Source organism: Quercus lobata, chromosome 10 (genome assembly GCF_001633185.2).
Source record: "Quercus lobata isolate SW786 chromosome 10, ValleyOak3.0 Primary Assembly, whole genome shotgun sequence".
NCBI classification, from domain to species: Eukaryota; Viridiplantae; Streptophyta; class Magnoliopsida; order Fagales; family Fagaceae; genus Quercus; species Quercus lobata.
In genome coordinates, this window is record NC_044913.1 from 17224895 (window position 1) to 17293760 (window position 68866).

The 68866-nt window shown below is 33.8% G+C and overlaps 3 protein-coding genes, 5 non-coding genes and 1 pseudogene across 8 annotated transcripts; 2 read left to right on the plus strand and 7 right to left on the minus strand.

Moving 5' to 3' along the window:
- The first annotated feature begins 4946 nt into the window (after nucleotides 1-4946).
- On the plus strand, nucleotides 4947-6771 carry LOC115963736 (thioredoxin-like 1-2, chloroplastic). Its single transcript, XM_031082874.1, has 4 exons — nucleotides 4947-5536; nucleotides 5632-5814; nucleotides 5946-6110; nucleotides 6214-6771. Exons 1-4 carry the CDS (start codon nucleotides 5306-5308, stop codon nucleotides 6457-6459), a joined length of 825 nt encoding a protein of 274 aa, XP_030938734.1. The 5' UTR covers nucleotides 4947-5305; the 3' UTR covers nucleotides 6460-6771.
- Nucleotides 6772-21693: 14922 nt separating this feature from the next.
- LOC115966137 lies at nucleotides 21694-21783 on the minus strand. The gene has a single exon (XR_004086326.1). It is a non-coding gene; the product is annotated as a small nucleolar RNA SNORD96 family (small nucleolar RNA).
- Nucleotides 21784-22320: 537 nt separating this feature from the next.
- LOC115966131 lies at nucleotides 22321-22401 on the minus strand. The gene has a single exon (XR_004086320.1). It is a non-coding gene; the product is annotated as a small nucleolar RNA snoR122 (small nucleolar RNA).
- Nucleotides 22402-22450: 49 nt separating this feature from the next.
- On the minus strand, nucleotides 22451-22536 carry LOC115966175. Its single transcript, XR_004086361.1, has one exon. It is a non-coding gene; the product is annotated as a small nucleolar RNA R44/J54/Z268 family (small nucleolar RNA).
- Nucleotides 22537-22782: 246 nt separating this feature from the next.
- LOC115966174 lies at nucleotides 22783-22869 on the minus strand. The gene has a single exon (XR_004086360.1). It is a non-coding gene; the product is annotated as a small nucleolar RNA R44/J54/Z268 family (small nucleolar RNA).
- A 282-nt stretch (nucleotides 22870-23151) lies between these two features.
- LOC115966173 lies at nucleotides 23152-23225 on the minus strand. Its single transcript, XR_004086359.1, has one exon. It is a non-coding gene; the product is annotated as a small nucleolar RNA Z267 (small nucleolar RNA).
- An 18775-nt stretch (nucleotides 23226-42000) lies between these two features.
- On the minus strand, nucleotides 42001-42744 carry LOC115964433 (uncharacterized protein At4g02000-like). Its single transcript, XM_031083743.1, has one exon. It carries the CDS (start codon nucleotides 42742-42744, stop codon nucleotides 42001-42003), a length of 744 nt encoding a protein of 247 aa, XP_030939603.1.
- A 7936-nt stretch (nucleotides 42745-50680) lies between these two features.
- On the plus strand, nucleotides 50681-52900 carry LOC115962877 (expansin-A1-like). The gene is made up of 4 exons (XM_031081755.1): nucleotides 50681-50767; nucleotides 50878-51012; nucleotides 51509-51821; nucleotides 52542-52900. The coding sequence occupies exons 2-4, from the start codon at nucleotides 50886-50888 to the stop codon at nucleotides 52846-52848; spliced, it is 747 nt and encodes a 248-aa protein (XP_030937615.1). The 5' UTR covers nucleotides 50681-50767; nucleotides 50878-50885; the 3' UTR covers nucleotides 52849-52900.
- Nucleotides 52901-55716: 2816 nt separating this feature from the next.
- Nucleotides 55717-58678, minus strand: LOC115963215 (annotated as a pseudogene).
- Nucleotides 58679-68866: the final 10188 nt, after the last annotated feature.

Genomic DNA, 68866 nt, shown 5'->3' on the forward strand with positions numbered 1-68866 from the left:
CTCTCTCTTGTATGTGTGTGTGTTTGTTTCTCCCAAAAAAAAAAAAATCCAACATATCTTCTTAAAAAAAAAAAAAAAAAAACCAATATATATATATATATATATATAACTAAATATGTGTGACTCTAGTTGACTTCATAATATATTATCACATATATTTTGGAGGCTTCACAATTTTATAAATCAATATATTTATATAAGATAAAATGCAAAATTGACAGTTTTAAGTTTTTTTTCAAATTTCATTTCAGTGCTTTAACTTTGTTTTCGTTCATTTCAGTCTTCTAAGTTACAGATTTATTTAATTAAGGTCTTTCTATCCGCAGAAGTTACATCTTTTGATTGAATTTAAATTTTATTCTATATTTGTATGCAAAAAAAAATGTATTTATATTTAAACACTCATAATCTTAACATATTATATCTTTAGTAGAATAGATACTTCCATGTAAAACATGACCATAATAAAAACCTATTAATAATTACTATAATTATATATTTAATAGTTTCATATAAAACAAAATCATAATAAATACTCATTAATAACTATCATCAAATTTCATATTTTAGAGTACTTATACAGAAATAAGATTATAATAAATATCTATTAATAATTATTATAATATCAAATTTCATATTTATTTATAAAAGAAAATAAAGAGAAAATCATTTGTTTTAAAATATTCATATTTTATTCAACTTTCCCTTGCTAGTTGTGGTTTTTTTTCCCCTTTTCCACCACAATTGTGTAGCACACAAAAATCATATTTTAATAGTTATGGGTTTTTCCTTGCCCACCACAATTATGTGGCGCACAAATATCACTGCATTGTTTGGACCACCGTTTTATAGCTATAGCACGTAGAAATCAGTGCATTGTCTCTTGCATTCAAAATTGAGTTACACCGACGCGTGTGCCCGCCGCTCGATTACCGACCTGCAGTAGGGGCCTTCGAGCCCCTAGAGGCACGTGTCTTTAGCCAAGCCCCTGTGGCAAACGAGCTGCGTGGGCCGCCATGAAGTATAATTCCTACCGAGCGGCAGGTAGAAATCCTTTGCAGATGACTTAAATACGTGACGGGGTATTGTAAATGGCAGAGTGGCCTTGTTGCCATGATCCACTAAGAGTCAGCCCTATGTCGCTTCGATTCGTCCCTCTCCCCCCCTTCCTCCAAATCCCCCCGTCAAAAAAAAAAAAAAAAAATTGAGTTACATTATGATGTCAAATAGTATGGGTAATTCTTACATGCTCTGAGCAATACTTCCTCCTCTCACACGAGGGGTGGGTCCCATGGTAGGACCCATCCGTGGGGTCCATCCCTCATGTGAGAGGAGGAAGCATTGCTCCTAGAGTACCTAAGTTTTTTCCAAATATAGCTAAGTAAGAATCACTACTTTTTTAGGATTAATTATACCTATAGAATCTTAGGGTATGTTTGGTTGGGTGAATTTTAGGGAGGATGAACCAAAAAAAAAAAAAAGTGGAAAATATGAGAGAAAATGAGTGGGAAGGGTGTTTGGTTAAGAGGAGGAGGGGGAGAGAAAAGTGGTGGGGCCCACAAGTTTTCTCTCCTCCCCCTTCAAAATACAATCTCTCCAAATTGGAGAGAAAATTGGAGTGATAAGTGGGAAAAATATTTGGACAAAACTGCCTCCACCTCTTTTAACGTTTTTGGCTCTTTTTTTTTTTTTTTTTTTTTTTTTTTTTTTTCCTTTCTATAGTAAAGCTGGCTTTTTTTTTTTTCTTTTTTCTTTTTTCTTTGGTTTTGTTAGGACGTGGTGGGTTCTTCTTTTTTTCCTTTTTTTTTTTAATTTTTTTTAATGTTTATTATATTTTTAAGAAAATACTTTTGGATGATTTCTTATATTACTTTTTGAAATGTCCACTTTCATTTATACACAACTAAAAATTTTTCTATCCTCCCACTTTTCCATCCTCTCTTTATTTTCTATCTTTTTACTTTTTCATCCTCCCAATCAAATAGACCCTTGATGTTGAGCCCTAGCTAAATATTTATATTTAAATAGTGGGGAAAATTGTAAATAGCCGGTCAAAATAAGAACAAGAATATGTTTCATCAAGGCATGTTGTAGCCAACGGGTACAATTCTAGTCAATATTTTGTTATTAGATGCGAATTTTGATAAATTTATTATTGGATCCTCTATACTTGCAAAATTTATAGAACATCAAATATTAATAACTATGTCATCCATCAAATATTTAAATTTAATTTTTTTTGTAATTTAAAATTATACACAAAATATAAGTTTATAGATAAAATAGTAAATAAGATTCGATTGACACAAAATTTTATATGCATATTGTTGATGGCCATTTCGGAAGCCCAAGTGGAAGGGAGAGGCCCAGCAACACGGACAGAAAAGGGTTGACAAGCGGATAGAAAACCTATTAAACCCAAACGGTAAGAATAATGGATCACAGGCCCATGAGATGAACAAATGGGTCTTGAGGAGGTAAATAGGCTTAAAGGAGTCCGGAAATAGAGAAAAAGCAAACTATGAGCAGTATATGATGTGGAAAAGTGAGAATGGGTCACGGCAAGCCCAAAGTAATGAAAGTAAAGAAAGTAAGAGGTTGATGACAAGCCCATGAACCCCAAGGATGAGAGATAATGTAATTGGGTCAGGGAAGCCCAAAGAATTCAGTAAAAACCCATGAGAATGCAAAGTTAAGAAAAGGGCTGAGGAAACCCAAGGAAAGCAAATGGGCCTAGGACGCCCAATGGAAAACAAATGGGACACAATAATCCGCCAGTGATATAAAAAAAAGAAACAATAGCTGTGTTGGGCCATTAGGAGAAGAATAAATGGCAGACCCAAAGAGGCCCAGCTAGATTGAGGCAAACAACTTCGCAATAGGAATGATAGAGTGGTATGACAGGAGATGGTAGCAGGAAAAATGGTGGGCTGAAAAAAAGCAAAGCCCACTGTCAAGCAAGGCCCAGCCCCGAGTAGGACAAGCCATAAAGGAGAGGGAAAATAGAAAGTAGTTGAAAACAGATGGCAGATTGTGCAGGCCAACCATGGCAGACGCATGAGCAGCAGATAGATTTTGAACATACATGGAAGAGAGGCATACGCACGGCCCAGACCTCACTAATCTGTACCCAGCCAATACAGGACACGGTGAGGTCATGGGTCAGAGGTAAAAGGGCATGGTTTGGCGGTGGGGAAAGGGGAAAAACCTATTTTGAGGTTCCTGCTAGGGCTCTTTTGGGGGAAATGTCTTGCTGGGATGACATACCACCCAAAGGAGCAAAACTGAACTGGAACCACTAGGTGCATGCCATGAGGGATAGAGAGAGAGAAGACACCCACACCATAGCAGGAAAGGGTGTCACGACAGACAAACAAACAAAATAGCTTTCTTTTGTTTGGTGATGGGGAGTGGCACACAGATGGACCAGTGGTGGTCGGCAGGTACATCTAAACTAGACAAATGTGGTTAAGGGTTAAAATAGTGAAATCTGATCACAATAGACACTATAAGGAGGTCATTGCCGTGTACAGGAAAGCAGGGCGGCAAGCACCACAATATTAGAAATTTGAAAAACTAAGAAATAGAAAACAAGTATTAAGAAAAAGAAGTAGAAAGAAAAAGGAGAAGAAAGGGGAATATTAGAAGAGAAGGAAAGAAAAAGATAGAGAGTTAGAACGGCAGGCGTGCATCAATAAGGTTGATTCCCTCTCTCCCTCTCAAAATCTTGCTCTCTGTCGGAAACAAAGGGGGTTCTTATGTACCAACCATTCAGGTCCGCTTCCCTCAAAGTGATTAATTTTCATAGCAGGATCTCCTTGAGAGATTATTCTCTTTGAGAAGAAGCGTTCTTCCCTCTCTGGTTTTGGTCTTGCGGATCAGATTTAATCTGATTTATTTTCCTCTCTCAATCAACTCATATACTACCCACTTGTTTACCTTACTTTTCTTATAAAATAATTGTTATTAAACTGTGATTATTTTTTCTTAAGTAGGGATTATCTGTTTACCTTAATAAAGATCTCAAAGTACTTTATTTTATCTTGTTATTATCATATCTGCCTGCCGCAACCCATCTGAAACTGTTTTGCCTGTCATAAGTGTGCTTCTGGCAGACGATGCATATTTTGTGCACAAACCGGACCAAACTGAATTGCAGTTGGACCAGTCTCAACTTCCATACTCAAAATACGTAGGCCCAGTACCGCAGGAGACAGTCCAGCCCACTTTAACCAAAAAAAGGCCCACTACACATATTAAATATATATAAAAAAATTGTCATCTGACTATTAAAATTTTATAATAGGTAGTTACTTTAATTTTTTTTGGAGTGGAGTCGTAGCCAATGATCATGTCATACATATGAATCATGATTAAGTAGGCCCTTGAATACATGTCGTGCTGCTCGTGCAGCCACATATCACATTATACAGTGATTATTGCGCACTAGTATACAGCAAAATCTTTCCTTAATTCTTTCGGTGGAGTTTACAACCAAGTTTATCTTTTCAAAAATATTTGTTCCCAAAAACTCAAAAAAAAAAAGTTTGTCTTTTCTTTTTTTTGGTGAAAAAGAAAATAGAAGGGAAATGAAATCTGGAAACACCTAATCAAAACAAGAAAAAGAAAATTTATTTTAGCGAAGAAAGTGGGGCCTTATCCACACTTCGGAGATGCGAAACACAGTCAGCCACGCGGTTTAGCCGTTTAATGGGACAACATGGGTAGTTCTAAACATATCTCGATAATATTAATATAAGAAAACATGGCCGACGACGCAATCCGATTCTTAGATAAAACAAACTCAAAACAGTCAACATACACGTCAGACACTGCTCAAATTCAGTGAAAAAAATACTTATCCAAAAAAAAAAAACACAAAATTTATTAAATTATTATCGTAACAAATTGGATAAAGTGAATTCCAAAAATCAAAAAGATCCCTATTTCTCTCTTTTTCTTTATAAACCCACTTCCCTCTTCTTCAACTTTTGAGCTTTGAATTTCAAAGGACAAACAAACTTCTCTCTCTCTCTCTCTCTCTCTTCAAAACTGCGAATATTGGTCAAAAGGAGAACATTTTCTTCTCAAATCTTGCACTATTGCTTGAAAATTCGAAGTAGGTCTTTGTTGCTTTTCTGTTTTAAGAGTTTCCTGTGGCTTTTTCTTGCCTTGAACTTTCTGTATCCCACCAACCACTTTTGATTCAAAAAGGTTGCTGTTTGATCCTAAAGGTGAACTGTGAAGTGGGTTTTCTTTGTTTCATTCTATAAGCCCCCAAAAAGGCCTTGGATTTAACACTGCTATGATGGCTTGTTCGATGAAGAGTTGTTTATACTGTTTGAATGGGACTATTGTTGGCTCAAAATCCATAGGGTTTTGTCCCTCTCTTGTCTCCGTACAACGTAGGGACTCAAAATCAAGAGCTTTACCTATGCTAGGTGTTGAGTTTATGGGAAAACCCCTCCCTGTTTCAGATCTAAAGGGTTTAGGAGGTTGGAGTCTTAAATCACCAAGAAATTTCTCCCCTCCTCATGTATGTCAATGCTTTGCCTTTTCCTGCTTTATATTTTGGTGAAAGCTTTGGTCATTATTCCATTCTGGGAACTAATTTTCAATATATGATTTCAGGCACAAGCATCAATCTGTGTAAGCCGAAGTTTGAGATGGTGGGAGAAGACTCTTAAACCCAACATGGTGGAGATTCATTCGGCTAATGAACTTGTGGATTCCTTGCTTAATGCTGGTGATAGATTGGTCATAGTTGACTTCTATTCACCTTTTTGTGGAGGTTGCAAAACTCTGCATCCTAAGGTATATTTGATTTCTGAATTGTATTCAAGTTAAGAAATTTATCACATACTTTTTTATTTAACAAGCCCATCACAAATTTATATTACTCTATTTTGATTATTAAACTTTGAATTTGGATTCTTCTTTGTCAGATTTGTCAGCTTGCTGAATTGAACCCAAATGCAATTATTCTTAAAGTTAACCATGATGAGCTCAAAGCTATGTGTTACAGTCTCCGAATTCATGTCCTACCATTCTTTAGGTTCTATAGGGGTGCAGAGGGTCGTCTATGTAGTTTCAGCTGCACCAACGCCACTGTAAGTTTTTCATTGAACAAACTTTTTAGTATTTCTTAAATTCTCATAACTTTAAAGTGGTTATTTGTATCCAAATTCTAAGTCTAAATTTATTGTATTACAGATCAAGAAATTCAAAGATGCTTTGGCAAAGTATGGGACTGAAAGATGTAGTCTTGGCCCGGCAAAAGGTCTAGATGAATCTGAGCTAATGAATTTAGCATCAATTGGTCAAATTTCAAAAGGGTTTTCATTGCCATCCACCAAGGAAGAAAGTATGAAGGATTTGGTTATGAAAAGCATAGATTTGTCTGGTGTTCTAAGCAAAGCAGGCAATAAGATGGAACTCAAGAAGGAGATGCTTTGTTGAAGAAATCAAATATAAAGGTTATTATAGAGATTAGCTATGGAGTAAAGCAACTCCATATTTTTGAGAGTGTTGCTTATTGCTTTTTAGTTGTACATATATTGTTGGGTTTTCCTTAAGCGGGCTTCTGGTTTTTTTAGTTGAGCCCTGCCGGTTTGGTTAATCTGTAAGTCGGATTTGATATTGTGATCTGCTGTAGAAGTTTATACAGATCCACCATGATTCATATTTTGTCTGATTTTTGGAAATATAATTTTGTATGTCTTTTAATTAAGGCAACTTATTCTTAAATCTATCCAAGAAGCCATTGAATTATTTATGAACTTTTCAAATTATTTTGAATCATTCAAAGAGGTTGGGGTTCTATACTACTATTCCCTTTCCTGCCTTCTGTATTTGCAAGAAAAATATATAAACATATTAGGGTTTATAATCTATAATTATTCACTCTAAATTATTGGATCATTTGTAATGTCTATTTTAAATTCCCAAACCTTAACTTGAGATTAGTTTATGATGTCCATTGTACCATCCAAAATTAATGGATTTCAACGTTGAATATTTGGAGTGTTGATATGGATATTAATAGTTTTGGTTTTTTTTTTTTTTAAATTGTTTTTTGGAGAAATAATAGTTTTGGTTTCAAATTAGGATATTTATGGCAAAAATGTATAGGCTAGTACTCTCTCTCCGTTCCATTTTAAACTTTTTAAAGAAATATTATTTATTACCTTGTCTATCTTTTAAAAATGTATAAATTTTTAAAACTACCTTTAAATAAATTGATCAAAAAATTAAATTATTAATAAAATAGAGGTATAATAGAAACATTAATAAATTAATGACTTTTATTTTTAGAAATAGGACAATATTTTGGGACATCTCAAAATGGGATAAGAGGATAAACAAAGTGGGACGGAGGGAGTATTAATGTTACAAAGGATTCTATAAAATGGGTGGATACTAGATAGCTAAGAGCTTCAATTACCTCAAATTAAAATGATATTTGTAGACAATAAATTTAAAAAATTAATTTCTTACCCTTGAATTTTATTCTTTGGTGTGCCTAGGGAGTCAAGGCAGCGACTTTTCCTCGTTGCAAAATTTATCACTAATTTCACAATCAACATATGATTGACCCAATTTTTAGATTATTTAGTCCATGAAATCGTCAAAGTTAATATCAAGAACCTTATAAGTTATAACTAAGTAGCATAACATGTTCTCAATTTTAATGAGAACCAATTCAAATCTCTTGTCTCAATTAAATAATAGGGGGTGTGACTGTGGAAAGATTAAATTGATTGAACAATTTTTTTTAATAAAAAAATGCTAAAATTTAAAATTGATCTTTTAATTTTCGTTTTTTGTCATTTTAGTCTTTTAAGTTTTAGTTTTGTTATTTCAGTTCTCTAAATTTCAAATTTTGTCAATTCAATCATCCGTTAGAACTCTGTTAACTGCTGTCATCTACTAACTATAACTAAAACGACACCGTTTTGGACTATTTTTTTTTTATTAAATTTCTTAATTACAAAAAAAAAAAAAAAAAAAAAAAACTTAAGGGATTGCCAACTGAAAAACAATACAAAAAAACCCCACCCCCACCCACCAATACAATACCTAGCATCAAATCATGAAACCGATTTCTCTAAGAAAAAAATTCAGGGACTGAGGGAGAAACCAAGAAAGAAAGATGGGGAAAGAGAAAGATTGAGAGATCGAGATAGGGAGAGGAAGAAGAGGTCAGAAGCCATGGAAGGACCAGTGTGATGTGATTGAAGAAGGACTTCTTGAAGATGAAGAGCATGTAAAGGGTCTTCTTTGTCGTTGCTTGTACTTGCTTTTGTGCTTGGGTTTCTCATTCTCTTCACTTTCTTTTCTTTGATTTTGTTGGGTGGTAGTAAGCCCATGAAGTCAGAGATCACAATCAAGGTATTACTAAAGATTACATTTATGGTTCTTCCAGGCAAATTGTGAAATGGGTTTTGATTAAATTTGATTAATTTTGTGTGTTTGTTTTGCTTTCTCAATTCTTAGAGAACGACATCTTTCCCCTAATTAATTAATTTTTTTTTTGGGTAATTAACATTTTCATTTTTTTTTTTTGGTAATTAAAAAAAAATCCAAAACGGTGTTGTTTTGGTTAGTAGATGGTAGCAGTTAACAGAGTCCTAACAGAGAACTGAATTGACAAAATTTGAAACTTAGAAGACTGAAATGATAAAACTGAAACTTAAAAGGACTAAAATGATAAAAAGTGAAAGTTAGAAGATCAATTTTGCATTTTAGCAAAAAAAAAAAAAAAAAAAAACTAATTTTTAATTAGTCATCTTATTATGATGTAGAGTTTGATTCGATCCTTCAATTAGTGATTGCATTAATTAATTTGTTCAACTTTCTAAATGAAGACAATTTTATTCTAGATTATTGTATTCATTAAAATTTTAACAGTGATATGAATAAAAATGGTTAATAAATGAGCATGAAATATGCCACATTTGTCAAATAATGTAAGAGAACTGATATGTCTACAATATTTTTACAACAAATCTTAAGTGACAGGTTGTTACTGGTTGTTATTATTGGTGCAAAAAAGTAATCTTAGTGTTAGGTTCAAATTTGAACCTATAACAACTAATCACTTATGATTTGTTGTGAAAATGTTGTAAAAATGTTGTGGATGTAGCACCTCTCATAATATAATACCATAAGGAGTTTACACCACTGCGCACCCTTGGTGTGGTAATCACTCCACAAGTATAAATACTTGTAGGGTGTGGGGGGTAAGAGCCGGGGTTCAAGTCTTCAGAAGGGAGCTTCACACACATTTATACTTAGATTAGGCTAAAATAGAAATTCTATCTTGTATAAAAAAAAATAAATAATAATAATACCATAAGGAGTTTTAATGGAGATGGAGATGCAAAGATGAAACTGATTTATTATGAAATTTAATGAATGAAATTGACACAATAAACAGTTAAGGGTGTAAATTAATAATATTTGCAGGAACTCATTAGTAATTTAACTATTTATTTTTTTTATAGATGTAAAAGAAACCAATATCCTATTTTGTATATGTATAATTGTATGGTCCTTTCTTCATAAAATTTTTGTAACAGAGTCTAATTTCAAGACTCAAACTTGAGATTTTATGGCTTTCCTTAACGTACAAAGTGTTTGAGGGATTAAAAAAGGAAATAATTCGAGTTGCGAGATTAGTATAATGTATTACATATTAAAAAAAAAAAAAAAAAAAAAAAAAAAAAAAAAAAAAAAACCCCTAAGAGATTTAATGGTTCTTGAGCAGAGTGTTGTCAGAATCGAGCTATCTAATTGGATCAAGGATAGTACTTTTACTTCCAAGTTGTATGGCCAGATGCGGAGGCATCTAATGAAACTTCCTGTTTTTAGCTTTGAAAAGAGGATTTGGATAATGCCTTTAGATCTCAAATGACATGGGATCTAGCTGGACTTAGGATTTTTTTTTTCTTGTATAGAAATCATTGTTTTTAGTTAAGTAGATTGTGGAGCTAACAGCACTGCACTCTTTCCAAATTTAAATATTTATCTTTTTTATCATTCATCATTTGCATTTTCTTTAATTTCCATCAATAAAGTTGAAACTTCATAATATTTTTCACTAGATGACAATTTGTTACCGATTTCCTCAGCAGTGGCATTATTTTTTTTACTTAGAGTTCTCTACCTAAAATTTATTGTGAAAATATTATAAAAATATTGTGTCTCTAGTATTATTTTTTTTTGAGAAACAAACACACATGTACACAAGAAAGATGAAAAGAGTTTTTAATACAAATTCACACCATAAACTTAAATAAAAAGTCATGATAACTTTTAAAGAAGTATACGATAAATTATACTACACACAACATTTGTCTAAAGCATTACTCTTAGTTTAATAATCCAAAGAGCTTGGTATGCATACTTTAATATAGATAAATAGACAATTAGATCAAACTACACAAAATATAACCTTTGTTAATATTATAAATTATTTTTATTTATTGAACAAGTTAATTTTATATAATTTAATATTTTAAAATTTTTAAAATTTTCCATATTGAATTATATATTTTGTCATAAACTTTATATTTTGCAAGCATGAAAAATGCAAGCAGAATACAAAATTCATCAGCAAAATTCTTTAAAAATATATTTAATAAAATGTTATTAAATTAAGTAAATTGTCATAAGTTATATCATGTGTGACTTAAACATCTTGGTATTGAGTTGTTTGTTATTTTATAACACATTGCACGTAATTGAAAGAGCAGTTATTTTTGTGAATGACCTTAAAGGAAAATATCACCTTTTGTCCAATTTAGCTGCCAAGAAGATGATAAAATAGTCAAATATTTTTTTCCCCTGTACTCTGTTATAGCAATGTGATGAACCCTAAGAATCAATTTGCATATATATATATATATATATATATGGGTTTGTGAAAGACATGAATAATGGACTTTGGTGAAATATCCAAATTTCAACATCTGGTATAGAATTAGATTACTATATTATATATATCACCTTCCTTAAGGACAAGTTTATGTCTTATTTCTTAGCAAACACGAGGTAAATAGATCATTTAATTTAACTTAGAACAAGATATACATCAGATACAACAGGACATAGTTTCATCTACTTGCATTTTGTTATGTTATTATAAGAACATGATGTATAGTGTAAAGACAAAAAGAATCTTGTAGTTGATAATGGCACAATTTATTATATTTTATTTTAAGAATTAATGTTTAAATTTTTCCTAGCCCATTGTTGTAACTATTTAAAAATAATAATAAATAAATAAATAACTGAATATAATGAAATTATATCTAAGACATGACTATTTTCACATATTTATTTCATGACAGCCAAATCCTGTAATTTTGAAATCCTTCTCTACAAAATTTATTTATTTTGTGATTATATTATCTTCTTAAAATGTCTTTACCAAAAAAACAAGCCTAGTTTTCTGGTATATGTAAAAATGGGTGTTCGCGGTGCGGTGCAGTTTTGAGCCATTTTTAGCACCGCAATTTGTGGTGTGATTTAGCTAAAATCATAACTGCACCGCACCTTATTTTTGCGGTCATATGTGCGGTGTAGTTTAGAGTTTAACCAAAATCATAACCGCACTGCACCTCATTTTTGCGATCACATGTGCGGTGCTATGTAAAAGATGAGGTTTGAAGTTGGTATATTTTTCAAATTTTGGGCATTTCCTACCCATCCAAAAACTAATTTTTCCCTTTTTTTTTTGGCCAAGTGTTTTAAATTATTTAGTTAGTTATTCTTTATTTTTGGTTGGCTCTTCTAGTCAACACTTGTTAGGGTTATTAAACTTTTTTTTTTCTTTTTTGAAAACTAGGGTTATTAAACTATTAATAATATATTTAATATTAAAAATAAATAAATATATTAACATATAGAGAGGGTGCGGTGCGATGTATTGTTACTTGCGGTGCGGTTATGTTATTTTGTGGGCGGTTTTGGTGCGGATTTTGCAATTTGTGCGGTTTATGCAATTTGGTGAACACTCGTATGTAAAATACTGGGGATGGATGTACTCTACTTACAGTAACGGAGGATATAGAAGCATCACTCCAAGCCTAGTTCACAACAAGAATCAAAGTTATTGTTAAGATACAATTGAAAATGATGAAAATTTTTAGGATATATGTTCCTCTCGAAAGTGCATGTCCTGTTAATTAAACATGATATTTTCTAATATTATTTTTGCTACCGGCTTCCCAACCTGTGGTGGTGTGTTAAGGATTCAAATACCAAGATAGAGATAAGGAGAAGTCTATCCTTATCCTTGGTGAGAAGTTGAGTTGATCATAATAATCAAATTGTATCTTAGATGATAAAATTGTTACAGAGAAATTAGATTGTATCTTAGATCTTTCTCAAAAAAAAAAATGTATCTTAGAAGATAAAGTTGTTACAGAGAAATTTTGGATTTAGAGATAAGTATGGAATGTTATAAATAATGGATAATAAATGAGATCCTAATCAAAATATCAGCATTAATAAATAGCTTTTTTGAATGTTAGATCTATTTAAATCCAATAGTTTAAAAAATGTGTAACTTAAACTCATCTATATATATATATATATCACCTTCCTTAAGGACAAGTTTGTGTCTTATTTCTTAGCAAACACGAGGTAAATAGATCATATCATTTAACTTAGAACAAGATATACATCAGATACAACATGACAGTTTCATCTACTTGCATTTTGTTATTATAAGAACATGATGTATAGTGTAAAGACAAAAAGAATCTTGTAGTTGATAATGGCACAATTTATTATATTTTATTATAAGAATTAATGTTTAAAATTTTCCTAGCCCATTGTTGTAACTATTTAAAAATAATAATAAATAAATAGATAAATAACTGAATATAATGAAATTATATCTAAGACATGACTATTTTCACATATTTATTTCATGACAGCCAAATCCTGTAATTTTGAAATCCTTCTCTACAAAATTTATTTATTTTGTGATTATATTATCTTCTTAAAATGTCTTTACCAAAAAAACAAGCCTAGTTTTCTGGTATATGTAAAAATGGGTGTTCGCGGTGCTGTGCGGTACGGTTTTGAGCCATTTTTAGCACCGCAATATGCAGTGTGGTTTAGCTAAAATCATAACTGCACTGCACCTTATTTTTGCGGTCACATATGCGGTGCAGTGCGGTGCGGTTTAGAGTTTAACCAAAATCATAACCGCATCGCACCTCATTTTTGTGATCACATGTGCGGTGCTATGTATAAGATGAGGTTTGAAGTTGGTATATTTTTCAAATTTTAGGCATTTCCTACCCATCCAAAAACTTATTTTTCCCTTTTTTTTTTGGCCAAGTGTTTTAAATTATTTAGCTAGTTTTTCTTTATTTTGGGTTGACTTTTCTAGTCAACACTTGTTAGGGTTATTAAACTATTAATAATATATTTAATATTAAAAAAAATATATATATATATATATATATTAACATATAGAGAGGGTGCAGTGTGGTGTGGTTTATTGTTACTTGCGGTACGGTGCGGTTATGTTATTTTGTGGGCGGTTTTGGTGTGGTTTTTGCGATTTGTGCGATTTGGGGAACACTCGTATGTAAAATACTGGGGATGGATGTACTCTATGTACAGTAACGGAGGATATAGAAGCATCACTCCAAGCATAGTTCACAACAAGAATCAAAGTTATTGTTAAGATACAATTGAAAATGATGAAAATTTTTAGGATATATGTTCCTATCGAAAGTGGATGTCCTCTTAATTAAACATGATATTTTCTAATATTATTTTTGCTACCGGCTGTGGCGGTGTGTTAAGGATTCAAATACACAAGATAGAGATAAGGAGAAGTCTATCCTTATCCTTGGTGAGAAGTTGAGTTGATCATGATAATCAGATTGTATCTTAGATGATAAAATTGTTACTGAGAAATTAGATTGTATCTTAGATCTTTCTCAAAAAAAAAAAAAAAAAAAAAGTATCTTAGATGATAAAGCTATTACAGAGAAATTTTGGATTTAGAGATAAGTATGGAATGTTATAAATAATGGATAATAAATGAGATCCTAATCAGAATATCAGCATTAATGAATAGCCTTTTTGAACGTTAGATCTATTTAAATCTAATAGTTTGAAAAAAGTGTAACTTAAACTCATCTATCTCTCTATCTCTCTATCTATCTATATATATATATATATATATATATATGGGTTTGTGTAAGACATGAATAATGGACTTTGGTGAAATTTCCAAATTTTAACATCCGGTATAGAATTAGATTACTATATTATATATATCACCTTCCTTATCACCTTCCTTAAGGACAAGTTTGTGTCTTATTTCTTAGCAAACACGAGGTCAATAGATCATATCATTTAACTTAGAACAAGATATACATCAGATACAACATGACAGTTTCATCTACTTGCATTTTGTTATTATAAGAACATGATGTATAGTGTAAAGACAAAAAGATCTTGTAGTTTTGATAATGGCACAATTTATTATACTTTATTATAAGAATTAATGTTTAAAATTTTCCTAGCCCATTGTTGTAACTATTTAAAAATAATAATAAATAAATAGATAAATAACTGAATATAATGAAATTATATCTAAATCATGACTATTTTCACATATTTATTTCAGGACAGCCAAATCCTATAATTTTGAAATCCTTCTCCACAAAATTTATTTATTTTGTGATTATATTATCTTCTTAAAATGTCTTTACCAAAAAAACAAGAATGATTATAGAGAAACATATTTTTCACGACCGCCACTCACCAAAAGACTAGAGGTTGTAAGACTGACTTAATCTTCTTCGAAAAAAGTCAGCCTGTTCAACCTTTTCGTCTTCAAATTCACAAAAATCTTGCACCATGACCACAAACAACAACAAAAAAAATAATATTAAAAAAATCACATTTTGGTTATCATCTAAACATGGAATTGATTATCATCTAAACAAAAAGTAAGCACGTGGCAACCAGACAAAAAATAAATAAATGACCTGTGAAAGAAGGAGTGAAAGTCCCGACACCAAAAAAAACATGTTCAAAAGTCAAAACTATAATGTTAAAAAAAAAATTGGGAATATCAATAATTTAATATAAATATCCAAATCCAGTACCTAACATTAACAATAGTCCCCACAAGAGCAAAAATAATGTTAACATTGTCAACAAGGCCAATGGTTTTTTTTTTTTGCTGAATAACAAGGCCTATAGTTTATTGACACCGTGAGACCGACGCATGTGATGAGCACTCATTTTCCTCAGAAAAAAATGGGTCCAAGATGCACCAATTAAGCAAAGTTTTTAAAATTATTCAGGATGCTCTGTCGCCTACGTGGATGGTTTTAATTCTTAGCCAAATTGGGCTCCACATAAATGATGTGAATCTTGATTATTAAGATATGTGGAAGGTGGCCAAATGTCCCAATCTTTTTTATCACTTTTTTATTATTATTATAATAGACAGGTGGCAAAGGCAAACCCAGATAAGATTTACAACCTGAACGCAATGGGTAAAGTTGTTTCATCTTGAATTATTTTCCAGTATGTTCCAATTGCAAATATGTCTTATTGGGTATTTGGGTTCAATGAATTATATGAATAATTTTGTTTCTGGTAGTGTACAGACAGTGTATTTAGCGTGCAATTGTGTAGATGAGAGTGAGACAATCAAGTTGGGAGTCTTGTGACCCAACAGAAATAAAAAGTAAAAACCAATAATCCGGAAATTTTTTAGCCTCAATCTTAAGACTTAATGAGAAAGGCAGGAAATTGGTAAAAAGGAAAATGCACACCATTTATTCTCTCTCTCTCTCTCCTTTTTTTTTTTTTTTTTTGGTTTTGAGAACACACCATTAAACAAGCGAATTTTCAGTAGGTGTTCTTTTTTGTTTTAGAACACTCATTTTTAAATCATAAAATGAAATAAGATATAGTGGAACTATTACTATCCCCGTGTTCTTAGTTTTTTATTTTTTTTTATTTTAATATATATAAACTAATTTAATTGGGAGAGAAAAAAAAAAAAGAGGAGAAATTTATATACATAAATCTCAAACACATCCTTGAAGAAGTATATGAGTGTGTTTGTATAAACGGTTGGAAAATTATGTTTTGAATTTAAAATAAGCATTTGTAAAAAAATTACAAAGAATTGTGATTGTAAAATAGAGACTCTTTTAAACCCTCAAAACGTCTAATTAAATAAGAGATAGACCCAGGATTTCAAGTTCAGGGGGCCCGGAGTATAAGCAAAAAAGAAATTCAAATAAGCATCCATATAGCCAGTGACGATTCTAAAAATATTTTTAAAGTGGTCATTAAAAAATTTAAGTTATGTGAATGAAATCGTAGCAAAGACGTAACTTGAACTTGTCTTTGGGGGCACCAAATGAAAACGAGATTTGTATATATATATATATATATATATATATGTTATATTTGTAATTTATATAATAGTCTAAAGTATAGTGTAAATACCATTCAATATATAAGTTAATTATTTTATAACTCAACGTTAGAATCCAAAAGTATAGTATTATTTTTAGAAAAATCATCATGAATAGATCAAATAGTTTTTAACTTGCTTATGGGATTATATTCAAAACTAAATTATTATCCATTAAGTACTTAATAACTATCATATAAAAAAAAAAAAATACTAATAAGTTAAAGTTGCAAAGTAGACAAACAATTCTTGAAATTAAATGCATTAAAAAAAATCTAATCAAAAAATGATTTGCACATTTTAGTGTTTTATTTTTTATATTATATATTTTTATCTCTTTTAAAAGTAGCTTATTATATTTATATATATTGTTAATATGTTATATAATAATATAATTAATTTAACAAAAATCAAGAAAAGAAGAATCAAGAAAAGTCATACCTTCTAGCCAAAAAAAAAGAAAGAAAAGTCGTACCTATCCTACTATACCATACACATGTGTGGTGGTAAAATAAAAGAGAAACAAAAGAAGAAAAAAGAGAGAGCAAACTACTGAAACTAAAACACGTGGACCATGGTTGTAAATCTAATCCATACACATGGATTATGGTTGTAATTCCTGGAGCAATTTATCACTAAGTAAAGAAGAAAACAAGCAAGAGCAAACAAACCAAACTTAGTGAGTTAGGAGACTTAGGACGCCAGAGATTAAGACATAAAGGAGACAAACAGATTAGGAAAAAAATTAGAAGAGTCAAAGGCTCACAAATGCAGATCTTTAATCTGTTGAAATATCTTCTCCAGTCATCTCCAAAGTAAGCTAAAGATGATTTTTTTCCCAAGATGTTCAAAGTAGGGTGTTCAAAATTTTTTTAAGAAGTCAAGATAAAATATCTAATAAATTTATTATTTTTTAGGTTGAGGATTTATATGAGTTGGGCTGTCTTTATTCTCTCCAGTTTCGGTCTCTCGATCTCTCTCTCGACTTCTCTATTTTTTTTTTTTTGAATTCAGTTTGTATATAGTGTGGGTTAATGGGTTTTTAATTTTTTTTGGTTTGGGCTGGGCCTGGGTTGTTTGGGCGAGACTGGCTAATGGGGGCCAAGGTCTTGGGAGAGAGGGGCCCAACTATTAAAAACATAAAATATACCTAGTAGGTCCATCCCTTAATCTATATATATAAAACCGAAGTCTCTGCTGATACCACAATTTTTCACGTCAGCACAATTTATATATATATATATATATAACCGAAACCTCTGCTAGCACCACAATTTTCCACATCAGCACAATATTTAAAAAATAAAAATAAAAATAAAAACAATATTTAAAAAAAAAAAAAAATTATAAAACCTTACCCCTCTCTCAAGTTAAGAAATATAAAATCACAGTTTCTGCAAACTCTCTCTCTCCAAACGTAAAAATTCAACCCCTTTAATTTCTCTTTATATTTTTGAGGCTTATATAGAGTAATAGTGAGTTATGCTGATTTTGTTTTTTTTGTGTGTGTGTGTGTATAGATGGTCATAATACTCCAGTATTCCAAGAGAAGTTTGTGTTTTCGTTAATTGAAAGCCTTAGAGAGATAAATGTTGCAATTTAGTACAGCAATACAAAAGACGATTTCATTGGCAGCGGAAAGTAATTACTTTGTCTCATATTTTTGTTTTTTGAATTGATTTTGTGTGCTTTTTAGACCCTTTTGGATCAATTTTGTTAATTAGGTGTTTTTATTTTTTATTTTTATAAGGTCCAATTGGGGAAGGTTCTTTCAAAGGGTTACGACGACCGCACTTGGTGTCTGTATACTAATAATGGGAGGTAAGTGCTATAAATTACTAACCCTTTTAAGTGTATAATCTGTTTCTAAAATTATTTATAATATTTTGTCCTTCAAAAATTTTATCTCTTTAATTTTAGTATATTGTGTTTCTTATGCTATAGACAGATTTTCTTTGTTTCTTATTTTTAATAATAAATCATTTTATTACAATACCGGTAATTGTTTGAGAAATCCAATATGTTCGTATCTCTATAGAATAGAGAATAGTAGAAGCCAATTTTATTACAACTACTTAAATTGAGTTGACTTAATTCCATACAATTACAAAGTATAACATGAAAGATAATGAAATTAATTGTTGTAATTTTTATTTTCTTTCCATATTTTGAATTTCCATGTTTTTATTGTTGATGAGAAATTAAGGCTCAGTTGCACAATATGTGTAAATTCTTCAAAAGGCTACTTTAAATAGTAAATCAATGTGTCTCTTACATTTGGGTATTAGTTAGAATTATTTTCAAATGATTGTACCAATAAAAGTCAATGTGTATAAATTTTGTTTAACTATCCCGTGCATCGCGCGGGTTAGCAACTAGTTAAACAGAATCTATATGACAATACCCCCTTCAACATGGACAACGATGATTGTTGCTATTTTGCTAATTAATTTTAGAATTTTTTTTTTAAATCCTATAGTTTGGGAGTGTAACAGATTTATTCATATAGTAATAAATTTTCATATTAAATCAAATGTTCTTCCGTTGAGTTGAGTTAAAAGCACAAAATGAATTTGCACTATCATCTCATCTTCTTACTTTTGGACTTTGATGAAGCACAAGAGGCAGTTGAGCTCAAGGCTTGGATGAGGGAGGTCAAGGCCCAAGAGATGCCGACTGAGGAGCTTTTGAAGGGGGCTCAGAACAACCTGGAGGTAGTGCATGAGAGAACTCGTTCAGTGGACCAAATTGTTTGCCTACGCCAACGAGACTTATGAGAGTAAAGATTCTAGAAGGCCTTTAGGTTTGATTAAGGACCAAAAAAAAACAAAACAGGTTTCAAGTTTCAACGAAGCCCAAGAGGACATGGCATCTTAGCTCCTTTATCGGAAATAGGGAGTAAAGACGAGGAAGCACATTCTGAAGTTTTGGCATAGCCTCCAAAGGTTCTTTTTCACAAGTCCAAGACCATTTATGATGATCATCCAGTATCCTAAACCATATCCTCCTTTTTCTTGTGTACACGAATGTCTCTCTTCTCTTAGGAATTTATTTATTTATTTTTATTTTGTCTGAAAATGGAATATTTGATTTCATGGTTAGGTGTTTTCTGATACACTTTTATTATAATAAAAATAAAACTTGTAAAAACAAAGAAAAAAAAAAAGAAAAAGAAAAAAAAGAGGAACGAAAATAAACCCCAAAAAAAAAAAAAAATTCAAGAACATTTAAAAAATGTATGTCTCATGGCCAGTCCCAAGAGGTAAAGGCAGCAACGCTGCTCCACAAGGCGATGGAATATGAGACCACTCATCGATGGAGGAGCTCCCTAGAGAGGACCATCAACATCAATAAGCATTTTTATGTGACATTAACTTTGGAATTTGCAAACACTCAATTAGTTTGCTCCATTCAAGTAAGGGATTTCTGGTAAAAATCCCTAGTCACATTATGACTTACAATTCACTTTTAGACTTAGTCTGGGTAGTGTTTTTCAGTAAGCTTTGCTCGTTTACGTATAATTTTTGTAAACTCACATATTTAAAAATTATTTTTTTATAATATTTTTAATTTTTAATTTTCAATAATAATTAAACTTCAAACAGACCCTAAAATAAAAATAAAACTACAACTATATCCTCAACAAGTTCTTTTTCACTTTCACAAGTCCAAAGACCAATAAAGATGATCATCCAGTATCCTAAACCATATCCTCCTTTTTCTTGTGTTTATTAGCGTCTCTCTCCTCTTAGGAATTTTATTTTTTATTTTGTCTGAAAATGGAATATTTGATTTCATGACAACGTGTTTTCTGATACACTTTTATTATAACCCTATTGATTTCATGAATAAGAGTATTCAATATTTTGCACCAACTCCAATTCAACAAATAGTCATCTTTCTTTCTTCATTCTATTTCTAGGCATTACACAATTAAAGCTTTTTACCTTTTCAACTTAATCTTTAACCATTTCACTTTTTTTTTTTAACATTTTAGACCAGACCCACAACAGATTTATTAGGTGTTCTTAAAAAACCATCAACCAGTGAAACTCAGAACAGATTTATTGGGTGTTCTTAAAAAACCATCAACCAATGAAACTCAGAGCTCATTTGGCAGTAGTGTTCAATTATTGTTGTTCAATTTTTAGTGTTGTGGAAATACGTGTTTAAATGGTATAAAATGCGTCAGAAAGAAATGTTATTGTTGTTTAAATAAAATATCAAACAGCCCCTCAATCTTTGTCTGGGCGTCTTGAAAATGTAATTGCAGGCACACAATTATTCAAGTCGGAGTGAAAAACAAACAATTTCTTAGCCCTCATATACCATATAGAAGAACTTATCACATGAGGTGCTTCTGGAGCCCAATTAAGTGCTAAGACTTCAACAAAAGCACCATTCAAATCTCCGTTCTTGTGTAACAATCATCAGGCTGCGGCCATTTATTAACGAAATGATTAAATCCTACGTGAACTAGAGAATACAAGTTCAATGAAAAATAAACTAAACTGTTACACGAAGGTAAACATATTTAAAAATCTTAACATATTCATATTTTTAATAAAATATTCTTTTATTAATTTAAGAGATAAAGGCTTGTTGTTTAGAATAAAAGTTTTATGTATATTATATTTTAAAAATAAAACAAAAATATAATAATATGACAAAAATCAAAACCCAAAGCCCTATTGCTAAAAATGTAGGTCATCATAGGCTAATATGGCCAAAGAGTTGAAGAATGATTTACAGAGTCCCCTAAATAGGTATTTTGGTTTATGATATCATCATCAACAATGAAAATAAAAATTGTAAAGAAAGAAAAAAAAAGAACGAAAATAAACCATGAGAAAAAATCAAGATCAAAATGTTGCAACATAATGTATGTCTCATGGCCAGTCCCAAGAGGTAAAGGCAGCAACGCTGCTCCACAAGGCGATGGAATATGAGACCACTCATCAATGGAGGAGCTCCCTAAGGAGGACCATCAACATCAACAAGCATTTTTATGTGACATTAACTTTGGAATTTGCAAACACTCAAAAGTTTGCTCCATTCAAGTAAGGGGATTTCTGGTAAAAATCCCCAGTCACATTATGACTTACAGTTCACTTTTAAAACAAAAATAAAACTACAACTTCAATGCTCTACAAATTTTTTATTCATAAGTTATTGCTCTAAAGTTTTCAAAAAGTTATAATGCTTCAAATAACATATCGCCTCAGAATTGCAGAATAACATCAAGGCCTTAAAAAGCCATTCAGTCCCGAAAGATGGTTATTGGTTAATGATATCCTCATTGGCGATATTCAAACACTACAGCCCCATCCCCCCCACCCCTTCCCACATTGTAACATACATATATACTAACAAACATAAAAAGGAAACCAGAACAATTGCATATGAACACCTTTAAGTTGTAAGACTACAAAAATCAAATTTTGTGATCTAAAACAAAGACTGTAAAACCAAATTTGTCAACAAGATTTTGAGCCGTATTCTTTCTCTATAGGATCCTAGAGGTATATAGGCCAAGAGAACATCAATTGAAACTGATTTTCTCAGGGACATCTAAGAGATTAAGCTCACCACACTTGTCAATAACAACACCATAATTCACCACCTACATAGTAATCCATCATGCCTCAAATGAAACTCTGTTCATAGCTGATGCTCAGAGTATATTTAAAAAACCATCGTAGGTTTAGGTAATGTATAATATCAAATAATTTTTTTAATAAAATATAGAGTTTGATACCAATTGACGAATATATAGGCTAAGATACTAAGAATTAACAATATGCATGATCCAACAAAGTTTACACAAAGAACAAAACTTTAGTTGCCTCAGAGGTAGTGACAATCAGATTTATCAACATTTAACATATATCTGGTAATACGTGCAATGAATTGCATCATTGGCAACTAGTACAAAGTTTAAAACAATTACATTAAGCAAAAATACTATATATGTGAACATCAGAGAGATTCCCATTAGACATGTCAACAATCTCCAAAGGAGTACTGATGTCCCTGTCTGTTTTATCATCACTTGCTCAAAACATTATGTGGGAAATACATACCATTCAGTTACAAACCAAATTTTAAATAAAAACAGTTCAATTACATAATTCATGGAGGCAAATGTATGACATTTGTAAATCAATGAAACCCAGTTCACCATTGGTATATAAAAACTAATCACATAAATAAACACTAATCATAGCAACCATTCTAGAATCTAGAGCAATAAGCATAAAAAATTTTTCAAGTTAAAAATTTGATGATGAATTATTTTGTACAGTATTGCATCAGAGAGATTCCCATTAGACTTGTCACCATTCTCCCAAAGGAGTGCTGATGTCCCTGTCTGTTTTATCATCACTTGCAATGCCAAATACTATATCAAAGTAATGTGGTTTTATAGTACGAGTTTCAAAGACCCAATATTAGCTAAATCATATATCATGGAGCCAAATTAAGCAAATGAAAATAAAAATAGACACCCATTTGATAAAAAAGTGCCTAAAATTGCAATCATAGTGTACAAACTAAGAATCTATAACGAAAAACACAATCTTTACAAGAATATAGAGAATTGGACCCAACTATTTAGAAAAAAATCAAATTTATGATCTATTTGGTTGCAGAGAAAATGATGACAATATAAGAAGCCTTTGCCTCAGATCAAATTGATTTCACAGAGATTACTCTCTCGGAGTATATTTAGAACCATCACAGGCACAGACATTGACTTTTACATAGCAAAAACCAACCAAAAATACTGAAAGATTTAGGGTTTGAGAAAACAAACTCGGTGAAGAACAAGAGAAGAAGAGAGAGTATCCTCTGAAGCCAAAATCTTTTGAGAGAGAGAGAGGGGTCTAGGGTTTGAGAAAGGGTTTATGGGGTTTATATAGAGTAAGAGAGACAGAACAATTAGGGCAAAATCTGAGAGGAGATCTGGACCGTTGATTTGAACGGTAAGAAAACCAAGAGAAATGATTTATTTGCAGTGATACCCTTATAGTTTATGTGTTTTTCACTAGTGCCCTATGTTCCAGTGGGTTCTGGAATATTCTGGGCCTGTCTGGGATCATAAAAAACACAGTATATACTATATATACCAGGCAAAAATGGCCCATTACCATCAATTTTGGAAATAATTTGCTCAGAAACACTGTTTCCGAACTATATAGCAATCTACCACTTTTTCGGGCCTATAGCGGCGTTTTCCTGAAAAAAAATTTTATAAGTCCCATAACAGGTTCAAGGGGCCCTATAGTGGCGTTTTTAATCCCTATAGTGACGTTTTGGGCCCTATAGCGGCGTTTTCCTGCAAAAAATTTTTTTATAAGTCCCCATAACAGGTTCAAGAGACCCTATAGTGGCGTTTTTTAAGCCCTATAGTGACGTTTTCGGGCCCTATAGCGGCGTTTTCGGAAAAAGTGATATTTCCCTAATTATTTCTGAAACAGTGCTCTGTTGCTAAATATTTCAAAAATTAATGCTAATGGGCCATTTTTGCCATATATACCATGTTCCTGTCCATCAATTTGGGCCCAAGCTCGTGTCCATTATAAATGGACCAATATAGAAAAATCTCTCTGTCACTTATGGGCCATAAGTTTTGGCGAAGAAGTTATGGCCTTCTTGATATAACTGTGGGTTTCGCAAACTCAGTTTTGCACAAATAATGTGGGTCTTAAATAGCCCAATATGTAAGGTCTTCTATTGTCAATGGGCGTCAGGCCTGTTGACACATCATACCCTTTGTAGAGTTTGTGTATGTGGTTCAATACTTCAATCCTCCTCACTCGGATTAGGTTTCTTTTTTTATTTATAAAGTGCAGCCCTTTGAAGTTCAACTTTAAACTATGTAATGATTTATGAAATTTTAAAAGGACCAGACTCAATTATGCTTACTGGAAGTGGAACTATATCAAAACAATTATGCCTATAATTATAAGTTAATTATAACCACTATGTCTATAAAATTCAAATACTATGATATTTATTTGCAAAATTGTACTAAATATTAGATCAACTAGCTAGTAACCAATGCATTAAGGAAAAAAAAAAACATATGATACACATTTATTTAATAAGTATTAATAAATAATAAAAAGTCGATTAGAGAATTTGTAAAAATGAACCTTTGTTTTCTCCTTTCTTGCCATGTGGACTGACATCTTTTGCTAACACTTCAATAAGAATTGTCATTAGTTGCTAGGTGTTATTTGAATTTTCATAATTGTTCATATTTATCCCTTTTTGTCTCCTTATTCCTATGTTTAAATTGAGCTTTGTTTGATTCTTAAAAATTGTTATGTTCTAAATGTTTAGTAAATTGGCAAACTGTGTACATAAACAATTGTCTAGGTATAGATTATAGTGTCTATAGATCATGTTAGACAATATTGCTCAAAGTGTTTGAAATTAGAATTCAAGAACATACAAGTTACAGGTTCAAGAATTCACAATCTACCAGGCTCGATCAATCGAGACTGATCTTCGACCGATTGAGATGCCAACAACCCATCAAACGTTTAGGGTTTCAATCCATATTCACTAAGTATATAAAGAAAATCCTAAAGCATGTTTTTCAAGTCTTGAAAAGCTACTCTTTTGAGATCTAAGAAGTTTTGTGTCTTCTACTCTTTCAAGCATCAACCAGAGATCATTCTTATACCATAAGTACTGGTGGAATCAAGTTGCAACCCAAGCTTTAGATATCAACCGTAATAAAGAGCAAAGTGGGAGCTAGAGGTTCATGTTGGAGCAGATCCATATTAAAGAAGTCTGGGGGTTTTAGAGCTAGATTTGATAATCATAGTTAAATTTACTACGAATTAAATATTCTTGACTGTAAAATTCTATTTGATAGTGGATTGTTTTATTATTATTCAGTTTATATATGAACAATCTATTCTTCATCATAAAAAAGGGGGCATGTACCAAGATTCCTATGGAGTGTTTAAATGTAAGATAAAATTTAACTAAAGAAAAATAGTATATATTAAAATAATGACATTTAAAATTGTAAGGTCTTAAATACTTGTGGCATGTCAATCAAAAGTCAAATATTTTTTATTTTATATATATTATAGATTTATCTAACATGTTCCTTATAGTAGAGTTTCAAGTTCAATGTTTTCTTAATCTCTTTCTAGAGAAGCTTTATCAAGATATAGAAAGAAGGGCTTCACAAATTGAAGTTTTGTTGAAGCCTGATTATGATTTGGTTTTGATCAAACTCCATTGAGCTTTATTAGTCCAATTAGAGTTCTCTTATCATTGCTTTAAGATATTTTGTCCTTATATACAATACAGGGGGTTCTGACTTCTGACCCTTGTATCCTAAATTGTTAGGAACCCGGTGGTTCCTAATGGAGATTGATGGGAATTATAGGGGAATGGATGGGGATTGTAGGGAAATTGACTTAATTCGAGGTAGTCACCCTCCATAGAGAAAGAGAGAGATTAAGAGAGAGAGATGCACTAATGCACTAACAATTGGTTTATTCTTCATTGATCCCTCATATTGGATTACAATCATGTATTTATAGGAGACTAGCTCTAATCTCATTGGTCCACATGGCCTCATCCTAATGGTTCTATTATTCCCCATGTGCATTAGTAATTCCAACATGTGCTAAATGTGATTAACATGCTTGGAATTGTAACTAACTAACTAACTAAATCTCAATACAACAATTATTATTTATAGCATTCCTAACATTAGAAGATCTACGAAGAAGAAACCTTCATGTGCACCGGGCCGCTTGTCAAAGAGAAATGCATGAATATGGTGATCAAAATGTCACTACGTTATTGGTCATTGGAAGATCTCCTTTGATGAAGATGTTATTTCACAACAACACCTTGTGGGCAAGGTGTTTTCTAGGGGAGGGAAATGTTAGGAATGCTATAAGCATATGAATAATAATTGTTGTATTGAGATTTAGTTAGTTAGTTAGTTACAATTCCAAGCATGTTAATCACATTTAGCACATGTTGGAATTATTAATACACATGGGGAATAATAGAACCTAGTTAGTTAGTTAGTTAGTTAGTTACAATTCCAAGCATATTAATCACATTTAGCACATGTTGGAATTACTAATGCACATGGGGAATAATAGAACCATTAGGATGAGGCCATGTGGACCAATGAGATTAGAGCTAGTCTTCTATAAATACATGATTGTAATCCAATATGAGGGATCAATGAAGAATAAACCAATTTGTTAGTGCATTTCTCTCTCTTAATCTCTCTCTTTCTCTATGGAGGGTGACTACCTCGAATTAAGTCAATTTCCCTACAATTCCCATCCATTCCCTTATAATTCCCATCAATCTCCATTAGGAACCACCGGGTTCCTAACATAAATTAATGACCCCTTGCCATCTTCTTAGTTCTTAGAAGAAGTGAAGAACAATTCTTTCACGCCTCTTTGTTAGACCGTGTAATATGCACATGGAGGCATGGAGCTGATTCATGGCTGCCTCAAGATTTGGACTTTCATGAAACCTTTTTTGATAATCGACTTTCATGAAACCTTGTTTAACACATTGCCACAACGTGCATGTCTTAATCTTGATGAAGTCCAAGTACTTTAACGTAAACTTTAGAACCCAAATTAATTAATGAATATTCTGGTCTCTCTCATCGCCTTTTTCATCAGTAATCTTTGTAATTTAACTCACTCAATGGATGATTATGAATTCCGTAAAAAGCTTATAATTTCCATTCATATTTGATATGATCAAGAAAATAGCCATTCTTTACTCTATGGAAAAAAAAAAAAAAAAAAAAAAAAAAAAAAAAAAAAAAAAAAAAAAAAAAAAAAAAAGACTTGAGAACAGTGAGAGATCCTCTATAAGAATGCATCTTTAAATTCCCAGATTGATCATATGAGCTTTATAATGAAAAACAAAAATGAAATGTGATAGAGAATAAAAATGAGCTATCGCCCAATGTGCTTGTCTAGTTAATAGTGTCGTCCATATATAGTAATTTGTGTCCAACACTTAATAATTTTTAGTTACATTCATTAACCTTAGGATTTATTACACAAGTTTACTACTTCAAAACGTGGGAGTAAATTCCTAAGGGTCCGTTTGGTACATGTGTTTAAAAACTGAAAATTGTTGTTTGAAAATATTTGTGAAAATACGTGTGGGTGAAAAAGTGTGTTGAAATGCGTGAAATGTTGTTTAAAAACTGAAAATGGTTGTTTAAAAACACAAACCAAACACCCCCTAAATCATTTTTACCTTAATATTGTGTATTGATTACTCTAGCTCTTTCAGATCAAAACCTACTAGAAGTGGTAAACAGTATACTGTATCATCAAAAACTATCAGCCCTTTCCAAATCCAATGGACCATTTGAAACTAAAAGTGATTATAAAGATATAAAAAACTGTTTAAAATTTTAAATTAAGCGCCGCAGCCTCTATACTTGACCTTAGTTATATTTATATGACATTTGCATTGCTGAAATGACCCATTCCAAACTAATCCAGTATGCCATCTAAGAACAAAGTACAAAGAAAGTAGCATAGGATTAAGTTATGCATGTAATAATGAAAAAAGGATTGATATACTTAAAGCTCGCATCCGTGTTTTTAGGTTTTTCTGGTCCACTCTTTAATCCCCAACCAAAGTAGAGAGAAAAGGGGGCATTGACATTGAATTGATTAAAACCCTTTTCCTTATTTTTCTCTTAACTTTAACTTTACTTTGAAGAAAATGATAGGTACATACTTCCACTCTTAGACCAAAAAGAAAGAAAAAATTCCACTCATGTATAAGCCTTTGTGATTGGTAGATGAATCAATATTCAACAATGTTGGTAAAGCTATAGTTTGATATCCACACGGAAGATAGAACCAAATTCCCATAGAGCCACAAACTTTGTGTTTTAGGGTATATCCGGTAGCTCATGGCACATGCAGCCAACCATACGTTTGTTTTTGTGATCAGTTTCCAAAGTGTCGGATCTTCTTTAATTTAAAGCCTTCATTTCTTCTATCACAACTTTCTTCCACTTAGGTGAGATTGATTTGAGGGCTTCTTCATGCGATTGGGGGATCTTGGTGCCACAAAAAATAAAATATTGAGTCCATGCAATTCAATAATCTCATGCGCTCTCCATTTTGATTTAGGAATTGGGCACGCACACACGCAAAAAGTTTGACCACAAAAAACTTTTGGTACCACACTTGCAACCATCTATCTGTACATCTTAATTTTGCTACGAAGATATAAAAATAAAATTGCTACGAGGAATTTGAAAATTTTATGTTTACAACAAAAATTAAGGAAAATTGCAACTTTCACTTGGTTTTCTTAAAGTTTAAAAAGTTTTAATTTAGTCATTTAAATTTAAAAAACTGAGAATATTTCGTGTACATTTTTTTATCCTTTTTTTTTTTTTTTTTTTTTTTTTTTTTTCCTTCTGAAGAGGGTAAAAGTATGGATGATGGATCTATTTTAATAAGCATGACGGATTTGGAATAGTGGGTTGATGGTAGATAGATCCAGAGTGTACGGACACAAGGTGGATGGGTCTAGAGGGCCACGTGGCATCCACTTGGTTTCAGTAGTCTCCAAGGAATCCTAAATGGAAACAACTTGCATCTCACGGTTAACCCTAACTCATAGAGTCTCAATATGGATGGAATTCTAGTATGAGGAAGATTCCGTAATATACGCTCATTAATGATGATCTTCTCTATAAGAAAACGCCTTCCTACGCAAGAAACGGAGTCGGTTCTACACTACTATAAAAACCCAAAGACCCTCAAAAAACAAGGTACGCATAATTTAGCCTAGCTCTGGCATTCTAGAGTTGTGTGGGTATTGTTTCGAGCACGTGAGGACTGTGTGACTTACTGGTGATTTTTCGGCAGGGACGGACCTAGGATTCGAAGTTGAGGGGGGCAAATATAATTTTTCATGGACTTATTTTCTAAAATCTTAAATACATACCTATTATTTAATATTTTTTAAAAAATTTGGGGGGAAGGGGGGCATAGCCCCCCTCTACTTACCTACTGGTGATTTTTCGGCAGGGACGGACCTAGGATTCGAAGTTGAGGGGGGCAAATATAATTTTTCATGGACTTATTTTCTAAAATCTTAAATACATACCTATTATTTAATATTTTTTAAAAAATTTGGGGGGAGGGGGGCATAGCCCCCCTCTACTTGTACATGGTTCTGTCCCTGTTTTTTGGCATCATCATCTTCCATTCATTCATTGCTTATTTAATTCTTTTCTCTTAAAATATGAGGCTAGTTCTATTTTTAGTCCATTAAATGTGGGGCACCTCAATTTTTTTTAGTATTATTGAATAGACAATCCGTGGAAAGACGTTTTAAAATTTTAAGAGACCAATATATCAAATATTTTAAATTGAAGACCAAAAGGATAATTTATCACCAAAAAAAAAAAAAAAACTTACTTCATTGTACATCCGTACTCTTTAATTTTATTTATTTTTGTTGGAGAATCATATTCATATGTTCTTTAACCTCTTTTTTTTTTTTTTTTTTTTTTTTGAGAAAGAAGAACTTGAATTTTATTAAGTGATAGAAAAATCTGCTTGATAAGTTGCAAAAATTTGGATTGGAACATCCTCCATCCAATTTGAAAAACTAGTGACATGACGTGCATGTCTAGATAGGTTGTGAGCAACATAATTTCCATCCCTACCAACATGCATGTTGAAAACTAATACTAGTAAACAAGTTTGCCAACAAATGAGCATCACAGATTAAAAGACCATACGAGGCTATAGAAGGAGAGAAGTACCTTAAAGCATTAATGATGATCAGCGACTCTCCCTTGAGAATTGCTTTGTCTAAGCCTAGTTTTAGGGAGAGTTCAAGTGCTCTACATGCTACCAAGGTTTCCGGTTCATGACTGAATGTGGGAGTGGGATATTTTGAGATAATGAAGCCATGACCATGCCCCGATTATCTTGAACAACCACTCCAATACCAGCTCTTTCTTCATCCTTAAACACTGCTCTGTCAAAATTAATTTTGAAGCAATTAACTGGAGGAGGCTGCCACCTTACCCACGATAGTGCTATTGCTGTCAGCTTCCTTGGCTGGACTGTCCGAAACTCTAGGAGTGATTAAAGGCACGTTGTGCAATTTGGTTCAGTGGCAAACTTGGTGGAGCAGTCCTCACATTGTTGCGGCTAAACTAGATAGTCTAGGTAAGCATTGCAAATAGTTCACCACTACAATCTGAATCCAGGACATGAAGGAGCAGTTGTGGGAAAGTTTGGAATTGTGTGCTGCTTCTAAAATTCCATTGCGAATCATTCGCCCATACCTGTGTCAAACTTGGACATGACCACAGAGAATGCAGAACGTCTTTGGGGTGTTGTGAGCAGAGGGGACAAGTTGGGTTATCGATAATACATCGGCGAACTAGGTTTGATTTTGTTGGGATAGCATTTCGGCATGCTCTCCAAACAAAATTCCTCACCTTACATGGGACTGCTAACTGCCATATATTTTTCCACATTGATTTTTTCTGATAAGTAACTTGGTGCCTTGGTGGAGATGAGCTTCGCACTTCAGTTTTTAGGAAGTAATATCTTGATTTGGCAGACTATTGTCCGGACTGTACAAATGGCTAGAAAAGAGCATCATCACAAGGATTTCGGCTGAGAGGGATTTTATGAATTTCACTTGCTTCTTCTTGGCTGAACACTTTGGACAGAAAAGTTAAATCCCATGAACGGGTAGTGGGATTTAGAAGAGAACTTACATTAGCATTCTGCATTTCTGCTATTAAAGGCCCCTACAATGATGGATAGTTAAGAGAAGGCAGCCATTTGTTACCCCAAAGTTTGATTGACTCACCGTTTCCAACTCTCTACTTTGTACCTTTTTGAATAACCTCCCTTCCAATTAAGATGCTCTTCCATGCATACGATCCACCATGACCCTCTTTAGCCTCCATGATAGAACAATTTGGAAAGAATTTAGATTTGAAAACTCTATAAAATAGAGAGTTTTTATTATGTAAAAGTCTCCAATTTTTTTTTGCTAAGAAAGCGTCATTAAACAAAGGTAATTCCTTAAAACCCATACCACCCTCAGATTTTGGCTCATACATATCCTCCCATTTCACCCAATGTATCTTCCTTCTTTCACCAAAACTTTCGAATCAATCCTTCAATTTCATGACAAAGGCCTAATGGAAGTTTAAAGCAACACATTGAGTAGGTTGGAATTGCTTGAACTACGGCCTTTATCAAGATTTCTCTACCTGCTTGAGACAACAACTTTTCTTCCTACCCTTGCAATTTCCTCCAAATCTTTCTTTGATGTACTCGAACCTTGTTTTTTTATGTCTACCTACCAATGATGGCAGCCCTAAGTATCTGTCATAGTGCATTATTTCTGAAACTCCTAAGGCTTCCTTGATCTCCAACTTTATAGCATCATTGGTGGATTTACTAAAGAAGATAGCAGTTTTACCACAATTGATTTGCCGACTTGATAGCCTTTCATAATGAGCCAGAATTTGCAGCACCTTTTGGCATTCACTTCTATTAGACTTGTAAAAACTATCATCCACGAAAAGCAGATGAGTTAGTTTAGGACTTCTTCTGCTTAAGCCAGACCTGTGGATGGCTCCCTCCCTTTCTGCCTTAGAAATAAGGCTATGCAGATCTTCCATACAAAGGAGGAAAAGAAATGGTGATAGTGGGTTGCCTTGGCGAATTCCCCTTGTAGGTCGGATCAATCCCTTAGGTTCACCATTAACCAAAACCGAATAGGACATAGTATTCACACAAATCATTATGGGGCTTATCCACCTCTCATTATACCCCAATTTTCTCATAACCTTCCCCAAAAAAATCCACTCCACCCTATCATATGCCATACTCATGTCTAGTTTAGCTGCCATGTAACCTAATTTGGTAGATTTATGAGTATTCATGCTATGTAAAGTTTTGAATGCTACAAGAATATTGTCAGAAATTACACGGTTTTTTGTAAAAGCACTTTGATGTTCTGAAATGATGATTGGTAATATGTTTTTAAGTCTGTTGGCTAATACCTTGGAAAAAATTTTATATAGCACATTACATAGACTGATGGGGCGATAATTAGAGATAGAAACTGGATTTTTGATTTTTGGGATTAATGTAAGGAAGGTATGGTTTATAGGGTGAGGTATTATGGCTGAATTGAGGTAACATAAAATTGTTTTTGTAACATCACAACCAACAAGTTCCCAATAATTTTGATAGAAGAGTGAAGGCATATTGTTGGGATCAGGAGCTTTCAATAGAGCCATTTGCTTCAAGGCTGCCTGTACTTCCCATTCCATGAATTCCTATGATAACTGAGAGTTCATTTCATCACTGACAATATTTGGAATTGAATCCAGATCCTTAACACCAATGGCCAAATTTGATGAAACGAAAAGTTCTTGGTAAAACTCAATGAAAGATTCGGATATCTCTTCAGGATTTTTAACCCATTTGCCTGTGGAGTTGGTAATAAAAATTACGCCTATGCCTTTGAGTTGCTCTACTATGAAAGTACTTGGAATTTTTGTCTCCCACTACTAGCCAGAAACTTTTAGCACGTTGCCTCCACATTTTATTTTCTTTAATCATCAACCCATTAATTTCCTTAGTGAGTTCCCTTACCCGAAAGTTTCAACCAAATTGCATTGTTGCATGTTCTACCCTCACCAAGAGTTTTCTTTCCTCAACAAGCTTGATGGTTTTTAGACCCCTTAAACAATTGATTAAACCTAGGTAATTAGCCAAGTTGTTACTTAGTCCAATTAAACAAGTTTAGGTTATCACAATATAAAAGATCAAATCCTGCAAAGCAGCGGAAAATAAATAACACAAGATATGATCACCCAGGAAACCAAACTGGTAAAAACCTGGGGAGGATTTGACCTAGCTATCCTCAAGCTAAACTTGAATCCACTATCTTGAAAGAATCGAAGTTCATACAATAAGACTTACAAGCCCCCACGCTCGACTTCTTATTGCTACCAACCAGTAGAACTTACTGACACGACCACGTGCAAGCTCCGAATCCATGGACTCCTTCTTTCTTGGATTCACGACCAGATACAAGCACACCCACTTGTGTTTTCTTTAAGCTTCAATGGCAGCAACTGAATTGATCATCAAGGTGTAGATAAATCTTCTCCTTAAAAACCCTAAGTTTGTGTAAAGGAAAGCTCCTCTAGATCTCACAAGAGATTTACACAAACCGCAAATATGAGCAACACTAAAATGTGGCTAGGGTTTGCCTTTTATACTTAGGACAAATAAGAAACCCTAAAAACGTTTTAAAACACTTAGGGCTGAGTTGGACGAATCTGTAGAAAAACATTCTGCCTGAGCTTCGATCGATCGAGCCAAGCCGAAAGGCACAATCCTTTCCTACTTTAACTCGATTCCAACTTTACATAGATGCACAACTTTGAGCTAGCCTTAAACACTTCTAAACACATTGTTTTGATCATGGTTTGCCAACAATACAAATTAGAGTTCTAAATACATAAAATCCTAAGACTTTAGAACCTAACAAACTCCCCCTTTGGCAATCCGTGACAAAACACAACTAGAAGCTCAAAGTTTACAAAATAAAAAGCCCTTTACAAAATAATGCTCATAAAACAAATTCAATCCTAACTACTATCCATCAGTTGCAAGTGTAGACAGCAGCTCAATTGAATCAACCTGTATATTTCCTGAAACACTAAACAAAATGCATAACCGCATGTGTGGAAACAATACAAGTAATCAAAATAACTTCTTGATTTCAAATAACACACAAATAAAGACATATATCAATGAATAACTCATAAATATAAATCAATAAGCAGTTTGAAACAAGAAACATATAAAGTACCAATAAAAACATAAAACTCCCCCTAACATGAATATCCCATCAAAAATAAGGTAAGAGCTAAAAAAGTTAAGTATAAAGTGAAGCACCTAGATACAATCTAAACTCCACAAGCTCCAACCAAAAACAAATAAACTCCCCCTGAAAGCAAAAACTCTACAAAATACTCCCCCTTTTTGTGACGAAATGCCAAAGGGCAAACAAGATACCCATCATCAAAATGGAGGTGGTCTAAACTGCGCCAACTCCGCACGCAAGGCACGGATCTCATCGAGCACGTCCACCAAAATCTGTCCTTGAGTCGCTTGAATGGTCAAGACATGATCCAACGTGCGACGAATGTCGGAATCATCCGAAGCAATCGGTGGAGGAACATCAGCATCAGCAGCAGCACCTGATGTCTCAGCAGCAGCAGTACCTGTAGAAGAGGGAGGAGGGGGAATACCACTAGATGACGCATCTCTAGGACGAGAAGGAGCAACTCTCAACTGAGCAGCCCTCTGACGAAGAAAAGTGGCACCTATGGGAGTAATCACATGAACAGGCTCACCAGATGGAAATCCATCTAGACCTAAGAAGAGCAAAATCCTATGAATGAAAATAGGATGAATCAGCACGTGCCCTACGGCAGAACTCCTATGAATCTCGTTCAAAGAACGAAGGAATAAGTGAGGAAAACTGATAGACGCTCCAGAAACAAAGGCATACAAAAACACACATCGCTTTAAAGGGATGGTGTGGAAGTGAGAGATAGGCCACAACGAATGACACGCTATCCTAAAGAAGAGATAGGCAGTCTCGGTAAGCTCAGCGGACGTGATCTGAGGATCAGAACCCCACTGGATAGATGACCCTGTGATGTAAGAAAGAACAACATCTAATGAGGGTGACTCATCATAGGGATAGTCAGCTTCCCGAACAACCGGCACCCCAAGAGCCTCAGCCACTACCCGAGGGGTAATGGTGAACTCTACACCTCATATCCAACTCCTAACAAGGGTGTTGGAATCATAGATGTGGCAAGAGAGGTTTGAGAAGAACTCTCTAATCAGGGCGGTCGGGGGTGGATGATCTATCTCTAAGAGAGGCAACCAACCTCTAGACTCAAAATTGGCCCTAATGGCCGGATCAAGTTCATCTAAGGCCACAGCTCGCTTAGCCCATATCTTACGCTTACCGTTCAAAGTCTCAAAGGCTTCTCTACACTTATCATTCCTAAACTCCTCAACCCTAGAGAGAGACTCAGAGGAAGTGGAAGTGGTCCTATGGGTTCTAGTTTTCCTAGGCATGGTGCTAGGATAAGGACCAACACACAGATAGAGAAAAAAAAAACAAAACCAAGGGCAAACTGCAAGTTAGCACAAAAACAGAATATAAAATAAAAATCTATATGATGCATGAACAAGTTAAATGACATGATGCATGTTCTAATGCAGTGAATTAAGTCCAAAAGGTTCAAATTCACAAAATTAGTTTGAGCATTAAGGTTTTAACACAAAAACCCCAAAATTTGGAAAACCACTTGAGCAATTTGAAAAATATTGACGAATTGATCATCACACATGATAGAATAACAAAAATAATGACCAAATACATCAATTTGATAAGCCAATTTCATCAATTTAACCTAATTAGACAAAATCCCCAATTTGATTCAAATTCAAACCCTAGAATTCCCAACTTTTCAAAAACCACAAAATTGATCAAATTAAACTATAAGAATTATTATTATAGCATCATAGAACAAAAACCCATTGATCAATTTCACCAAAATAGGTTCGAATCATCAAAAACCCCAATATTTTGAAAGTGCCGAAAATAGCCACAAGAATGCATGAAAAATGTATGAAAACGTGAAATAAAATGCAAAAGGAAGGGAAAAAGAGACTTACTGGCCTTCAAGGACAAAAACCTTGCAAAAATCTTGAAGGAAAATGACAAAAAATTAATGGTGGAGCCTATAGCCAACGCGGAGAGAGAGAAAAGTTGAAAAACTATTTGAAAAAGTGACTTTGAAAAGTCCAATCTGTCTTTTTAAAAAACCCGTTTCACGAGTTTCGATCGATCGGAAATCAGCCTCGATCGATCAAAACAGACAGAGACTCTCTCTATCAAATTTTAAAAAATTTCGATCGATCGAAAAACATAATGGATCGATCGAAATAGGCAGTGGCTCACTAAATTTTCAGGAAAAAACACAGTTTTTGAAAAACATTTAGAATTAACTCAAAGCATTGAAATTTAAGGACAAAAATGCATGAGTATGTGATAATATGATTTTCAAAACAAGAGTTTTAAGCCCAAATTCCAAAAAAAAAAAAAACAAAATTTCTTGCATTCTCCACAAATTTTCCAGTAACAAATTAATTTTGCACAAAATTCGAAGTATTTGCAAAACTTGGTTGGTCAGACCATAAACACACACAATAACATGTACAATGTTTAGCAAAGAGTAACTCGTGTAGTGTGTGTAACTAGCAAAAGTTTGAGATACATGTGAGGTGATATGTGAATAGCAATCAATCACAAAGTCTACAAAATTCATCACAAAGAATTTAAAAGAGACTATCACCTAAAGAGTTACATCATATAACTCCCACATCTCCTAGATCATAAGCTTGCAATCATGTAAGTTTCTTGTATTTATGCCTCATAATATACATACCAATTTTAAGTTATGTGAGTTTGGCATCAAGCCTAATAGTACACACCAATTTTGATTTTAAGAATTAAGCAATTTAACCCGAGGCTTCACCTTATGTTCTTTTTGTGCATGTGCTACACTTTTTTTAGCACAAAATCTTATGATATGCACTAAGGTGTTCATGATTGGTTAGTGAACAGTGGTGAGATGGTTATTTATGTCTTTCTCTAAAAGTTCAAGTCAAACATTTAAAAATATGTGACTTCAAGATTAAGACATAGTAATCAAAAGCCATAAACATCTTTCCCACACAATATGCACTACAAAGTTTCAGCTAGTAAAGTGCAATAAATAAGCTCATCAAAGCTAAACAAGGTACAAAAGACATGTTATGTGAAAATAAATTGACCAACCTTGTTCTCAAAAACCAAAAAGAATAGTACAAAACAAAATGTGCTTCCTTTTTCTTCCCTTTTTTTTTAATATTAAAAATAAAAAAACACCTAGAATGAAATGCATGAATGTTATGCTATGCAAATCCTAGAAACAAAAAAAAAACAAAACCAAAGAACAATGGTCACAAAGGGTAAAACAATGAAGCACAAGGACCATGTTAGAAAAACTCAGTTAGATCGAGTCTTTTGCATCCAAAACCTTTTAGATACACCACGAGTATTGGAGTTCTTATTCACATGAGAATGATTACCAACTCCAGGATTGGAATAAAGGTTTAAAGCCTTTACCAAATCACCAATAAGTACCATAGGATCAAGTGCTTGAGGCACAGGTACTTTTTGTTTGTTTGCTCTCTTAGCAGCTTGCAGCTTGTAGCAGTTTGGACGGATGTGTCCAGACTTTCCACAAAAGTGACAAACCCATGCAGGCTTATCATGTGTCTTGTCCTTAGATAGGGTAGGCTTCTTAGGCTTAGACTCTTTCAGATCAACCCTAATCTTCCTAGATGATGAACTTTCTAAGGATTTAACAACCTCACTCACAGGGGGTTTGACAGTTTCACTCACTATCGCACTCACGGAAGGTTCAGAAGAAGAAGATGAAGGAACAAACTTTGTGGAATGGGGAGCGGACACAGAGATGCTTTCAACATAACCTAATCCAGTTTTGTCAGAAGAAGACTTTTAAACACTCAGCATTTGATCAAGTTTAGAACTAGCAGATCTAGCAACAGATAAATCAAGTTCCAAAGATTTAACTTTATCAAGTAAAAGCATATTTTCAGTTTTCACATTGTTCAAAAGATCATTAGCATCAAACAGTTTAACAAGCAAATTTTTCTTTTCAAGCTCAAGAGATTCAATTTTCTTCAGGCCAAGTTCAACATTCATAGCATCCTTTGCAGCAACTTTGCAAAGTTTATTATAGGCCTCTTGAAGATCTGCATCTTCAGAGAGTTCCCCATCAAAAGGGTTCTCTTCAACAGATATGTTCTCATCAACTACAGCAGTAGCGGTGAAAGCAATGAAGTTTCCATCCTCATCACAATCAGACTCATTATCAGAAACTTCACCATCACTAAGGGTTACAGCCATAGCCTTACCCTTAGACTTCAAATAAGTTGGACATTCAGATTTCATGTGTCCATACCCTTGACATCCAAAACACTGAGAGCCTAAGAAATTATTGGAAGATTGACCTACTCTTTCTCTAGATTTATCATTGTTGTTAACTTTAGTGGGATCATGCTTCTTAAAATTTCTAGGTTCAGCAGTGTTTGTGCCTTTTGCCTTTCTATTATTATTTTTGAGAAAGTTTCTAAAGTTCTTGGCAAGGTAGGCAATCTCTGTAGCAGAGAGCTCATCATCAAATCCACCACCTTCAACATCATCAACTGACTTAAGAGCCACTGATTTGGATTTGGTAGTTTTGGGTAGATCCAACTCATAGGATTGAAGAGATCCTACAAGTTCATCAATAGGGATGGAGTCCACATCCTTACTTTCAGTAATGACAGTCACCTTGGGTCTAAAGTTTTCAGTCAAAGATCTAAGAATCTTCCTAACAATTTTAGGTTGATCATAGATTTCACCCAAGTTAAAAGCAGAATTAACAATATCATTCAATTTAGCATAGAATTCATCAAAAGATTCATCATCAGACATCCTAATGCTTTCAAATTTAGAAGTCAATTGCTGGAATTTATTTATTTTGACAGCCTTTGTGCCTTCATGCACAGTCTGGAGGATATTCCAAGCAGTATGAGCGATCTCAACATTAGAGATTCTCTTAAATTCCTCCATAGAAACAGCGTTAAAGATCGCATTCATAGCCTTGCTATTAAACAAAGTTATTTCTTTTTGAGAAGTTTCCCACTCACTAACAGGAGTAGTGGGCTTCTCCCATCCATATTCAACGGAGTTCTACACCCTCTCATCAATGGATTTCAAGAATGCTTTCATCTTTACTTTCCAGTAAGTATAATTATTCCCATCAAAGTGAGGAGGAATAACTAGAGCGTGTCCGTGTTCCATGACAACAGGGATTAAGGATCAGCTCAATGATCAAAGGATCAACAACAAAAGAGCTACCCGCTCTGATACCACTTGATAGTTTTTAGACCCCTTAAACAATTTATTAAACCTAGGTAATTAGCCAAGTTGTTACTTAGTCCAATTAAACAAGTCTAGGTTATCACAATATAAAAGATCAAATCATGCAAAACAGTGAAAAATAAATAACACAAGATATGATCACCCAGGAAACCAAACCGGTAAAAACCTGGGGAGGATTTGACCTAGCTATCCTCAAGGTAAACTTGAATCCACTATCTTGAAAGAATCGAAGTTCATACAATAAGACTTACAAGCCCCCACGCTTGACTTCTTATTGCTACCAACCAGTAGAACTTACTGACACGACCACGTGCAAGCTCCGAATCCACAGACTCCTTCTTTCTTGGATTCACCACCAGATACAAGCACACCCGCTTGTGTTTTCTTTAAGCTTCAATGGCACCAACTGAATTAATCATTAAGGTGTAGATAAATCTTTTCTTTGAAAACCCTAAGTTTGTGTAAAGGAAAGTTCCTCTAGATCTCACGAGAGATTTACACAAACCGCAAATATGAGCAACACTAAAATGTGGCTAGAGTTTGCCTTTTATACTTAGGACAAATAAAAAACCCTAAAAACGTTTTAAAACACTTAGGGCTGAGTTGGACGAATCTGCAGAAAAACATTCTGCCCGAGCTTCGATCGATCGAGCCTGTCTTTCGATCAATCGAGCCAGGCCGAAAGGCACACTCCTTTCCTGCTTTAACTCGATTCCAACTTTACATAGATGCACAACTTTGAGCTAGCCTTAAACACTTCTAAACACATTGTTTTGATCATGGTTTGCCAACAATACAAATTAGAGTTCTAAATACATAAAATCCTAAGACTTTAGAACCTAACAAAGCTCTCTACGAACATTCCCAAAATTTTGACGACTCCATTGGGTTAATTTAGTCCCAATTGGAAATTTTCTTCAATACTTAAACCTCAGGATCACAAGGGATTGAAGCTTTCAACACCACTTCCACCGTTCACCCACACCCTTTATCAGAGAGCCACATTTCTTCAAAACGGAATGGGTTTGATCTAGGGGGTGGTTCAAGGCCATCAGGAACTATCCAAATAGGCGTGCGATCTGATGTGGTGCTAGTGAGATGAAAAAACTTTGTTCTTGCAAACTGTTGAAGCCAATCATTTGTGCAAAATGCCCTATCAAGCCGTTCCCAAATTGATTGACTGCTTGCAAAATGCTTGCTCCAAGTAAATTTGGAACCCAAATATCCAAGATCCAAAAAACCACATGCTCCACTGCATCATAAAAAGCTGCATCTGATTGTGGCTCCTTTTATTGCCACCTAATTTTTCTTCGCTTCTGAGCAACTCATTAAAATCGCCTGCGCATAGCCATGGTATCTGAAATTTCCACTCTAACCTTCGGATAGATTCCAAGACTCAATTCTTCTCTGTGTTTTTGGTTCTCCGTAGAATCCAGTAAATCGCCATTCCTATTCCGTATTCTTATTTATAATCACATCAATATGATTTTTGTCAAAGCCTTCAACTATAACAGCTATTGATTCTTTCCAAAACAAAACTAAACCTCCTCCCTTGATTTCTCTTGGTACAACAAACATGTTCTCAAATTGTATCTTTTGTTTTACTTCTTTTAGCCTTGCTTCATCTGCCCATGTTTTGGCTATAAACACGACAGAATGATCTTTTGCTTGCACAAATTCAGCAAGCTCCATTCTCTGTACATAGGTTCCCAAGTTCACGACAGTTCCAAATTAAGCAACTCATTGCAATTGGCAGGGCTGACACACAACCTCCACTATTGATAAAGAAGAATTCCCATCATCCTTTGAAACCAATTTGCTTTCGCCTGGTAACTCTAAATGAACATCATCGAATCTTTTGCATAAATTATTTTCCCTGTTGTGTTATTCTCCACAGTTTTTGCACGTGCTTGGTATTTTACTCTTCCTCTGGTACACGGCTTCTTGCTTGTGCTAGTGCAAATTTTTTGAGAGGCAGATTGTGTAGGCTCACGGCTCAGTCCTTGCTCTTGCTCACGTGAGCTTGCTAACTTTACCTCACGTGCCTCTTTTCCTTTCCTGACATCTTCACGTTGAGTTTGGGGAATAATGGATACATTGATTGCTTCTAACAAATTTACTCTCATTCGTGTGCTGACCAAATTTAATTAGGGCCTCATCAATTTCCCTTATTTGGATGTTGAACAGCTTAGCAAAAGAAACGGGTTTGGGAATTAAAATCTCAGAGTTAATCTCATCCATAATATTCAGGTTTAAATTTGAATAAGAAATGTTTGAGATAAAGTCCATGTTTGGAATAACTCCAACATCCGTTTGTAACGTATTCTCCACACCTACGATTTCAGCGTTTAAATGCTCCTCCAATTTATTGCTTTCTTTCTCAACTGTTAGCTCCATGTCGGACTACACATTTTTCGGTGAACCAGTCCCTGTTTTATCCACCACCGGCTCCGAATGTGGCCTGACTTCCTGTGGTACCTAAAAACTGGATTTTCTTCCTTCATAGGACCCTCTGGAACAAAGATGACATTTTTTCCTTTGGCCGAGTATGGTGATGCCTTCAAGCTAGAATTAAACTGTTGTTGATCAGGCGAAAGGGTGCCTTTGTTATCAATCCACAAGTCACAATTCTTGTCACTGTGAGTTAATCGCCCACACCAGAAGCATATATTTGGCAACCTTTCATATTTGAATCGGATCCAATTTTTAACCCCATTCTCCATTGTAATTAATCGTCCCCTACACAGAGGTAAGGTGACATCTATTAGGACACGAACTCGGATAAAATGACCATCTTCATCATCAACATCATTAGTTGATTTTTGGACTTCCCCGACAATTTCACAAAGGCTTTCAGCAACCGTCTTAGTCATGTAATGGACCAGAATTTCATGAACTTGCACCCAGAATAATGCTTTTGTAAACACCAACTCATGGACTAGTACATCTGTATTGTATCTCTGTATCATAACTAAGTGTTTGTCGAAACTCCATGGCTGGCTCTGTAGTATTCGATCAACATCACTTAAGTTGTCAAAAACAAAAAGCACCATGTGATCCTTATGGTTGCGAATCTTGAAGCCGTTGGTGGATCTCCACAATTGTTTGAAGGTTCTCACCATCACTTCCATGTTTAGAAAATGAGGAGTTAAAAATTGTGCTGTGATAATAAATTCGCCTGACTGTTGATCCTTTTTTAGAACAAAACCTGTCTTCTCCCTTTTTGAGAGAGAGAAGTTACTCCATTTTTCTGCCAAATCCTCCATATCTCACAAGAGTAAGTGAGATTCGATAGAAAATGTGTTTCCCTAAGGTTGTGTTTGGTTCGTGTAAAAGCATTTTCGGAAAATATTCCATTTTTCAGAAATGCTATTTTCCGGAAAGGAAAATGTTTTCATGTGTTTGGCTACCACAAAATTCGTTTTACGGAAAATCAATTCCGGTGTTTGGTTCATTCAAACATTTTTACAGAAAATGCTTTACATACCCAATTTTCCATACACTTCCTCAACTGTAAACATGCGGATAATGAATCAATTCCACACTCATTCACAAAAGAAACAAAACCCAGCAAAAAAATTCATAAAATCCGGTCAAATTGAGATCGTGCGGCGGAGGAGAAGATGAGATTGCGCGGTGAAGGTGAGATCGAGTGGAGGCGAGATCGGTGCGATTGTCCGACGAGCGGCGCGATCGACGAGCGTGCTTGTCGGACGATGTCGATCGCGTCGCTCGTCGGACGATGTCGATCGCGCCGCTTGTCGAACGATCGCACCGCTCGTCGATCGCGCCGCTCGTCGATCGACGATTGGCGTGGTGCAATCGTCCGAAGAGCGGCGCGATCAACGATCAGTGCGATGCGATCGCTGGCGAAGTCTCTTCTTCCTCTCTCTCTCCGATCTGGGCTCTCTCTTCTCTCTCTCTCTCTCTCTTTCCGGAAATGATTTGAAGTGAAAATGAGAGTGTAAAATCATTTCCGGGTCAAAAGAGTAAATGTTGGTCAACAGGAAATGATTTTCCAGAAAATTTCATTTTCCGTTGCTGCCAAACACGCGGGTTTGGGGGAAAATGATTTCCTGAAATCATTTTCCCCCAAAACAAACGCACCCTAAACTCCAAGAAAAAAAAAAAACCAACTAGCTCTAGAGATAACCTTGTTACCCCAAGAGAAAACAAAACTCTCATTCGAATGGAAGGGACAGCAAATTCTACTGCCTAAGTGAAGAGAGAGCACTCACTTACTTAACAACAGAGAAACTCGAGTGAGAGTTCTGCATTACTAGAACCTTTGAAAAAAAGACACACTGAAAAAAATTACACTCCTCTCTATCTTTCAGTTGATTTTAGTTTCACAACACCACAACAACAAAAGGATTTTGATTCTTTAACTTGGGTGGTGTTGAGGTCTAAAAAGTTATAACACCAAGGCCCAAAAGAAAAAGCACAGTGGGTGAACCTGGTATAAAAGGGTTGAACTCACCACAAGAGAAAAGGATGGCCCAAGTCCATCAAAAGAAAGATTTGAAACCCAAAACCCACAAAAGGACGGGCCTTAGGGCCCATGAAACAAAAGGAAGAAAGGAAAAAGCCCAGCCTGTCAAGATCAGAAAATCAAAGAAAGTCCAATGGGAGGAACTGGGCCGGGATACCCAGAAGCTACCAAGGGCTCGGGATCCTCGGAACCTGCAACATAGTTAGGATGAGATTGAGACAGTTCAAAAAGAGCACCAAGAAACACAAAGAACGAAGGACATATACGTTCTTCTCAGTCACCCAGTGATGCAGAAAGGAAACAAAAGGCTTGGAGAATAACAATTCATGAACAAGGGGCTGGTACCTCAGGCAACCCAGAAAAAAGAACTATAAAGAGAAGTAGATGGGAAAACCTTCAACCTGGTAGGAATGGATTCAGCTTACCTAGGAAAAATGACAAAAAAAGGACAACCAAAAAAGCTGAGTCTGAAAAAGGTAAGGACTAGAAGCCTTGAGGGAAGAGAGATTGAAGGTCGGCCCTCTAAGGACACCTTAGAATGGAAAGTCAGCAAGAAACTTTTAGGGAAACAACACCAAAAGAAGAAAACTATGAGAAATAAGGAAATGACCAGTCATTAGAGTGGCTAGCACAACGTAGGCTTTGGTACCCAAGGGAGCAAAGGAGGGGAATCAGTAGTACCCTGGAACCCTAGAATGATGCTATAAAAGGGAGAAGTAGCCAACATTGAAGAGGCATTCAGCAATAGTGAATCATAATAGAATCATTAAGAAAACTCTGTCAAAAACTCAAAGAAAGTAGTAAAAGAAAGAGAAATATTGCCCGGTATTCCAAAACAGCCACTATAGAACATACTTGGATTCAAAGGAATTCAAATTTTGTAAGTCTTAGAGGCTTAGATAGCCATTTAAGTCTGTAATTTTTGAGCTTATTTGAACCTTGTAACACGTTTTAGTGAGCACTTGTGATTTACAACTAAAGAAAGTAATGAAATATTTCATAGTGTTTTAAGGATCCTTAACAATATATTTGTTTCTCTCTTTATTACAGTGTTCCTTTACTGTTTCTTGCTATTTAATATATATATTCTTGCTAGTATGTACGTATTGTAGGATTTTTGCTCTGTGCACCACTTGGTTTTGCAAACAGCCCATTTAGCTGCGGTGAACCAAGCCCAGTCCCTTTAAACAACAACTCAAAGGCCATGGTCCTTACTTCAACTTGGGCCTGGACACTGTCCAAAAAAGGACCCTCATAGGTGGCTATAAATATAAAACTTTCATTTTAATTGAAATCCCAAAAAGTAATTAAACTTTTGTTTTCATATTCAAAATTACTGCTACTCACATGTAAGGCAGACATTGAAGCTTGGGGGCAATAGCTTTACCCCAAAATTAATTTAAAATTATACAACCTGCTACATTAACATCTTACAAGTAAGACATTACTATAGTTAGATTGTAAAATTTTTTACAACTAACATGCCGGATAATGCCTTTTTTTTGGTTTGATGCTAAAATATAGGATATTTAGAGTTTTACAACTCCAGATACTAGTGCTCTAAATCTGGTGCATCTCAATCTCTTTTAGTATATATGAATAGACAATCAGTGGAAAGACAAGTTATAAATTTTAAAATTTTAATTAAGAGACCAATCAAATATTTTAAATTTGAAGACCAAAAGAATAATATACCACTACAAAAAAAATGTCCTCTGGCCGCGTTTTTAAAACGCGACTATATGGCAAAAAAACGTGGCTATAGCCTATAGTCACGTTTTTTTAGGCCACGGTTTCTAATGTGGCCTAAAACCCGTGACTATAGGACTGATGGTCCTATGACCCCAAAAATACAAAATATAACTTCATTGTACATTATTGTTCATTAAATTTTATTTTATTTTATTTTATTTGGAGAATCATATTCATATGTTCTTTAACTTGGGTGACCATAATAAATATGAAAGTACTCTTCATCATCATAATTCAAATTCCAAAAAGTAATCAAACTTTTGTGTTCATATTCAAATTTACCAGTACTCACATACAGGGCAGAGCAGACATTTGGGGGTATTACCCCAAATTTCTTGAAAATTTTAAACTGTATATTTAAGGACAAGTTATCTATTGCACATATATCATAACCTTATATATAATATCTAACTATAAACAATATTTTTTCTAATTTAGATTTATCGTACCATGCATGACTTTCCAGTGTAGTATATAATGTGCTTTTGCGTGTTAAAATTTCATCCTTTCCTTTATGCGCGTGTGTGTTAATTTCTATATTAAAAAAATGATTTATCATGGCTCCACCACCGCCATGCTCACATACTCCCATCAACTCATTACTATTGGCAAGATTTCGCTTTCTAAGTATATCCTACAAAGATCAGAAAAATGACTAATTAAATAAATAGATCCTTATATTGCCGATCATTTTAATTTTATCACACCATGCAGTGTCAGCTATCTAAGCCCACCGAAATTTAAAAAAAAAAAAAAAAAAAAAAATCACAAAATATAGAGGAATATTCGGAAATGAAACTCTCTCAGTAATAAAAAGGTTGTAATTTTACAGGTTGGTATGCAGTTGTCTGTATTATCTTGATGCATGGTTGGGTCTGAGGTTTTGGTTTTTATTGGTTTGAGGAAAGAGGAATCCGTGAGGGAAAAGGGAATTCAACGGAGGAAAAAGAAACAACGCGGAAATGAGTTTTCGAGAACCGCGTGAGAAAGCAGCCCTACGTAAATAGCACAGTTATACGTGTGCGATCTCATAACCCACCTCACGTTGCTTTCATTATGCTAAGCTAAATGCATGCCAGAACCCCCAACTCCAGCCACATTTCAATTTCTTTTTTTTTTTTTTTTTTTCATATAATAATATATAATGTTATATTTTCAAAACCGGAAAAGTTTTGCAGTGCTTGTATGCAGCAAAAAAAAAAAAAAAAAAAAAAAAAAAAAAAAATTCCGATCGAGTGAAAAAAGGATTTGAGCTAACCCATTTAGTTCAAATCTTTTTTTTTTTTTTTTTTTACGCTATATTATAGTAAAAAAAAATGCCAATTGAATTACAAAACCTTAGCCAACCTATCCAATCTTTGAACTTGAAATAAAAATGCTTACAAATACATCCTTCCAATTCATCATAAGACACAAAGTTAATTTCTAGCTATGATTATTAAAAAAAAAAAAAGAATAAAAATAAAACATATGGATAGACACCCATAAAATCGTAACATATTTTTGGGAGTGAGTTTGTTTCAATGCTTATGAACATATAACAAAAATAAAACACGTGTCCATTTCCGTTTCGCGTTGAATCCAATGCATTAGAGCATTGGAATTACCCCATGTCCATTTTATATGATATTTTAACGTTATCGATCATGGTAGAGAGCAAGAAGTCACTATCTCAAATTCACTGCACAGCCTATGCCATCGCTATGCGGGCTTTATAAGAAGAACTCACTATCTGAAATTGACCACAGCTATGCCATCGTTATGCGTGCTTTTATTTTATATTAAGTAATTTAATAGGTGAATAGAAGACTAGTTTCTTTCTTAACGTGGTGATTGCAGGTGAATATATTTATATATATATATATATATATATATATGTGAGGTTTAAGTTATATCTTGTATAAATTTAAACAATATTATACCATTTAATATTTTTTAATTAGTTGTAAATATTGACAAATTCACCGTTAGATTACATTATCTTTATATAATTCCATATGTCGCCCGTGGATGTAGGCTATTGCTGAACCACGTAAAATCTTGGTGTTTTTTGTGTCTATTTTCTTTTGGATTAATTTTCTTTGTTCCTATTGTTACTTTGAAGATGTTTCACAAGTCTAAAATATTTTCACAATCAATCTTGGTAATTTGAGCTTCCGCTACTTTACAACATCTAGTGCATGCATGCTTTAACATTTATTAATAATTTTTTGTTTAATATTATTTTTGCTATTACAGGTTTACAATTGCACACATTGAACTGGATGGTAAACCAATGAAGAAAAAATGGAAAATTATAGTCACACTTATATATATATATATATATATATATAGACATATTGTTTACACTTTGCACTAAGTCTTTACTTTTCCATAAAAAAAAAAATAAAATAAAATAAAAAAAGCCTTAATTTTTTTTTCTTCTCAAAAAAAAAAATTCTTCATATTTTTCACAGCATGTTATTCTTAATTGAGCACCATTAGTTGACTTTAGAAAGAATACAAAAAAGTAATTAGATGAATTTGAACATTTAATTTTGAATGAATTACACTTTTTACCTTTTATTTTATTATTTCATGTTTAAAAGTATTCATTTTCGTTCCCCATGAGATTTATTTTCCTTGATTTAGTTGGATTCCCCGATTGTTTGGGTTTGAGTATTGGGAAGGTGAGTCTTGGTAGGATTTCACTCTTATAATTTTATGCCCAATTTGGTGGTGGTTGTGAGACGATTTGAGGCATGTTGGTGGGATTGATGGTGGAGGTTTTTTTTTTTTTAAAGTAAAAATAAACAAAAGTCTTTTTTTTTTTTTTTTTTTTTTAATTTGAGAAAAGAAATAAACAAAAGTCAGTCGGTCAATGAAGTGGAAATGTTTTAATAATGATCTCAATTTCAAACTTACGTAGTCACATGAGTGATTTGATGGAGCAAAATTTATGGCGTTTGATGAAAAGACTATTTTGAAAACGGTTTCAAACATAAAAATAAAAAAATAAAAAATCAAACATAAAATATCAAAATGAAAATATTATAAACTTAAATGATTTTAAGTATAATTTGGTCTCTACTTTCATTTTACGGTTGGTAAATTTTTATTGTAAAATTTCACATTTATCTTAAGGAAATCTGTTGACCGAACTCATTTTTATTTTTAAGAATATCTCGATCATTTTCTTTTAGAGGGTAAAATATGAAAAGGTGTTAATGGGGTTGGAATTGGATAACATAAAAGAAAGAAGAAGCTGGAAAGAAATTGCTTAAGTAAGCCGGGGCAAAGAATCTTTGAAAAACAATGAAAAGAAATTAATATACTAATAAGAGAAAGATAAGAAAGTTGGCTGTGGAAGTGATGAACTATGAACTATGCAGAAAAAAACACACTTAGTCCACTTTACTTGTTTCTTAGATTATAACGAGTTCACACTTGAGATCTAAACATTTGCAAGAAAAGGTTTAAGGTTTTAGCTCTGGAAGAGAACCAAAACCAATTGGCAATAAATGAATTGTAATAATGAGATTGAACTGTTCTTGGTCTTTCCAGTGTAACAGCCTGTGTTTATCATACATCATCTACCACATCTGACATCATCCATGTGCATGGCCATAGATCTCTCTCTCTCTCTCTCTCTCTCTCTCTCTTTCTTAGAAGAAGAAGAGGTGTGTTCAACTAAACAGGTGTGACATTGAATGAGAAGGCCTTGGAATTAATTTCTCTTGCATGATAAATTGGTCAAAATTGCTATTAAATTTGTTCACAAAATAGAAAATAACATGAGGGATTCAGAAAAATTGGTCGGTGCCAACGTGTACTTGAACCTTATACTTAGATATGGAGATTTAGTAGTGCCGGTGCAGCACGTTTGTAACATTTTGAATGTTTGAAACACTAATAAAATAAGGAATTTTGTGAAAATGGTTGTAGCAGCAATTTCAATCTAATGGAATTTTGGTATTAAATGCTCAATCTTTAATCATGAAGCATAAAGGAAAACAAGTTGAAGTGTGAATTAAGATTGATCCAATTGAACTTCCAACTTTTGTAGTAGGAAAGATATATTGATAGCTAAAGCTTTCTTCTTTTACTGTACTGCTATTTTAGACTACTATATGTTGGACACATTGTTGTTTAGAAAACAAATTTTGCTATCTAGGTACTTTTTGGTAGTCCATTTTTCACGGGGATTTCTGAATATGGTTTCAACTGCATTGAATGTTGAAGGAAGATTCCTTGCACTTGAAGACCTAGAAAGCATGCAAAATTGACTATACTTTGAGTCCATCTAAGAGGCTTTGTCATGGATGCTATAACCATAAGACTTTCACACAAGCTCGCACATGTAAAGAAGTGCAATTTTGTCCAATATATCATCACTTTTCCATTGAAATTTCGACACAAAACGAATGCCCTATACAAAACAACAACCTCATTAGCTGGCATATATAAAGCATAGAAACTCAAGAGAAAAAATAAAAGAATTATAATAATAGCAAATAGTTCTTGGTAAAAAGCGCGGAATCTGGTGTATGTACTGACAGTACTGTACAGTTGAAAGTACTATCAAGTATCAAAGAGCAAAACCACATTGGGGTCTTTAAGGTATACCCTAGTTGAATCTTTGAGATCTCAATGACTTTTGCTCAGCAAAAACACACAGGAAAGTTGAAAAGTACGTGGTTTTACGAAAAGGGTCTTTGTTTTCCACAGAGAAATAACCAATTGCACTTGGCGGTTTAAGGTCCCCACACCTCAATTAGTGTCAGTTTATATTATGACGCTGCATGAGGAATCGATTTTGCTAGCTCCTCCAACCATCTATATATTCCTCACCTCACCCTCCCATTTCCTCACCACCTCTCTAGCTAGCTATCTCTCTCTCTCTCTCTCTCTCTCTCTTTCTCTCTCAAAAGGTTTGTCTCCATCTATAGCATTTTTTCTCTTTCTTTCTTTTTGTTTTTCTAAATTGATCGAAGTTATTGGGAGGTGATATCATGGTACTGAAACTCACTACTCTCTGCAGGAAAAAAAATGGCACTTGTTGGACTTCTCTTCCTGGTGTTTCTCTCTTTGGGTTCGTGTGTTTATGGATATGGTGGAGGTTGGATTAATGCCCATGCCACTTTCTATGGGGGTGGTGATGCCTCTGGTACAATGGGTAAGTCTCAAAATTAATGCTCTAAGCCTTCTTTACAAAATCCGTGTATATACTTCAACCAAATAGACAATTTATTTCATTTACTGTTGAAAGAACTGTGAATAAAGTTGTGCCAGCAGTGAGAACGCATGAAAATCAATAACAATTTGTCACATGGGTACTTTGTATAAAAATTTATACAAAAATATAATGTAAAGTCTACATCATTACTTTTACTTAATTACATCTCTACAAGCATACTTTCAATATAATTCTAATATAGTCCACTATGAATGGCGGACAAAAATAGATAAATACGTATATGTGAAATATGTGAAAGTGATTGTTTACCGTTCTCAACCAATTTAATAAATTGTAACAAATGATGTAATTCTAAAAGAATAAATAATTGTAAATACATGCATCTGGAGATCATTTTTGTGAAGACACAATTGTTTGATTCCTCTGTAACCAACATATATGTTGATGACCACAATAACTAAATTAATGCATGCAGGTGGGGCTTGTGGGTATGGAAACCTATACAGCCAGGGATATGGGATAAACACAGCAGCTTTGAGCACAGCAATGTTCAACAATGGACTGAGCTGTGGGGCTTGTTTTGAGATTAAGTGTGTGAATGACCCAAAGTGGTGCCTACCTGGTTCAGTTGTGGTCACTGCTACAAACTTATGCCCAGCAAACATCAACCTCCCTAACAATGATGGGGGTTGGTGCAACCCTCCTCAGCACCATTTTGATCTCTCTCAGCCTATCTTCGAAAAGATTGCTCTATACAGAGCTGGGATTGTTCCTGTGGCTTACAGAAGGTACAATGTTTTGGTCTTCTTAAATTCTTAATTAATTTAATAATAAAAAAAAAAAGATACTTTCTACTCTCTAGCCACTAATTAATTCTAAATAAATAAATAATAAAAGAATTATTAGAAAAATAAAAATTTTATTATATACAACTTAAAAATTGATGTGTCAAATTCTAAAGACAAAACAAATTTTTTTTAAAGAAATATACTTAATATGTGATTAAGTAAGCATTTTGTAGACTTGGTTATTTCTAGAGTGCTCCAACCATTATAAATTTTATCGTTTATAATTTTTATACAGTCAACTTATAAATTCTAAACAAATATATAATTCAATCATATTCATATTACATCAATTATAAGTTTTTTAATAGTAAAATTTTAACAGATTTTTTATTTTGAACTTGCTGCCAGCCCTCTATAGCTTGGAATTACTTGTGTTTGGCATGTTTAAAATATGGTTTATATATTAGCGAATTTAACTTATTAGATATACTTTAAAAAAAAAAATCATTTTAATACAATTTATTCAAGCTTAATTAAATAAAATGGACTCCATACATATCATACTTGGCTAATTTGTTTTACTTTAGTCAAACTATGTACGTAACTTTTGGACATGGTCTGCGTAAAGCAAATCATCCTTGGCCTTTTTATCTACTTGATATACATTCCTCTTTGACCTTAAGGTAAGGCTTTGATTCCATATATTTTGTGATAATGTAGGGTCCCTTGCCGAAAGAGAGGGGGTATCAGATTCACCATTAACGGCAAAGGTAACTTCAACCTAGTCTTAATCACCAATGTTGGAGGTGCTGGTGATGTTCATGCTGTCTCTATCAAAGGCTCAAGAACCAATTGGCAACCAATGTTCCGAAACTGGGGTCAGAATTGGCAAAGCAATAGTTACCTCATTGGACAAGCTCTCTCTTTTAAGGTCACCACAAGTGATGGTCGCACTGTGGTTTCTAACAATATTGTCCCTGCTGGTTGGGCCTTTGGCCAGACCTTTAGTGGTCTTCAATTCCCATGAAAAACTATAAAATGACATTTATAAGGAGCTAGGTGAAAAAAAAAAAAAAAAACCCAAGTTCTTAGCATTTAGTAGTGTCTACAAAGTATAGAAGAAGGATGCTAAGTATTGAAGTTATTAGTGTATGTTAGTTGTGGATATGCGCTAGATTTGAGATATGGGGTACTCTGCTCTGCCCTTTTTTTTTTTTTTTTTGAAAAGGCAGGTAGAAAATTTTGGCAGTGGTGGGCTTTTAATTAATTAACCATCCGCTACTTTAATTCTGATCAGTGGTTTGGGTTGGTTTGGTCCATTTTGCTATATATGCCTCATTGAAAAAGCATTGTATGCTTACATATGAAGCACTGTAATCAGCTTCTGTTGATGCCTTGAACTTGAAGGTTTCCTTTTGTTATAGTTTTGAGTCATGATGATATGGTATTATGTAATGCACGGTTATATTGAATAAAAAAGCTGTACGAGTTCTCTTTAATAATGTGCTCTCTCTCTCTCTCTCTCTAAATGGATTAATACCTTATAGACATTGATTCACTAAATTCTAAATTGGTTGTATAATTATGGGATTAATCCATTAATCAAACAGTTCATACTTTAGTCAACCAACGGTTTTGACCTACCTAGAGGCAAGTTACAGTGATTTTATACACTATCAGTTGCAAACTTGTTAAACAAATTAATTTTCTCAATCAGACATTTGACGAGATATGCACTGATGCAAGTAGACATGAGTACTGATTTTCATTCAAAGTTGTAATCCAGGGTGAGTAGAGTAGAGCCCACTAATGTGGACTGAGCATAAGGTGGGGCAGGAAGGGTGAGCAAAACTTATCCTCACCTCGTTAGGACAGGAAAAACCGAGTCATGCTACGTACGCAGGGAATTTTTGTTGTCCCCATATTGTTGTGTTCACTCTATTATTTTCTCCCAATATTATGAGCATGTGTCAAGCGAATGGGCTTAGGCACAAGTTAATGAGGCTATCAAAAGATGAAGTCATGTTCGAAACTTTTTTTTTTGAAAAATTTTAACCTATAGTGTTTGTTCCTGATGATAACTTTTTATCATCAAACTAAGACACCAATCGATTTTTGATGTAGGCGAGGATCAAATCCCAAATATTTTATTCAAGCATCAGAGACTTTATATATATCCTTTTCACACATATTTAAAGGTAGTTGATTTTTTTTTTTTAATTCTCTTTTCCCTTAATAATACTTAATTAATGAATATATTGTTGATGAAATAAATTTACCAATTGAACTAACTAGAACTCACGAAATCATGTTTGAAACTCATTAGTTAACTACTACCCTATTCTTAAAATATAAATAAAGGGTAGTATCCTCTTCACACGTATTTAAAGGTACTTGATTTTTTTTTATTCTCTTCTCCCTTAATAATACTTAATTAATGAAAATACTGTTGCCGAAATCAATTGAAAAGAGACTATGAAAAAAAATACAATTGAATGAGAATAAATAAAGATTTTAAAAGATTAAAATTTTTTTAGATAGAAAAGATTAAGAATTTAAGAGACCTATTCCAAAATATATATAACTTACAAATAAAAATAAATTAAAAATAAAACTTATATTGCCGTATATATGGTCCAAATTTATTTATTTATTTATTTTTTTGTTGGGTAAATGTGGGAGATAGAACCTCCAAGCTAAAGGTATACAATGAAACCGGGTGCCACTAGGCTACAAGGCCCAGTGGCACCGTATGGCCCCAATTAATCAGTCATCATCTGAGATGAGGAGGGCGTTTGGGCTGGGCGTTTTGTGCGTCCGCGTTTCACGTTTTCTCTTTTTTTTTTTTTTTTTTTTTGCCCGCATTTGTTGACTTTTGGGAGACAAAATTTACTGTTATGAACAGTAAATTCACTGTTCACGTACTGTGCTGACACTGTTTACGTATTAAAAAATATTAAAAATGGGTCTCACAGTATTATTTACACATTTAAAAATTATTTTGCTACAGTGTTTTCAGCTTTCAGTTTTCAGTTTCAGCAACAATAAGCTCAATCCAAATGGACCCGAGATTTTGAATCTCTGATGGCTGATCTCTCTCTCTCCAAATCTTATATTTAACTAAAATAAAATAAAAATCTCTCTCACTGGATCTAGCAGTCAGCAGAGCTCACTAATGGACTGATTTAGGGGCGGGCTACCCGAACTATGATGTTTTATCCAAATTATGGGTTTGCAAGCATTGCTTGAAATTTTGATGGAATTGTTTCATTCCACAGGTCCACTGGAGTGGAAATTTGGGTTCAAGCTGGATCAAGGAGATTGAAGTTCTATCCAAAAAAAAAAAAAAAGGAAATTGAAGTTGAAGTTGATCATGGAAGAAAATGCTTTTTGGTTGAAAGGTTTTTTTTTTTTTTTGATATTTTTTTTTCCCTTTCTTTCTTTGATATGTGACATGATGTAAATGATACAAAATAAGACATTCCCGCTGGTTGGTCCATCTCCAATCTGGACTTTGAAGTGCACTATCCCTTATAAACCAGATTTTTAAGGGCATCATCAATAAATGTCATTTGAGTTACAAAAACTCATAAGCATAATCAATTCAAGGAGTAATTTTAGAAGTATAATAAAAAATGTTGTATTTCCTCGTCTCATATGAATAGTAGATCACACTAATTTATGATGGAACTCACTATTATGTGATAGAAGAAAGTACCACATTACTGTACTCCTAGAGTATTGTATAATTTTTCAATTCAACAATGCAAAATGCATTGTTAGTGTTTGAGATAGTAGATTGTGATTATTCCAACATGACTTTCAAATGAGACTACCATTGACAATACTTTTATTATACACTAATTACAATTTACTGCTTTAGTAGTTACGAAAAAAATTATAAAATTTGATATGTTTCTAATCTTATTGTAACCTATTTAGACTTCTTTGACCTATCTCAAAACCACAATACAATGAGTCTTAGCCCAAAATTTGAACAAAAAGGTACGGTATTAGTAGCTGTGGATACAGTACATAGGTCTAGAGGCAAGATTCCCACAATGGTTTTGTCTCACCACTGTCCTCATTCACTTCTTGAGAAGGTATGGGACATCAAATAGCAACCATATAAAAGAAATTTTATATACTATTCTTACAAAGGAATGCATCATACAAGACCTAGTTGAGAGGTGGATTGCAAAGCTACTGGTTCCCTGCAATAGGGCCGTCCCGACCTTTCTTAATATCATCCCACCCTCTTACCCATGGCTGCCCAGGCGTGGCTTGTGTCTCAGGAGCAGAGTGGCTGTTGAGGTTGTTCATAACCTTGTCATGCAGGGTAGTAAACACCTATAACATTGAATATTTTGAGAGTGAGAATGGGAACTCTCAAGACATAAGAAAAGCAAGGAAAATAGCTAAATTGAACTTTCATCTCTTGATCATAACTCACAGGATTTATTTCAACTGCTTCAGGGGGTTGCTCCTGGGCAATAAGCCACTTCCCTAGAAGATAATTTATTCTCCAATAGAAATCATAAAGTTGTAAGCAGTATAAAGACTGAGAAATACTTCAGTTTATGCTAAATTGGCACTCAACTATAGAACTTGCACACCTCCCCTGTAAAGAAATTTGTAACTTGATCTTTAGCAAAATGAGAATATAAAAAGAATGAGAAACACATCAGTTTAGTCTAAACTCACACTCAACTAATAAAACTTTCATAGCGCTCCTCAATTAGGAAATATGTAACATGATATTTAGAGAAATTAGAACATAAGAGTGAGGATTCAATTCCTTTCCCCTTATAGTAAACCCATCTCACACCAAACATATTGTGATCAAGCAAAAAAGAGACTCGAAGTAACAGTAACACATTGCCTTTTGCAAGTTACAGAGACAACTTTAGGAAAAGTGCTGAACAAGAAAGCTAGTGATCCAAAAACATAATGACTGAGCAACCTGCCGCAATGTCACTTGCCAAAAACCCCATGATCTAAAAAGCAACTGAAATCCTGAATCCCTGGGATCAGTCAAATGCTTTAGATGTTTTCTTTATCACATTTCAGGCCAATTTCAATTAAGTCATGGAAATCTATCTTGACAATCAGCACCATTCACATGTTTTTGACTACCTGTCAGTTATGGGTTTTCAATTAGCTTAGGATTGTGTATCACTATAAGTTTGATCTTGGCTTCATCAGATTCAGATAACTATTAGGATTAACAAAATGCATAGAATTACAGAAAGTCTTCCGAACTGTATCAGAAACTAGAAATATGCAAACTGAAATGCGCATAATTGGTGAAATGGATGGCTCATGAGAAACTCAACATGACTAAATATCATAAAACTAGAGTCTCATCAAATTCCATAGAACAAAACTTTGGCTACTATTTTAGCAAGGAATATTCAATTTATTCATAAAATACACAGGTCAATTTAGACATTGGAAACTGCTGCAAGAATGAGCCTGTCTTCATATGATTGTCTTAAAGGGTTAAATTGGCACAATGGTGTGTGGGGCAAAAGTCTTCAATTGGTAAAGGACCTTAGGTTAAAGGATACAGTCATAAAGATTCTATAATTAGACTGTGCTGTAAGAAAAAGGCCAAATAAAGAGAAATTACCAAGGAAATCAATGTAGTAACATGCATATTTTGCAAACATACAGTTTAAGGTCACAAATTGCAACATTCCACGATACACCCACATCATTGTCACAAATCAATGAGTATGAAATTATTTATCTCGAAGATATATACCCCAAATCCGAAAATTATGGTATCAAAAGAATCGCCTTTCTAAATCGAAGGAGTCCATCAGCGATAATAAATTTTTAAAATGACTAAAACTTCACAGATGTCCTCTAATTTTTTGAGGATACATACAACATATTTTTGCATGAACAACAAATAGGGGCATGCAATCATACAGCAATTGTTAATAAAAGAATAAATAAATAAAATCAATTGAATTATAAATATAAAAGGTCATGACCACCACTTAAAAACACTAGAATAGAAGAGTCGTATAGATTGGCTGTACCAGGTCAGGGACATGAACGAGAGCTTTAATACCATTCTCATCCATGGAATGAATATGCTCCTCCACCCATTTCCCAAGAACCAAATCCAACTCCAAAAACCCTCGTTGTTTGCTCCTATATATCAATCTGCTTCCCACATCCAAGGGAGAAAAGTTTTTAAAAAGAAAATTAAAATTGAGAGACCCCCATCAAAATTAAATTTTGACAAAGAAATCAAAGCCCGAGAGTATGATTATATTAAGACAAAGAAATAAAGGGAAACCTGTTACATAATTGTCTCTTGCTCTCTTCGTTGGAGAGATCAATATCCAGTGATTGGGTATTTGAAGAAAACCCAGAAACCGAACAATATTGAGGCTTGAAAAGGGCCCGAGGGGAAGTGGCAGCAATGGAGCTTCGATTGGAATTGAGTATTTTGCATACACTAATCAGACTTCTTCTCAAGCTCAGCATTTTGCTTTACTATGCAAATTGTTCAGATGGGTTCTTTTTCACTCTACACAAATACAAAACCATGGGGGTGTGACTGTGACCTGTGAGTTACTGTGGACATCGAGAAAGACGGCCATCAGAGAAATTTTATTCAATTAGTCGCTAATCCGTGCAATGCACAAGGTAGTTGAACAAAAGTAACATATGTATTCACTTTGCGCAAAGATACCACACTGGCTAAATCATTTATAACAAATTAAACCCACGAATTTCATAAGATTTGTTATTGTTTCTGACCTCAACTCAAATAAACATCAATTCCATATATTCTGAAGTAATATGTTTGCATATGTGTATGTGGGTCACTGAGTTGTATATTGGGTCATTCTTTTCAGTGGATTTGTGTTTGAAAAACTTTCAGGGAGCTCGTTTTGGAGTAACGAACACATATTTCTATCTCTCTTTTTTTTCATTTTTATTTTTCCACCTTTTCTATTGATATCAGTTTGTGTTTAATATATTGTAGTATTAAATAGTTTTTACTAATGTCCCTTTTACTAATTAAAAAAAAAAATTTGTTGAATTTAAAAATTACTTGATACAAAGCAAAAAGTAGTAGAAAACAATGGACTCAGTGCCAATGCATTATGTCAATACATTTGGTAACTATAAGACATTGTTATTAGCAATAATATTTACTAATGGATATCTCTTGAAACATCCCATTTCATTGGAGTGACTTTCAAGTCTAAACAGTATAAGACAACTGAAGTTCAAAAAAAAAAAAAAAAAATCCAAAATTGCACCTTTCCAGACATTAAGGGCCCGTTTGGTACATATGTTTAAAAACTGAAAATTATTGTTTGAAAATATTTGTGGAAATACGTGTGGGTGAAAAAGTGCATAGAAATGCGTGAAATGCTGTTTAAAAACTAAAAATGGTTGTTTGGAAACACAAACCAAACACCCCCTAAAGTTTGACGAATTTTTTTTCTAAATAACAACAAATATTAAAAAATTTAGTTAGTTGTCACGTTTCAAAACAATGTTGAAAAATAGCATCTCAAGTGTCTAAAACTTGAGTTCCAAGATAAAACTCGAGTTTTTAAGTCTCGATTTGTAAGTGGATTAGATTAAAGTGGGAAAAAATGAAGCTGAAAATCGAGTTTTAAAGACTCGATTTCCATAAATTGAATAAAAACACCGCTATAGGGCTATAAAACGTCACTATAGGGATTAAAAACGCCACTATATGACTCCCTAAACCTGTACTTTAAAAAATTTTGCAGTAAAACGCCGTTATAGGGCTTTAAAACGTCGCTGTAAGGCTTAAAAACGCCACTATAGGTGAAATTTTTTTTCCATGAAACTCGAGTTTCTAAAACTCGAAATGCTACTTTCTTTTATTGTTTTAAACGTTGCCTAACTAACTATATACAATTCTTTTGCACAACTATTTTGCACATTACCTCAAAGTTTGACACATCAAACCAATGATTTTAGTAATTTAGTAAGGGTGCGTTTGAATCGACTTCAAATGAATTTCGGAAATCAATTTCCGGAAAATGGAGCGTTTGGCTGTGACAGAAAATATTATTTTCCGGAAATGGATTTCCTGTTGACCGAAATTTGAAGCCTTGACCACGGAAAATGATTTCTGTCTTCATTTTCACTTCAATTGACTTCCGGAAAAAGAGAGAGAGAGAGAGAGAGAGAGAGAGAGAAGAGAGAGCCCAGATCAGAGAGAGAGAGGGACGATCGCGCCGCTCGTCCGACGATCGCACCACACCGACGAGCGGCGCGGTGCAAGATCGCGATCGTTGATCGAGCGACGCGATCGTCGATCGAGCGACGTGATCGACGAGCACAGACGAGCGCGCTCGTCTCTCGTCGATCGACGAGCGCGATCGACGAGCGCGTTCGTCGATCGCGCTCGTCGATCGATCGCGATCGTTCGTCGATCGACGAGCGCCGCTCGTCGGACGCTCGTCGGACGAGCGTTTCGCCGGATTTGATGTATTTTCTGGTAAACTGATTAAACGAACCAAACACCAAAATTAATTTTCCGTAAAATGAATTTTGTGACAGCCAAACACATGAAAACGTTTTCCTTTCCGGAAAATAGCATTTCCGGAAAATAGCATATTTTCCGGAAAATAGCATTTCCGGAAAATAGCATATTTTCCGGAAATGATTTTACGCGAACCAAACACAGCCTAAAAGACAAACAGTACTATGAAGGCAGGTACTAAAGAGCGCTAAAATATGTAGATTATATGAAAACCAAGAGATCACCACCCAATTCTCAATTCCCCCACAAAATATTATATTGGGGAAAAACAGCACAATTTTATTTTATTTTTTTTATATAGCAAAGGGTAAAACACGGCATAGTTTGTTTTAGGGTACTTTAGTTGGGAGGACAGAAAATAGGAGAGATGATAGAAAAGTGAGAGAATAGAATATAGGCGGAAATCACATTTTCAGGAAATTTTCACTTTGGTCCCTAGATTTTATTTTTACCGCTTTTAGTCCTTATCCTGAAAAACGCTTCCTGTTTTTGTCCTTGTCGTTACGTCAGAGACAAAAAAAATGCACACGTGGCAAACGGTAAAATTAAAAAATATTAAAATAAGAAAAGTGTTATGTCCACAACATTTTTACAACAAATCATGGGTGATTAGTTGTTATTGGTTTAAATTTGAATTTAGCACTGAGATTACTTTTTTAACCCAATAATAACAACTAGTAACAACCTGCCACTTAGGATTTGTCCACATGTCACTACAAGCTCCACGTGGCTTTCCCGCCCTTAGTTCCAATACCTATAAATATCCTAAATTCACAACTATAAAATTCAAAGCAACTCACATTTTCTCTGCATTGTTAAAAAATCAAATACAGCTAAATTTTACACACATAAGGTTTAACTTCTCACTATATACTAACCTAAAATCATTATAAAAAAATTTTAAAAAAAAATTTTGAGTGCTTAAATGGCTTTATTAGAAACGTAAACTCAAAATACAAAAATTACATGATTACAATCTGAGATTCTGAATCACATTATGGTGAAAATATAACATTTTGAACATAGTTTCCAAAAATTTTTTTTTTTTTTTTTAAAGAAAAAAAGAAAAGGAAAAAGGGTTTACCTTTGTGAGAGTAGAATGGAGATCGAAGTTGGTCAAATTGATGGATTGGGTGCCTTCAACGACAATTGGAGACTCAGAATTTCCGTCAAGAAGGTTTAATTGCATGGAGGGCAAGTCCCAGAGATCAGAATCCACATAGGAATCATACTCCTCATCGTTAAACTTGGGCAGGCGTGTCTATTTGACGAGAAGGAATTTGGCGTCGTTTTGTGGTTGCGGATGGTTCTTCAGGATCACCACCAGGTTGTGAATTGCTTCTACCATTGGAGAATTGGAGAGAGAGAGATGGAAAAATGGGATTTATACATTTAAGTGAAGGGTTAGGTGGAGAATAGTAAGTAAATAATGGGGTGGTTGTAACTGTAGTGATATGTGGACATTATTTTAATATTTTTTTAATTTTGCCATTTGTTATGTGTGCATTTTTTGTCTCTAATGTAACGGCAGAGACCAAAAGGGGAAGCATTTTTCAGGATAGGGACTAAAAGCGGTAAAAATAAAATCTAGGGATCAAAGTGGGAATCGTCTGAAAATGTAGGAATGAAAATATAATTTCCGCCTAGAATATATTGTTTGTATAAATTTACTCTTATATCCTTATCACATAATATAAGAATTTTTTTTTTTTTTTGTAATCATTAAATAAATAAAAACTTTTCCATTATATTATATTATATTATGAGATGTGTTTACGTTACACCTAGAGTAACTTTAAAGAGTTATACATTGTTTAAACCATTAGATTTAAGTAAATCCAACAGTTAAAAAAGACCCTCATTATCACAAATATTTTTGTTAGAATCTCATTAATTACCCCCATTTATTACATTCTAAACCTATCTCTAAACCCAACAAAATTTGACGTCTAACTCTCTCTCTCTCTCTCTCTCTACGTTTCTCTTTCTCTTTGTTTGTCTCTCTCTCTCTCTCTCTCTCTCTCTCTCTCTCTCTACATTCTAAACCTATGTTTCTCTCTCTCTATCTCCTCCTCCATTGCTCCTCCACCATTATTCCACCTCCACAGGTTGCCGGGGGAAAAAAAAAAAAAAAAACCAAGCTGAACACTGTTTCTATTTTTATGAGTACTTTGTTTCTATTTTTCTTTTCTTTTATGTTGTGAGTGCTCTATTTTTCTTTTCTTTTCTTTTCTGTTGTGAGTGCTCTATTTTTTTCTTTTCTTTTCTGGTCTAACTCTCTCCAGAATTCTACGTTTCTTTTTTGGTCTGCCATAGAATAATGATGGTTTAAATTGAAGCTAGTGACTACTCAAATGCTAAGTGGCATATAGAAATTTTTTTGGTGATGGTAGCTATTAATATAAAGGTGTAAGAGTGTTTTTTTCTTCAGCACACTGGCCCAAGGATCCTGGGCTAAATAATTGTAGTTTGGTGGACTGGGCTTGGTTCACCGCAGCTAAGAGGCTGTTTAAGAACCAAGTGGTGCACATGACATATTTCCTACAATACACATAAACTAGCAAAACGAGAATATTTGTATTGAATCAACAATGAAAACAGCAAAGGAGTGCAAAGTAATCAGGAAATACACAAAACAATTGTTAGGGATCCTCAAATTAATAAGAAATACTTCATTAGTTTTTCTTAATTATGGTTACAATGCGCTCATTAAGACGTGATATGAGGTTCAAATAAGCTAAAAAATTACAGACTTTGATGGCTATCTAGACCTCTAAGACTTGTAAAATTTGAACCCTTTTGAATCTAAGTATGTGCTATAGTGGCTGTTTCTGGGATACCAGGAGATATTTCATTGTTTTCCCTTGAATTTGACAGAGATCTCTTAATGGTTTCTTGTCGAGATTTTTTTATTGCTCGCTCAAAAAATTCCTTCCTTTTTTGCCGGCTGCTTTCTGCCTTTTTTATAGTGTCATTCTAGGGTCCCGAGGAACTATTAATTCCCCTGTTTTGCTCCCTGGGTACCAGAGCCCGTTTTGTGCCCATCACCCAGAAGGTTGAGCCTTTCCCTATTTCTCATATTTTCCTCCTTTTGGTGCTATTTCTTTGAAAGCCCATGGTTGACTTTCCATTCCGGAGTGCGCTTGTTCCTAATTTCACGTTCCTCAAAACCTCTTACCCCTTATGGTTAAGCTTTTGGCCGTCCTTTCTCTTTGTCATTTTTCCCAAGTGAGCGGAATCCATCTCTGCTGGTTCGAAGGTCTTTGTTGCTACTTCCTCTTTTATAGTTCCTCATTCCGGTTCCTCGAGGTACCGTTCCTTTGCATCATGAGTGGTTACTCTAGGCTCTCTGCTTTTCTTGCTGCATCTCTGGTGTTTGAGAAGGACATATTTGCCCTTCGTTTCTTGTGTTTTTTGGCGTTTCCTTTGAGCTTTCTTAATCCTGTCTTAGCTGTGCTACACGTCTCGGGGATCTCGAGCCTTTGGCAGCCTCTGGGGATCCCGACTCAACTCTTTACACTGGTCTTTCTTCAATCTTTTAATCTGGGTCTTTTTTCTTTTTCTTCCTTCTTTTCTCATAGGCTTTAAGGCTTGTCCCTTTATGGCTTTTGGGCTTCAAGCCTTTTGGGCTTACCACCATTTTTTAATTTCACTTTCTATGGTCCCTTGTGTTATTTCTTTGGGCCTGGGTGTTGTGATTTTTTAGACCTCAACAAAAGGCTACGGGCATGTTTCCTCTGCTTTTGAAAGTACAGAGGAAGAACCTATCTTCCATAATTTTATACCTATTCCAGAGAATCATCAAGAAAGCGTGTTTGAAACCAAAACTCATACTAAATCTGAAGAGGTTTCAATAGAATTGAAGTTGGGTTGTGGTTCTTGCATCACCAAGAAAAGGACAACAAATGAAAACCTAGCCAATTCCTCTCTGCTAGCTACATCTAGTGGAAAGAAAATAATGAAACTTGATGGCCATCAAGTTGAAAAAGGAGAAGGGCCTATTGGTTTTGACCCTTGGGTTATCAAGAAGAGAATTACAGATAGTGAGATCCGAGGTGAAGGCAGGCTTCGTTTACCAGTAGTTGGTGTTAAAGAGCATATTTTGCCAAATTGGGAAAAAGAATGCGTTGACAATATTAAGATTGAGGAATGAGTTGCTGTTACTGTTTGGGATTGTGATACTAAGTCCAAACATCAATTGTTCTTTAATAAGTAGACAGGTACTAATGCAACATACGGCTTCATTGGACAATGGATTGAAGAATTTGTGTCGAGGAGGGGCTTGAAGAAAGATGATGAGATTGGACTTTATTGGGATCAAATCAATTTAAGATTTTGTTTTAGCATTCTCAATCAGGCTTCGAGTGATTAATCCTCATAGGTAGGGGTGTGCAGAAAACCCGCCAACCTGCCAAACTCGAACCGACCCAACCCAACTCACCGGGTTGGGTTGATTTTTAGGGCTTGGTGGGTTGGGTTACAAATTTTTTTTTTTTTTTATAGCGGATTGGGTTGGGTTTGGATCATAAAATTACAAACCCGACCCGACCCACCCATATTTTAATATAAGTTTAAAATATATTATATATTTAATAATTTTTTTTTTTAAAAAAACTAGCTGTAGAGCACTTCCTCGGTTCCTACTATCATGTATAATATAAAATCCTATTATTTCTTTTAATACATATTTAAATATATTATATAATTAATAAATTTTTAAAAAAAAATTTAGGTATATTTTGTTTATAACTGAATTGGGAATTCATGTATATTTTGTTTATAAGTGAATTTGGATACTAGTTCATTTATATTTTGTTTATCAACTCAGTTAGATACTTAAACATATTTTGTTTACAGCTAAGTTGGAATATTAGTTTATATATTAATGTATATTTTGTTTATCAACTCAAGTGGCAAGTGTGATATATTTTTTTCTGCTCAATTTAATAATAATAGTAATAAAAAAAATTGTCCAACCCATGGGTTTAACCCGACCTAACCCAACCCGTGTGGGTTGGGTTGGACTTATGTGATGGGTTGGGTTGGGTTGAATTTTTTTTGACCCACTATGGTGGGTTGAGTAAAAAAATCCCCTCAACTGACCCAACCCGACCTATGCACATCCCTACTCATAGAATTCTTTGGTAACTGTTTAATACCTCTGATGTCGAAGCTTGAAAGATGGTAACTTTTAGTTTAAGCTAATATGTCTTCTTTTTAACCCGTGTAGTAGCTTGTACAACTTGGGGTATTACAAGATAGCTGTATAGGAGAAAATAGAATAGTGGATTGTTTAATTCTTTTTCTTTTCTAAATCAGTTTCCATTCCTTTGTTCTTATCATGTTGGTCATGTTTGGAAGCCGTGGTAGTGTACCTGGTTAATTTTAGAACAACAAAATTAGCCTAATATGGAGCTTTTGTATAGCTTTGATATTATTGTGTACTTTACTCATCTAGTTACTGCTGGATACAATTGAGTAAATTCCTATCTTTGTTTAAAATACAAATTCCATCTCTCTACATACTACTTAATGTTTTGCCCAACAATAAAGCTAGATTTCGTAACAGTTTACAACATCTGAATACTGGTCCAAGAAAAATCTGAAAGTGAATTTGATCAAAATTTTACTGTATTTATTATTACTCGAGGGAAAGTTTGGTTCTCATTCCAATTCAATGTGTTTCTATGCTTTTACTTCTGTATTTTTGGAGGTATCGAATTCTTCAGTTTCAGCTGTTTTCCATAAGAGATGAGTTGCAGCATTTGTTGGAATTGAAATAGAGCGATGGAGGGTATGCGTGCTTTGATGGGGCAAGGGAACAATAGGACACAAAGGGAATGCAATTTTGTATAAGGCTTTCTGTACTTGTATAATGTATTGGATTAGTACTAATTTTTTGGGATGAGGATGAAATACATGGATAAAGGGTGTCTTAGAGAATTGGAAGATTGGTCAGAAGCTAAGTTGAGAGAGAGAGGCAAACATCAAATTTTGTTGGGTTTAGAGATAAGTTTAGAATGTAATAAATGAGAGTAATTAATGAGATTTTAATAAAAATAATTGTAATAATGAGAGTATTTTTTTAACTGTTGGATCTACTTAAATCTAATGGTTTAAAAAGGTGTAATTCTAAAAGTTACACCACGTGTAACTTGAACCCATCTCTTATATTATTTATATATATATATATATATATTATTATTATTATTATTATTATTATTATTATTAGAGGTGAAAGTCACCATTTAATTAAAAAAAACAAAAACAAAACCCACTATTGTTTGATTTTTTTTATAAAAAAAAAAATGTTGACAAGAAGAAAAAAAATGGTGAGAGTTAGGTCCAATGCGTCCAGTGCACTAGACCCATTGAGAAGGTGACACGTGTCACTATCTCAATGGGTCTAGTGTAACTGGGCATTGGACCCAAACCTTACCCAAGAAAAAAAAAAAAACACCACTTGTTTTGTTTAGAAAACACATTGATGGATAGAAAAAGAAAAGAATAAAATAAGAAATAAAAAAAACACCGCCTGAATCTTGATTAAACAAAAAAAAAATTAATAATAAACGGTAACGTTAAAATGCAGAGTGGGTGAGAGGGTCAATTTTGGTGTTTTCTCAAAAACCCTCCCCTTCCTTATTTTCTCTCATCAAATCTCTTCAAATTGTAAAGATAGGATTTTGGTGGGCTCGGAAAAAAACATCTAGGCCCCACCAAAATCTCTCATCTCCTCTCTTCCATCCAAACAACCTTCTCCCCAATTTTCTCTCATATTTTCCTCTTTCCATTTTCTATTCCTCCTAAAATCACTCCAACCAAATGGAACCTTAAAGTGAACAAAAAAAATTGAATCGATAACTACTAAAAGTCTAAAACAACCTCCTACGTTCTAAAACCTCTGAGGACCAAAACCCATGTTCATTGTCAACAAATCAATGTTGATATACAACTTTGTTGTGACATTTTATCAAATGATTGAGGTTAAATTATTCTTTGACACATAATGATTGACTTAAGGCTAAAATACAATTTACACTTTTCAAGTAATAAAACAATAGTATTAAAATGTGAATTTTGTTCACATCTGTTACCATCTTGTTGTAACTCACTTTAAAACGATGTCATTTTGGCTGGGAAAAAAAATATGATGTCATTTATAGGCCGGTTAATGGTGAAAATGTGATGGACTAACATCGGAAGTAATACATTGACATTATCATATTAGTACATAGTTTAAATCACTTTTTTTTATAAACATTTACACACAAGAAATAGGGAAATGAGTTCTAAGTTTGGGTGTCGTGACAATTGACAAGGCATTGGAAAAGGCAAAAGAAAGTTTAAAAGTTTATGATTCGGTAATTAAGTCTTGGCCCCTCTCCAATATAATATATGAAACGATACATAATACATCAATTTTTTCTTTCTTTTTTTACTTGTACTCCCTTTTTTTCATTATCTAAGTGCATATTATTATTTTAATATTTCAAAAATGTGATTGTTGTTATTATTATAATTATTAGGTAGATATTTAGGCTTAAGATTGTGTTAGATTCTAAATATTTACCATTAAATGTTTAAGTTCTAAATTTATTGTATGTTGGCAAACCGAGTACAAAAACATGTCTAATATAAGATATTTATGTCTTAGAAGTGTTTTAGACATTACTCAAGTTGATACAAGTTAAGATTAAAGAACATACAAGCTGCAGAAAGAAAAATTCAAAATTTGAAGAGCTCGATTGATCAAACTGCAATTTTGCAGATTTTTAAATCAGGCACAATAGCCCGCAAAACGTTTAGGGTTTGTGTCCAACATTGCTAAGCATAAAAGGAAAACCTTAATACACGTTTTTCAAGTCTTGTGAGTTACTCCTGTGAGATCTGTGAGATTCTATAACTTTCAAACTCAACAAGCATTTACCGAAGACCAGATTCATATTACTAGTATCGGTGGAGTTAAGTTGCTGAAATCAAGTCAACCACAGTTGCTTCCAAATCTTTGAGTGGAGATCTTATAGTCACAAACTAGAGTGTTTGTGAACAACAGATTTATAATAGAAGAGTTTGTAGATTCAGAGTTGCGTGCAATTACGTGAGTAAGTACTACATGAGGTAGAAATAGATTTAAGGTTAAGTCTATTGTAAAAACTTCCATTCTATTAGTGAATTGTTGCCTTATGAATTGTTTATGTTAAATCCTCTCCAAGTTTTTACCTTGAAACTGGATTATTTCATTGGTTTTTCTGGGTCATCATATCGTTGCGTTCTTTACTTTTCCGTTGTTTATGATATAGTTGATACTTGTTTAACTGAGATCTGTTTAATTGACATAAGTATCAGCTTCAATAATCTATTAGGTTAAACAATCTGCGTTTTCAAGGGTCTAGAATCTAACTGATTGATATGTTGAAATATAGACTAATAATTTTAAAATTTTTAATAAATTATACAGGCTTTCACCAATAATATTTAAAGAAATACA

Coding starts and splice junctions, on each gene's coding strand:
- LOC115963736 (XM_031082874.1), top strand. CDS start 5,306: ATGATGGCTTGTTCGATGAAGAGTTGTTTATACTGTTTGAATGGGACT. Junction 5,537..5,631: donor GAAATTTCTCCCCTCCTCAT/GTATGTCAATGC, acceptor ATATGATTTCAG/GCACAAGCATCAATCTGTGT. Junction 5,815..5,945: donor GCAAAACTCTGCATCCTAAG/GTATATTTGATT, acceptor CTTCTTTGTCAG/ATTTGTCAGCTTGCTGAATT.
- LOC115964433 (XM_031083743.1), bottom strand. CDS start 42,744: ATGGAAGTGATGGTGAGAACCTTCAAACAATTGTGGAGATCCACCAAC.
- LOC115962877 (XM_031081755.1), top strand. CDS start 50,886: ATGGCACTTGTTGGACTTCTCTTCCTGGTGTTTCTCTCTTTGGGTTCG. Junction 51,013..51,508: donor TGATGCCTCTGGTACAATGG/GTAAGTCTCAAA, acceptor TAATGCATGCAG/GTGGGGCTTGTGGGTATGGA. Junction 51,822..52,541: donor GTTCCTGTGGCTTACAGAAG/GTACAATGTTTT, acceptor GTGATAATGTAG/GGTCCCTTGCCGAAAGAGAG.